The following is a 67,070-nucleotide window of genomic DNA, read 5'->3' as shown; positions in this document are numbered from 1 at the left end:
AATTAATTGAACTTAAAAGGATTATGGTAATAAATGAGTTGATATACTGCTATAGAAATAACAGTTGGTGAGATGGTAAACAAGTTATCTAATAGTGGCTACATTGATTTGCAAATACCTTGGCCGGTCTTATGGAGAGATCTAAATCTATTGAGTAGAACAAAAAACTTTTACTTTTTAGAGTGTTTCGGTCTAACAATTAAAGTATATCGAATTTTGTGTTACTATTTTATTGTTTATTTATGTATAAGTTGAGCAGTGGTACTCAAATACTTAAAAAGGAGTGTTCACATTCTTCCTGAAAAATAACTATTATAAGATCCACGATCTTAACTATGAAGTATGCGAGTATTGCGTCTGAACTATAAACTCAAAGACTGCAGAAATATCACGAGATAAGAAAGTTAAGACATAGGGTATATATGATGTCAGGGGATAGAACTGATAGAACATTAATAAGAGAACCAATCAATGTCATGAGAATGGATCATACTATTCTCCCTGGCATCTATAAATTACACGCATTATCATTAGCATTTGAGGACGTAAGTTCTTTCCCTGCAACCTAATTACAGACTTGAATAATTTCTTGAGTAACAAGATATCCAGAAAGTTGCACTTTGAACGAGGAAAAGGGCCCCTCTAATAATCTTTCTAAGTCACTACAAATGCAACTTTCCAAGGTTCCTAGAACTCTTAGCAAATTGTTTTACTCTTAGTCCAACCCCTTTTTAGTTCTGTATATCAAGAGGTCGCCAAAAACACACGTGCACTCATAATAACAAATTTCTTGTGCTAAATACATCCATAAGTTGTAATTTAGCGACCACCTGCCGTCGCATCAATTAGCCACAACAAGTAAATTAATAGCTGGACCCATCAAAAATCTGTCAAAGTGAGTGGCGTGGCACGCGCATGTGTTGAATTAAATAAGTGAAAGTGTCTAAAAACATTCAATTTCATATGTGTAATTTCGCTTTCAATTAATAAAATGGAAAGAGGAAAAAAGCATGGCACATTGTAACAGGAAAAGCCGCGAAACAGTCACAACAAAAAAGTAGTTGAACAATGGCAGCAACAACAACAACTGATGCTACAACAACAATGTCCATCTGCATGCGGCATCTCAGAAATTGAACGAAACCAGCAAGCAATCTGTATGGAAGATTAATTGCTGACCAAACAGCACGTAGAAGCAAATCATCATTAGCACATCATTATTGTTAAAAGTGCGCGACCCTCCCCACTCCCCCCTCCATCCACACACCCACCCCATTCCACTAAGCCCCAGCCCACTGGGTGTTGCCATTGGCGGCAAAAGTTGCGTCGCTTGCCATTTGCTGCTGGCAACAACTGGAAAATTTTAGAAATGAAACGCAAGACCCACTAGTAATGATTATTATATTTTTCTAAAGAGTGTTTTTTCTGTGTTTTTCGTTTTCTTCTTGCCCCTTTTTTTGCAAAATGTCTTGAAACCAAATCTGTGATAGTGTCATGGCTGTCCAAAAAGACTGCCTGCTTACCTGCCTGCCTGTCTGCCCCTTGTTGCTGCTCTCAATTGACCTCAGATACGTGTTCGCGACGCTTCATGATGAGCTTTCGAAAAACAAGACAAACACTTCATGTCGTAGGTGTTTTGTTAATACTCTTGCCAAGAGTATCATAACTTAAGTCAAATGTATGTAACACATGGGCAGGCAGACCAGAGAACAGCTTTTCCATGCAATGACAGGATATGCTGCAAATTTGAAAATACTCTATTTTTTATTGAAAAAATTGAACCATCAAATTTATGCCTTGTCTTAAAATTGTATCTAGTAGTAGAAAATAAAGTTACAAATTAAAATTTACATTTATATCTTGTTTATTTGTCAAATTTAGAATTTTTAAACATATTCTTTGCTTAAGATTAAGGACTAGAGAACGAGTGAGTAAGAGTCTTAGAAATAAATTGAAATACTTGAGGGACTTCGCCGTTCGAGGTTGAGAAAATTATAGAATCGGATGACACCAACAAGAGAGTATACAATCTATTGATGTTCGAATTGAATATCGCATAATCACATCTCCTCCATAAATGAATACTTTGTGAGCTGAAGCTCGACAACTTTATCCAAAGATTTCCTTATTTCTAGCAACTTAAATATTTATTATCCATAAATTTACAATTCTCAATTCCAATCTCAATTGCTTCTGAAGTCATCAAGGCTACATTCTTTAATTTTTAATTCTGTTAAATTTTTAACACATTTTTAGAGGTTCATAACGAATCCCTTAACAAAACTATTTGTGGCAATTCGAAAACGAAAAGTAAAACTTTTTTAATTCAACATTTTTGACGAAACCACACATAAATTCGGAACATTTATATATGCTTAGCAGCATTTCTATTTTGAAGCCTTTGGCCAGGAAAATACACCCTACTTCAGAACATTATGATCGTGATGTCGATATACCTATTTTATAATTCAGATATATTGATTTCTGATACATTGAAAAATATCAACATAGCCTTTTCGATATCACTGGTCACACAAAATCCCCCTTATGGAATTGGGAATTTCTTTCCTCAAGACATCATCAACCCAAATCCCTTAAACAAACTGCCGGCTTGTCGAATTCATCATTTAAGTTTAAATAAAAGTATTCAAAACGAAATTTAAGAGTGTACCGTGTTCGAGGCTGAAAATTTTAAAGCGTTTCTTGTCTATTGATGATGACACGATGCTAGAAGCAGGCTTAAGTCGTAGGCAGGTAGGAGTCCAACCAATCCAACCAATCCCACCATGCTGTGGCACTATTTTATGCTGCGTAAGCGTTTTAGCGCGCAACGAAGAAAGTGTTGCTGCCATTTCTCCTTGCCATGATAGTTAAATAAATGTTGGCGTTTGCTTGATTTTTTGCAATATAATAAAATCGAAAAACGTGTAAAACATGCGCGAGTGCGCCGCACTCTACACAAACACATAAAAACCACAATAATAATCAATTGGAAATTTTACTTTCAAGCCAAGACGACAATAACAATAACAATAACAACAGCAATATCAATAGCAACAACAACAACAACGACAACGACAGCGAGAGCAACAAAAGCAATATTTGGCGACGACGACAAAAACAATTGAGGCGGAAGCGCACAAGAATGACCAGATCAGAGCTTCGAAGAGTCCGCCGGCTGGTTGGCTGTTTGTCTGCCTGGCTGTGACGATACATGGCCGACCATTTGCGTGCCATCAAACTATAATTAAATTTCTTTTCTTTTGATTTTCACCCAATAGTCCCAAGTCATCCACAGAGCGCTGTGTAAACCCTTCACGCTCATAATATCGTATCGTACTCGTACTTTATGTACGATTTGTTTTGTCTGATGGTTGGCTCTTTTTGGCCAGGTACCAGCCAGGTAACAGGCGGACCGGCAGGCAGGGAGGCAGGGAGGCAGGCGCTTAGCTAGCTTTTGCCACAATATGACAAAGCATTTAAAATTTGGCAAAAGCGTCAAATTGGCAAACAAATATTGCTGGCTACCGGCCAACAAGATGTAGCGCAGATAAAGGGACAGAGATCCTCGAGTTCCTACTATTGTCTTTGTCCTGCGAATATTAGCCTTCGCTTTCAACATTTCCGCTGCGGTTGAAGGGTCGAACTTAAGAATTAACCCATGCATAGCATGGCTCTGTCTGTTTTAAATTTTATTTTGCAGCAAACAATGGTGCCACTCAGACGAGAAATAATGTTTTTAATTTATTTGCTTTGCCGAGAATTGGTGCTCCTAACACTGCACTTGACTATTACAAAAGAACAAGCGGAGTTTTGAATAGGAGTAGAGAACTTTTCTTTCTAATAAAACGAAGAAAACTCTGTCTCTCGTCCGACTTCCCTAAAATCCTGTCAGCACCTACTTGTGATCTCGTAGATTCATATTTTAAAGTAAATAGTCCGATACGTTGTAAAAATTAAAATCTACATTGCATTTCAGTAAACATTTTGATTTCTTAAAACATTTTGATTTACAACCGCGTTCTCGAGTTCAAGGTCTTGTGACCAATGGGTTAAGGATAGTATGCCAAAAGTCTAGCGTTGAGCGGCTAACATATAAAATTTGCATAAAACTACATGAATTAATATTTGGCTATTGGCCATATTTAACTGACAAAACAATAGCTACCTGTGCTGAAGGAGAAGCAGAAGCTTAGAACTGACCAGGTCCGTCCCTGGCCAATGGCATTGCACCTTCGGCTCGGACTGCAGCTGGGACTGAGGCTGGAGCTGTGGCTGTGGCTGTGGCTGTAGCGGATGCTTGGGCGAGTCCAAGTCTAAAGTCTGCCCCATGTGAAAGCCAACAATGCTTTTGGCAAACGGCAGCCCGTGTAGCATTTTTTTTGTGAGCGAAATAATGATTTTCAAATGAGACAGTGGGGGCCAACGAATGCGACGACGACTACGACAACACGACGAGACTTAAATGCTGAGACGTTTGCTGATTTAACCACGGCCTAAACAGCAGCAGCAAGCTACTGCTTTTTTGTGCGTGCATTGTAGGTTTTTTATGTTGTTGCCAAGCAGCGATTCATTGACCCAATATACATTTGGTATGCAAGATAAGTGTGGTTAATAGTGAATAGTTGGCAAAAATTACAGCAGCTCTGGCTGCACTTCATTAGTAAAAAATGAACGCAAATGTTGTTGTTGCTGTTGTTTTTGTTGTTGGTATTATTGTTATTGTTGGGCGACTGGCTTTCGTTTTTGCATGCGCCTTACTTTGTCTCTGCAAGTTGGTCGAGCGTGTGAGCCATTTTGGAAAGCCAGCTATTGGCAAGGAAATGCTGCTCTGCCTTTCACTGCTTTTGATGGACTTCGTCGAACATTTGTCGCTAAGTCATTCATTTGGTCGCTAACTCAGCTAGTCAGTTAGTGAGTCAGTCAGTCAGTGAGTCAGTCAGTCAGTTAGTCAGTTAGTCAGTCAGTCAAACAATGCACACAAATTAAAAACCAATCAAATATAGAGGGCCAATACTGAGTCAAGCTGAGATGAGCCGCATCGCCTGGTAGCGGACAAAACTGTAACTCGAGCTGTCAACCAGGCCGTGGCTATCTGTTAGCGACTTAACATAAATTTCCATAAACACTAAAGCCAACATAACTGTAAACATAATGACGCGGACGCGCGCAGGCGCACACAACGATCCAAACAACCACAAGCATGGCTGTGTTGGCGTTGGATCAACAACTGGCCTTAACTCGACTTGATAAATAAGCAGAAATTTCATTTCGTTTTCATTAAACAAAAAAAAAAAAAATAATAATAAAACAGAAAATAGTCTTCGATGTGGCATTCTAAACCACCAAAGCACATTGGGTTAAAAGTTAATGGGATTGACTCGAGCTCTAAAAGTTCCAAAGGTGGCAAATACAAGTATGTAACCGAACAGACTTAGTATTGAGTTAACTCTAATTATTATATGTTTCGATCACTTCTTAAACGAATTTTAACGTTCTATTAGGTTCAATAGTTTTTAGGTTTCACCACAGTAGGGTATTCAGCCGTTAAGCATGCATCTCTTTTGAAAAATGGAATGCCTTAATGATTGGGTCAAAACTGCTTCTTTTCCAGAGGTCGTTAAAATCGACTACACTGAAAGAAATATGATAATATTTGATGTCATTTTTTAAAAAATCTTTGCTAAATATTTGTCATGTATTTGAGAATATGAAGCTAAAATGTTAACAATTTGTTCAATCCGATTCATATTAATTTTTAAAGTGTATAATCAAAACGCTAAAATGAAAACCACAATTTTCAAACCAATTTTCCTATTACCGATAACTTATAGGCCATTGATTCTATCGAAAATTCATCAAAAGTTCTCCGTGTTCATCCAAACGAATGGACAGGCGGAATGCCGAACATTTTGTTTAACCCTTTGCGTTCAGGGTATTCTTTATTAAATACAAGATGGTGGCAATATACACCAGTTAAACTTTATAAATGTAAAAATTAAAAAAGTGAAATAAAAGCCTCAAATATTATAAAAAATATTTTAATTTGAATTTGAATTTTACTATTTATGCGCTTATTTTACGTAACACCTGAAAAGTACTGCATATATGTATATAAGTATAATCCAGGTATTTTCCCAACAGCTAAATAGTGATAGTATCTCCCAATTAAAAGGATTTTTCATTTGTGCTAAAGATTATTAATCGCATAATTCTCCATATTTAAGGCATAACGGTATGTGAGCTAAATAGTTCAGAACAGCGTGGTTTGGTTTTTGAAAGTGGTTTATTGTGTACAAATAAATTAACTAATATGTGTAGAACAAATTCCGCGAATTAGAAAATTAGCAACTAATAACGGTTCATGATCAAATTAAAAATCACTTAGCTCCTATTGTTTTCAAATCAATATATGAATAATTAATTGTTTACGAAAGTATAGATATGGTTGTGTGCTTGTTTTTTTTTCCAATCCACACCAATGTGCGGTAGCAAAAGATTTGCATATTTATATGTGCATGCATAAGTATATGCACAGTCAGAGTGCAGATTAGTTTAGAAATGAAATATTTACAACACAAAAGATCAGCAATGCGATTAAAATGACAAGTGAACGCTCGATGCTGTCGCCGCTCAATCAAAAGAATGCGACAGTTGAGGAGGAGTGTGGCCATAAAAAGATAAGAAAAGCTGTTGAAATGGAAACTGGCTCGTCTCACACACACACACCCAAGATCACTGACTGACTGACTGACTAACTGAGTGACTGACTGACTGACTGACTGACTGACTGACTGGCTGACAACGAAAACTCTTTGAAAATGGCGCAGAGAGCAACAAAAGCAACAGCTACCGCGTCTTTGACGAAATTGACTTTCTCCATTCAATATAATTAATTGTAATATTTGAAGCAAAGAGTGGCAGCCGCTGCTGAAGCATCCACTGCTGCACCAGCCACACAAACTTAGACCCAGACCCAGACCCCAACTCAAACCCAAGCTCCGAAGAATGGTAGCACAATTGGCCGGAATGTGCGGCTGCCTTTGGGGCAGGAAGTAATTTGTTTATTGCATGCGCATAAGTCATGCATCAGCTGCTAACTGACAAATACATTGTTGAACAAAAATTTCACAGCATGCCATACACGTGCACAGCATTAACAAACCAAAAACTAAAAGAGCTGAAAAAATGGCAAGGGCTTGGTCTGGCTCTGGCTCTGGGTCGGGGTCGGGGCCGGAGTCTTGCGCTTACTATTACCCTCTTCGCACCACGGGGCGTATGTGTAACAAGTGAAAATATACGCCGTGTGTGGCACCGAGCCACAAAATTAACAAATTTATGTGCCACGCCTGCTGCTGCTGCTGCTTCTGCTGCTTTTGTTGTTGTTGTTGTTGCCGCTGCTGCTAGGTGATCATCTTCTTCACGCGGCTGCTGCTTTTATTGTTGTTGCTGCTGCCGGTCGCATCACAGCAGTTTATGCAAATTTTTCAGCTCAAACAGTTCAACTTCACTTTCAAAAAAAAAAAAGATGAAGGCAGTCAAAACTATTTGTAGCCGATATTTTTGCCAGCTTCTGCGGCTTTTACTTTTCTTCCCCCATTTTTGGACAGTTGCACAGTAGGGCGCGAGTACTTAAATGGTCCACAAATTTCAGACAAGGCATGCGAAATGGTTGGAGCTAGGGGAAGAATGAAGGTTAAAAAACATCTGGACTCTGGGGTTACCAAAGTCAATAAAGCTGCTCAGTTTTAATAAATTTGTTTGTATTTGTATGAAAAATAACGTTAAAAGGTATTCAAAAGTATATAGATATTGCTCCAATAATATCCAATAATCGAAGGAATTGTCAATTAATTATAGAATTAATATTGAATTTTAATAATATAACGAAACTTTCTATAGCTGTGGGGCAACAGGGAACTATCTATACGCTCAGATAACTGTCTAGTCCTGAATTATTTAATATTATGAAATTTCTGTAATAATTAATGAAATAATTTATTATAAATTATTCAACTTTACTTCTATTTATTTGTAGTTTTTCTGATCAAATTTGGCGATGCCAATTTTCCGATATCTAAGTGTGTCCATTAGATAACCTCAGGCTAACGTTAAACTGTCAATCAAAACCGTTTATGCTTTCACTTTAGTTGGACCTTAACATTTTCAAAAATAAGGAATTTCAGGCTATGGATCTTGTTGGTGCCTCAATTTAAGAGGTTGTTCTCCATTCTCCAACCTTCAAAATATTGAACTTGTGGACAAACATCATGTCCTGAACTGCAGACGAATCCTTAAACGTGAAAGATGTTCATTCATTTATTATACTTGTATATATTTCCAGTCTGTTTCAATAACATTTAAATAACGAAAAATGTTGAAAAATTGTGCATTGTATTTCAAATGATGGCCACTGTATGTGTGTGTCATGTTGTGCGTTTGTGCCTTGTTTGCCGAAATTAAAAGTAGTTTAGTTCGGTTTGACGCTTCTGTTTTTTACATAACAATAAACATTTACAAAACGAACATGTTTTGGCTAAACAGCTAAAAAAATATAAGATATACAAAACACGGGTCTGCTTGGCTATAACTTTTTGGGAATTTCTACGAGTGCGCGTCACTCGGCGCCGTGTGCAGACATTTTTCGTTCATTGACACGACTAATTGACACTGGTTGCTGTTGTTGTTGGTGTTGTTAATATTATTGTTGCGTTTCTTGTTGTTGTTGTTGTCGTTGTCAATGGTGGCGTGAAAAGTTTCGTCGGCACGTGCGCATTTTACTTTAATTTCGTTTAGAGCCAAGAAATGTTATTTAATGCATGATTGTTCTCCCTGTTGGTTGGCTTTCTCTTTGTATCAAATAAAGGGCTGCGCAATGCTAATGCGTAAAAGCTGCAGAAAAATAACTGCAGATGCCACTAAAAACGTTTCAATTTTTCATTTGCATACTTGCATTTTTCGCTTAGAGCAATCCACTTTTATTATTCCACATTTCACTTTTTAAAGCATTTCCATTCCCCATCTTGGCAGATTTTTACGCACAAACAAAAAAAAAAGCATAAAAGAACAATTTGCAACCATGAAACCATGATTTAATGAAGCACATAACCTTTTCCTTTATTAATAAGCACTTATTACGCCAATTAAAGTTGTGCCACTTCTCAAATGAGCGTAGAGATTGTAAACGTTATAAATTAAACGCATTTTAAGTACCTCATCAACATTTCAATTCAAATGCCTTGAGTTAACAAATTTCAAATTAAGCTTGCAATCAAACAAATGGCTGGCATATTGCGAATTGGGAATATAGCTTGAATGTATTTAACCAAGAGAGAGTGTTTTCGTGATTAGTCAAAATCAAATTAATTTAAGTCATCATTCAATTTATTCCTTATAGTTCCAACGGTGGAAGACTTGTAGAACAATTAGGTTTGATCAGAAAAAGAATATCCAAAATGCAAAGCACAAATAAATGCCAAAAAAATATTCAAATACAAAATAAAAATGTTAAAAAATTATTGTATGTTGGTAATGTTGATGATTACGAAGGAATAAGTTTGGCATGAACCTTTAAAATTCCAAATAAATAAATATAACAATTTTTAAAATCCTTTAATATCCTAATAATTCTATTTATATGTTCTTTTTATCCATTATATCAGTTAAACTAAAATTTCGATCTCAAAACACTAGATATTAAGATTATAGGATTTTAGGAAATTCATATATAATTATAATTTAAGGACAATTTTAACCATTTCATTGTGAACATGTAGAATTGATCGAAAATGTAATTATAAAATAAACTAAAAAGATGTCAGTTATAAATTAAAGTACTTAATTTAAACTAATTTGATATTAAATTGAAACTAATTTGAAAATTATCTATGGTTTGTATTCCGTACGAAAGCTGACGTCTCTTAAATTGTCTGGAAAAGCTCGCCAAAGCTAATTGTATAGTGTTGCCAACTGGTTGAAATATGTTGTTCACAGCTGACGCGCCAAACAAGTTTTTATCTTAGCGACAATGTCTCCCCTCTTAGCAAAATAGACCGACCGCTTGCCTTCTCCACGACTTTCGTCGCCGAATTCACTTATTCCTCGAGTCTCAGTGGGAGCGGTCCGCAATTCTTCCAACGCAGCTTAAAGTTATTCTATTCTTTTAACCGGCAAATTAAAAAGTTCTAAAAGGTGAGTTGAAAAAGAGTGAGAATAAAACTACCTATTTTATGGAAAAGAATCGTGTAACGCTGACTTGCATATTTATTTGTGCGACTTTAAAAATAATGGCAAAGAACCAACAAGGCAAGAGCAGTTCAAATGTAGACATCGATTGCGAATGAAAAGCTTTCGATTGCATCTGTTTATACAAATATAAAAATTTGTGTTTAAATTTATGCGCAACCCCATTCCCCGGCCCCGACTTGGTGATCCCTAATCGACAGTTTTCATTTCGTTGAACTTTCTCCGTTAAGCAGATAAATACATATGCATGTGCATTATATATGTACATACATACATATGTATGTATGTGCGCTTGTTTGATTTGTGTTGCTTTTTCGAAAGCCCACCAGCCGGTTTATAGCTCTCCATTCGCCGGCGCCATAGCCTCTTCCACCTGTACATTGCAGTGTGCTTATGTCTTTATCTGTTTTTATATAACCGTACTATATACTATATTCACGTATTTGTAAAATCGTTCAAAGGTTAGTCTCTCGAAATTTCAAGCTTGTGTCTGTCGTCGCGTAGTTTTGCATTGAATAAAGTGAATCGAAAAGATTGTTCTAGCAATTCTCAAGTTTATCTTGATAGGCAGACAAATGTAGCGTGTTGGTGTTGTAATGTTTTCAATTTCACGTTCAAGTGATTATTTACCAATGGCAAATCTTATCAGTAGCGTTTGAATTAGCTGATGTATTATGAATATATGTACATACACACATATGTACATATACTTCGCATATGGACAAAGTTTGCAGTTAAAAGTGTAGTTTTGTTAAGCTCTAGAAATTTGCAGTGAAAGCGCCCACTTTTTGTGACATCCATCTTTTCGTGCAGCCTCTCTAATCCATGAAATGGTAGTTAATTAAGCAAATGAAGGTGGCGTGATTTCACATACCCGTACATATGTACATACATGCATATGTATGTTTTTGGCATAATCACGCCATCTGTTATGTGGGGTGTAGCTTTATTAGTTATCATAGAAAATTTTAAGATCAGTGGGTCAATATACATATTTAAGTTGGACTTTGAGTGCATTAATAATATGCAGAGATTTTGGTGTAAGGGTATTCCTGAATGCCGTTAAAGACATGATTTAGCAGTGCAGCTGTTCACACGAATTGTTAGCACAAAATCACCTCTAGTTTAATTTCCCTTGCAATAAATAATTCCGTTATTTACCGCGTTCTTTGCATTCAACATATTATGTACATATGTTTGTACTTGCTATGTTTATACATAAGTACATATGTACATAATCTGAGATATTTAAACCGAATCTTAAGATTTGATTAACTGTAAACGAAATCATATCTTAAACAGCAATTTTGAATACCTTCTAAGCCATTTGTAGATATTTTTCATTTCATTGCATCTTAATCGTCGCTATTAGCTTAAAAATTTACATCCACATATAACCACCTCCCCCTCCTTCTCGCACACAATTAGACACTTCGTCGCCGCTGCCCATTACAAAGTTCATTTGAGCTTTTTATCCCATTATACAACACTACCGTAATGTCAACAATAATTCACGAGAGAAAACGCATAATTTGACATTTATTTTGTATTTTCGTGACGGCACACGTCTTATTGCGGAGATTTTTATTTGTGCCCTGATAACAGTTGGCCATGACCTTCTGCAAATCGACATGAAAAAAACACGCCATTTAAAACTAAGAAACTATCAGTCTCAGACGCAAAATTTTTGCCATGCTTCGAGTGCTGATGAAAAGAGAAGCTAATCAGCAACATGTTTGAGATTGTGACCATAAGAAGAGAGAGAGAGAGATAGGGAGCGGGATGAGAGAGCGCACACGCAACACACAAAATGATTGACAAATGCTGCCCCACCGGCAAAAGGCGATAACGATTGCTTTTATCAGCAAGTCTGAATATTCTTATTCGACTCATTACGTTTTGTTTTACAAGTGGAACTGCAACAACAACAACAACTCAGCATATAAAACGAGCAAAGCATTGAATCTTATCAGTATTAGGCTTTGTGAAATTAGTTTATTGTATTGTATAAAATGTTATGCTTATATACACGCGATTGCGCAACAATTTGAGCGTAGGAGAATCAAGTGCAATCGCAGAAACGGCAACAACAAAAATCAAGTCTAAGCAGTAATAACGGTGCTCAGTTACAGTTATCAGTTAACTCTCGGTCGCTGCACATACCTAGCGCGCGGCATTCAAGTAATTTATTTTTCCCGTTTATTTTTACAAATTGGGCCTAAAGTGTCAGTATTAAGTGTGAAAAACATAGTACTCGACCGAAAATACAACTCAATAGTACTGTTTGGCTACAACTAAAAGTCTCGCATTCCTCCTCCCCTCACAAAAAATGTTTGTATTGCGACGCACCGTTCTGCAGGCCACCAATTGCCGTTCACAACTGATGCGATCCGTCCTTCAAGCCAACTTCGCAAGCAGCGCGGCGGTAGGTGTTTTGTTTACGCCCTGAAAAATCTGATCAAAGTACACTCTGTCATTATCGTTATGCATGCAAGTTTCATTCATTCATCATTACAATTTATAGGCTCCACTTGCGCACAAATTTTCCAAAATGGAGAAGACTTTTAAAGAAGCTCCCGCTTGCGAGGTGAACTCAATGCACTTCATATCTACATTACATAGCTAGAATTTAATTGTTTTGACGAGGCATTGTAGTGTGACGCTTGTTCTATTTCCCCGCAGATGGCCAACAAGATACGTGCTGGACCCGTCGTCGATGTGTTGGGTGATGAAATGACCCGCATCATTTGGCAGTCGATCAAGGACAAGCTTATCCTGCCCTTCCTCGACATCGAACTCCATACATACGATCTGGGTATTGAGTACCGCGACAAGACTGAGGATCAGGTCACCATTGATTGTGCCGAAGCCATCAAGAAGTACAATGTAGGCATTAAGTGTGCCACTATCACGCCCGATGAGAAGCGTGTGGAAGAGTTCAATCTGAAGAAGATGTGGAAGTCCCCCAACGGAACCATTCGTAACATTCTCGGCGGCACTGTCTTCCGTGAGGCTATCATTTGCAAGAATGTGCCCCGCCTCGTCTCGGGCTGGCAGAAGCCTATTGTTATCGGTCGCCATGCCCATGCTGATCAGTACAAGGCTGTGGACTATGTTGTACCCGGCCCAGGCAAGCTGACGCTGACCTGGAAGGGTAACGATGGTCAGGTCATTGATGAGGTTATCAATGACTTCAAGGGTCCTGGCGTTGCCCTTGGAATGTTCAACACTGATGATTCGATTGTAGACTTCGCGCATGCGTCCTTCAAATTTGCTTTAGATCGCAAGCTTCCTCTGTACATGAGCACCAAGAACACCATTCTAAAGAAGTATGACGGTCGCTTTAAGGACATCTTCGAGGATCTGTACAATAAGCAGTACAAGAAGGATTATGAGGCTGCTGGCATCTGGTACGAACATCGTCTCATTGACGATATGGTTGCTTATGCCATGAAATCAGAGGGTGGCTTTGTCTGGGCCTGCAAGAACTACGATGGTGATGTCCAGTCCGACTCAGTTGCCCAGGGCTATGGCTCTCTGGGTCTGATGACGTCGGTGCTGTTGTGCCCCGACGGCAAAACCGTCGAAGCTGAGGCTGCCCATGGAACTGTGACGCGTCACTTCCGTTTCTATCAGCAGGGCAAGGAAACCTCCACCAATCCTATTGCTTCCATCTTTGCCTGGACCCGTGGTCTACTGCACCGTGCCAAGCTCGACAACAACGAGCCTCTGAGGCAGTTTGCCGAAACGTTGGAGGAGGTGTGCATTGACACCATCGAGAGTGGTTCAATGACCAAGGATTTGGCCATTTGCATTAAGGGTAGTATCAATGCTGTTAAGCGCAGCGATTACCAGGAGACTTTCGAATTCATGGACACACTAGCCAAGAATCTGGAGACGGCGCTGAGCAAGAAGGCCATTGTTTCAAAGTGACTAGCCGAAGGAGATCATCAGACGTCGCATCTTTAGGCAAAGGTCTTAAGCAAAAAGGAAAACGAACACCACTCAGACTCAGTTGTGCTTGACGTCGTCGTTTCTACCCTCGTCCTTGTTCACCTTTTGTATAGTAGATGTGCATGTGTGTCGCTTACTGTGTTTTAAATACTTTTATGCATATATTTGTTCTTTGTCTCTGGGAGACATCATCAGCATTCTACGCATACATACATATATCTACATTTATATATACATATATTTTTTAAACGCCTGTCAAGTCTCAATGTCGGCTAACATCTTTGTCAACTGTAATAACGGTAAAGAATTGAATATACAATAAAATATTTTTATACCGCCAATGGGAATATTGTATTTGCTGTGCTTTCTGCAAAAGGTCTTTAACCTAAGGGGACAATCGAACCTACTATCCTACTACCCACCACCACCGCCCCCAAAGAAACAGTTACAATTGTGTTATATGTGCCACTTGTGCGGCTTCTGCGCTGGCCAGCTTATTAGATTTGGTCGCAGTACACCTCACAGTCTTGTCGCAACGTTCCGACGCGCAACATGCTACCAGCGAGCCAAAGAAGGCAACCAACATTGAGCCAGGAGTAACAGCTAGCGAGGAACCACCACCTAGCGCAATGCTTGCCAAGGCTGTGGGCTATGGCTATTGCTTGGCCTACTTGCTGGCGCTAAGCAATTGGGGCAGCGAGGCTTATCCGGCCAACAGCTACCGGGATCTGGACATATGCAATCACTGGAATGGACGGCGTCATTTCCTCGAGCTAGGTGAACGTGGGGAGCTTCATGCCAGGAATGTTAGCACAACAGCCTTCCGTGTGAGTCAGAACTAGATAGGCATTATCATGTATTACGAATCAATTTAGGGACAGTTCCTATTACTATGTACATTGAACACACACACTTCCACATACTTCATGTCCATGTAGAGCACGCTCTTCGCACCACCAGCGAACGGACAACGTACAGCGCTGGGTCTCAATGGCATTGCACCGGTGGCCGATGTGTGGTATCAGTGCAATCTGGAGCTGGTCACCTGTGCGGAATGTGTGATCCGAGTTACATTCACGCATGCCAATTTCTCCAAGGAATGCGCCAACACTGGGTCATCTAGCACTGTTGGGAAGCCCCCCTTGTGTCCCTGTGAGCATATACAGTTCTCGGAACCACCTTACGATACGACTATATCGGGGCAGGAGTTTTGTGGGGACGGGAAAGTATTTCGCAGCAAGACCCGTGCTTTGCAGCTCAAGTTCTTTTACCGTGCGACAAATAGTCACATCTTTTCGCTGCAATACTTCTCGGAGCGTAAGTCGCAACCTTTTCGTATATATCGAAAAATCTGTTTTAAGACGTTACCCGTACAGGCAATGTCAAGATTGTGAGCGGCTCGCCCAAGCAGTCCATCATTAGCAGCAGTAATTCCAATTACGTACCGCAGATCATATCGACGCCATACTTTCCCATGCCATATCCACGTGACTATGGCATCGAGCATATACTCACCTGTGAGGCGGACAATTGTCAGGTACGGTTGGACTTTACGGACTTTCAACTGGGTTTGGCCTCAACTCTGGAAATCTTTGATTCGAATGGACAAATGCTGGACTCCTATACCGGGGAGCATTTCCGTCCGCCGATTACCGTGAGCAGCGGAAAATCCTTGTTGCTTCAGTTTCGTGGGAATGCCGCCACTGGTGTGGGCTTTCGAGCGGAGGTTAGCTTTGTATCAGCAAAGCAGCTAAAGGACGAACGTCTGATACCATACACCGGTGAGTCGTTAACGCTGCGATGGGGAAGGGTGGTGGTTGCCATCGGATTAGTGGCGCACTTATAAGGCTACAATTGTTATATCGATTATGTGAGTGTGTTTTTTTCTTTTTTGTTTTGTAGTTTTATTTTGGGGGCGTATGCACATTTCAATGTCAATGTCGTTTAAGTGTTAAAGTGGGTAACGTTTTGGCTTGGTCTAGTTTTATAAGGCAATCGATGGTAGTGGGGGCTTGGCGAGAATGTTACGCAAAAGAGCGCTTGCTTTGCATATAGCTGTTGCCATGTAGCCCCAGATTAAGAGGGGGTTCTGATATTACTATAAAAGCTGTACATAATAGGCTGATGCGAAACGACATGTCGTCGGCTTAAGAGAGCTTGAAGCATTAAATGGATGACGAGGTCCTCTTGCCTACCTATTCTGCAGATTGCGGTGGGATGGTTACGGGACCTGGCGGTGCCATCACAATGATGAACATGATTGAGAATGCCACGGATGTGCGACTCTTCGATTGCATTTGGATCATAAAGCCAGGCAACAATTACATGATGATGAAGACGCACATTTCGCTACGCATCGATGATTTCTACGGCATGGCAGCCCGCTCAGACCTGACCATACGTCAGGGCACCACTTCGGATTCTCCGGAAATAGAGAATGTCATATGGCCCAACACTGGCCTGAGCAAGGAGAATCACATTGTACCTGTGCTCACGGGTTTTTATATACGACTTCGTGGCGTATTTGGCATGTCCTCCAAGCTCGCCATTGTCTACAGCGTCTTCAACTATCTGAGTATGTGTCGATTACAAATTGGATTTACTATATGTATTTGCTTATGCTTAAGTTAAAATATGTCTCAGATTGCTACATCGGATCCGAGTTTCTCTGCACCAACAATCACTGCATCTCCATACGGCTGCACTGTGATGGCTTCGATCACTGTGGCGACGGGTCTGATGAGCCGGACTCTTGCGAGGAGGATTGGGCGCATCTGCACAACGATCGTCGTTGGTACTCGCATAAGCCGAACTATTACTTTCCCAAAATGGAACAGTATCCGGACCTGAAGACAGCCACCGGCATCTTTATCATTAGCACGCTTGGAATTTTCGGCGTGCTCTCCGGCTGGATGGTCATACTGTATCGCATGGGTGTGCGTGCACGGCATCAGCGAGAGTTGCAGAGTCATCTGCAGACAATTAGCGAGCTCCTAGATCGCCAGGATGAAGATCGAACGCCAGACGAGCCACCTAGCTACGAGGCACCTCCCGACTACGAAGAGGTCATCAAGGTTGGCATGCAGCAGGAGTTACGAGAGCCGCGCCACCAACGTCCCAGACGCCATCAACAACGAAGGCAGCGAGATCGGGCGGACAGCAACTGCACGATGCAGTCCACGGTTCCCCTGCATCGCAGCTGTAGTCTGGAGCGGCCCAGCACTTCAGCAGCTGCCATGACACATGCCATCGCCTCCACAGACACCACACAGGATACGACAGCGGCACAGGAGCTTTCGAAGCGAATGCTCTTGGCCAGCGCGATTTGTGGTAAGCAGGACCACCCTCGCCAGGTTCTCCCCTCCCCTCTCCGCGTTGCTAATTTACGCACAGAATCTCATTTGCAGGCACTGCAGGCACGCCTGGCCCGTCAACAACGGGCGGCGGGGGCAACTGCGCCACGCGCAAATCCGTGGGGGTTTCAGCGAGCCCGCCATCGTTTTCCTCTGGGTGTGAACTATCCACAGCCGGTGGAGCGGCCCCACAGTCAGCGGCTACGCCCAACAGCGCGCTCGACAACTGCACCGATGCCTATCGAGACGATTCACTCAATATATCACTCACTCTAGGGTTACCCTCGTACGTGTCACCCAGCTCGTCGGCAGCACAGCAGAACACGCCCAGCAATTGCACCGAGCATACCTATCTAAAGCGTTCTTGGCTCGTGGTGCACCAGGGCGCACACAATTGTCGGGTGCAGCGTCTGCGTCACACATTTTCCTCACCGGAGGCCTTCAATGCCAACGAGCTCCATGTTCATCTGCCTTACTCCGATTTCCTAAGCTATGGTACCAATTTGCCGCACGACCGTAGCTTTGGCCAATGCAGCAGTGCCAGTAATGCCAGCAATTTTGGCTCAGAGCTATCACGTGATCCGTCCAGTTACAGTTTCGGCAAGCGAGCGCGCTTGGCCATCAAACCGAATGAAGAGGGTAGCGGCAGTGATACACCGACTATGGAGTCATGCGCCCTGGCGACAGATGCCTCTTGCAGCAGACCACCACCATCACCGCAAGAACGTGTCCACAACAGCGAGAGCGATAGCGAAACCGAGCAACAGGTGTCCTGTTTCGGCCAACGCTCCCGATCACGACCGCGACGTCGTCGTGGTCATGTGCGCAGTCGCTCCTTTAGCAATGCATGTGCCCCCAATAGTGGTGTCCAGCGTGCTGTGCGTCTGATACAGCGTAGCTCCTCGGCAGATCTGCTCGTAAACTATGCAGCGATGGCAATGTCGACTCCAAATCATACAGGGAACCGTTTGTTTTTCATTTAAAATTGACTGAGAGTTGGAGGTGGTGCTCTGGAACTCTGGATGTTTTATGCTTAATGCTATTCTTGGTCTGAATCTGCATATACTTATACATATGTAGATGTATATCGGCATATTTATGTAAAATTATGAAAAGTTAACGGTTATCTAAAAGTGTGGTCAGACAGGCAATCATTTTAAAAAGTGGTCGTTTAAGGAAGTATTTTGCTTATGATGGAATTTTAATACATTTCTGAAAATTTGAAAGTCTGGGATCTCTGTCTGCCCATGGTTATGTGAAAATCCAATTGTTATTACTATTTAACATCAATATGGTTATACACTTGTTTCTGTATATATACTCGTACTCGTATAATCACCAATTTGTTATATGGCGGCATACACAATTAAAATCAACACTAATTTACATTCTCTGCTTTAATATTTATTATGTATGGTTTGTATATTATGTAGTATATTTTTGTGTTGTATATAGCGTTTTACGGTTATATGCGCGCCCGTATTTAGCAGCATGGGAAGTCTTAAAGCCAAATTTGAAATTTTCTAGGCTGCCTTTTAGGCGTCACATACTTGTTTCTACTATATAACGCGCGTTGAGTATATATAGTATATGCAAAAGCATTCGCATTTGGGTGCTTTAAGTGTGCAAAATAATCATATTTTATAAATAGATACATATATACTACATATATATGAATTCATATAAATTGAAAAATTGCGAATATGGAAACCAAAATGCATAATAGACGACTTCGCTTAAAATGCGAGCACATTAATACCTTTACTATAATACCAAAGTGTAGGTCAATGAGTATGGAACAGACGGAATATCTTTCTAGATATTCTCAATATAGAACAAGCCGCTAAGCATTCTGAGCGCTTCTCTGCTTTTCGATACACGGTTCCTTTTTTTCAAATTCCAATTGGTACCTACACCTTTTTAGATAAATACTCTATCCGTCTGTCTGCTTCATACTCATTGTAGTGGGCTTCATATTCTCGCCTAGTTAGCCGCACCCATACCATATATATCTAAGATGTGGGAGCTACTGAGATGCAACTCTATGGCTGCGACTGCAGCTGCTGTTTGAGATTCTCGGCGAGCAAGGATTTGCCCGCCTCCAGGGGTCCGACAATATTGCGCAGACTGTCGATGCTGTTGCGCAGTTTGGCGGTCTGGAATTTGCTGGGTAGCTTGGGTGAGCCGCCAACGGAGGCAAATGCAAAGGTTTTGTACTCCTGGGTGAGCAGCAATGTGCGAGGCGGAAGAGAAAGAGAATTTTTAAATGTAAATGAAGTTTTATTTGCTTTCGCAGCAATTTAATTAAGGTATTAAAACAAAGCGCGAGGATTAAACAGTGTTTAAGGTCAATGTCATGTTGTTTGTAGGTAAGAATATATGTATACTATATATATGTATGTATGTATGTTTGTATAAATGTAGGTAACTAAAGATATGTATATATGGGTATTTATACTGAGGCATACAAATATTGTGGTGCGAAATTATAAATAATAAGCTTAAAATTAAACAGTGCTCGTACTCGTAATATCAAATTGAACTTAAAATTGGCAATCCACGTCAAGTGCTGTTGACTTTTTCGAGTTTCGTGGAATCATAAATTCAGTGGATTCATGGGTATGGGTATTATGTTACCTGATTCCCGCTAGGCGAGCTTGCTTCACTCACTGTTACTGGCGCCGGACCAATGTGGGATTGGAATGTGGCCGTTTGTCCATGCTCGCGATGTCCACGCGTGGTGACCTTCTCTTGCAGCGAATTAAAAGTTTTCGAAAGCCAGGGTTGCCAGCTGTTACGATTGGTTTGCATTTCGTTAAGCGTTGAGTTTAGCTGATGATTTAAATCCTGATTCTTGCACTCGGCCTCAACATGTGCCAGCTTAACCTGCGCCAATTCAAGCTCCAGCTCACGTATGCGCAGCGCAGCCGCATTGAGTGGATCCAGCGGTCCCAAAGGGGCTTCATTCGCATTCCGACGCTCCGCACTGATCCGCTGCTGTTGTTGCTTGCTGTCTGGGCAGGCCTGGGCTGGATGTGGCTGAGCATTATCGTTGCCCACATCAGTGCAGCAGTGCTGACATTTGGACACAGTGTGCTGAAAATAAAGGTTGAGTTGAAATAACTTTTAAATCAGCCATGAGAGCTGTGCAAGGAGTTCTTGTAAAGAGCTGCTCTCCTCTATGGACTACCGACTCACCCTAACAGCACTCAGCGTTTCATTGAGCGTGGTCATATCCTGCTCCAGACGCTGTATGATTTGTTTGTAGTCCTGTATGATGCTCGTGTGTATCTTTTCCTTCTCCATGGCCCGCAGATTAGCCTCCGACAACTGTTTGTTCAACTGATCTATTTCACCCTGCAACTTGCGGCGCTCTTCGCCAAAGCGATTCTCATAGATCAGTGCCTCCTTCTCGAGACGCTCCTTGTACTGTTTCTTTAGCAAAAATTCCTCCTCGTATTGTTTGAGTTTCTTGATTTTTCGCTCGCATGCCTGTCGCATAACTTTGCGCGCCTGACTGGGACTGCGACACTTTTTGGGTAACGTGACGCGAAAATATTTCAAAATGCCCTCGAAATCCAACTGACGCAAGTCAGCTTCACAGATTGACAACAAAGTGATGGCCACCTGAAATAGCACTGGCAATCCATCTAGCAGAAACACGTCGAGAACGTGGTACACAAAGCAGAGTGGGAAACGTGCCGTGTAGAGTGTGAGAAGCCACTGAGAGGCGTACATGTGAGTCTCTACGCCACAGGCAGCAAAATGTTCGTGCAGTTTGGGCAACTGATCCTTAATGAGACGCTCCAACTGATAAAGGCGTAGATAAAGAACCTCAAAGCCCGCCTTGTAGAGATCCCGCAACCCATAGTCGTACATGAGCGAGACCAGAACGCAAAACGCATCCTCCTCGGGCATCTAAAAGGGGGATTTTCAACAAATGTGAGCCTCGCACAAAGTTGGACGATATACTCGTGTGTACATACATGAAGTAGCAGACTGGCTGCAATGAAACTCAATCCTTGACAATAGCCGACTTCGCTGTCATGAACAGCATATGCTTTGGATACCTTGAAGAGCGAATCCTGGCCAGATCCGCCATTCTCCTTGAAGCATTTGTGCGCCGGAAATGTGCGATGTATGTCCCTTAATATAACTGCCTCGCAGTCGGTCTCCTAAAACATAAAAGAGATACAATATGATAGGAAAAGATCTTAATTCCTCGCATTAATTTCTTCTACAATTTACAATTTTCAAATAGCAAATAGAATATTTTAGTTCCATATAAAGCATTAATTGAACCACTATAACAAAACATTTGTGTCCTCAAGTCGATTTTAATTATTGCTCCGATAGGGAATTTATTTAAATTTTTTTTATTTTATTGTTATATTTGAGTTCAGTTACGAGAAATTAGATTCATTGAATATTTGCCAATATCTTCAATAAAGCAGTAACAAGTTATACTCAGTAATTAACTAAGTAAAACGTATAACAAATTTTATTCACAAGTCGATTTGCGCTTTTGATCATGTCCTAAAACGGTATTTTTAAGTAGGTCATCGGCATTAATTACTCGTTAATGTCAATAATTTATATTTTAAATATTTATTCACTGGCTCGATGACGATGACGTTTTATCTTCCTCGTTTATAATTTGATCCAATTAGGCAATACCAAAATTTTGAAAGACAAAATATATCGTGAAGTTAAAATGTAAACTAAAGAATTAAATAATACATATGTATGTTAAAATGTGTGCAAGAACATTCTTTAGAAAGAAATTCCATAATAGGGTGCACACCTAAAAGTAATTAAAGCGGACAATTGAATAATGCTTAAAATCTACTCACTTTGGTAATCAATATCTTGTACATATCATTCATTTCCGCCTTTCCCTCCACATTGGCCAACTTTTGCCAGACCACCTCACGCAATGCCTCGGGTACGCCCAGGCGCACCAGAGGAGCTAAATTCTTGGGCCGTTTCTCGCTATCCCATTCGCGTAATATGGGATTCCATTCCTCAAGCGTGTCCTGCGAACACTCCTTAGAGACTTCACCAGTGCCACTTAGCAACGGCTCGTCACCATCGCTGCTATAATCGGTTGGACAATCATCCTCGATAGAGGCTATAGAACCGGATCGCACCATACGCAACTTATCGATGCCGAACTTTAGAAGAGTTGCCGAAGCTGTCTGGTTTTGTTGCTCTGTTATCTCCTCCGATGGATCTATGGAGTTTACCTTCCAATTGCATTCATCGGTGCGCTTCAGATGCAAATAGAAGCGCAACGTCATCGGCCGCTTTGACATAAAGTGGTCCATGAAGCGTAGATCGCCAGCCGAGTGTATGGTTACAAGTGTCTCAATGACAAAGCGTACTGGTTCCTGTATGCCGCGCATAACAATATCTACAGCCACGGTTAGCGGTGCCTTGGACGCTTCTATGTTAAGCTGCTCGAACGCCTTTTCACTGGCTTTCCATTCGGCGCGTATGGCATAAGGGTTAAGACAAAGCGGTGAGCTGCTTGTTCCGGTTGTTGAGTTGTTGCTGGCGTTGTTCCCATTATTGGCGCCAGACTCTGCTGTCGAAGCTGGGACCACTGCCGGTATTGGATTCTGCACGTAGCCCATGCTCAGCATGTCAATCAAGTGCATATCCTTTTGCACGACCAGTTTGCCCGGAGCCACCAACACACCAAAGCAGCGTTCGATGAACAAGGGTTGAAGGACATTCGAGGGTGTCTGTTTGACTGTGATGCACACCTCTTTGTCTGTATTGGCGCGCAACTTGAAACAACGACGATCACGCGGCACTGCCGCATACGAATTCTTTGCCACCTTCTCGCGTATCTCCAACGATACGATGAACTCATACCCAGCAGTATTTAAGGGATTACCACTGACATCCGAAGTAATAGAGTTTGCCATGTCCACAGCAGATGTTAAGCTGCAGGTCATGCTGGGCGGATAAGTTTGAAAGGCTTTCTGAAAGCAGGCTGTAAGACGAATGAAAGGAAATAAGTAGGAGAAACCACAAATAGCTTAAGTTATATCAGTAGGGCCCACTCACCGCTCACTTGGTTCACCGCTTCGGGGATATGGCAACGAAATACATGGCATTGAAACAGAGCATCTCCGTGCAGCCAAGTGAAAGCAAAGCAGCCATTCTCCACAGTGTCCACGGGGCCGCGATAATAGAGTATGATGCTTGATATTTCATAAGTGGCTATAATTGTATTAGTCTCGGCATCGTGAAGTCTGGAATTCATTTGCATTATATCTCAATGTACAAGACAAGAGCTCTCCTAGTGATACCTACATCACCAGACCATCGGAGCAATTGGGTATGCTGACGGTTATCTTTAGTCCACCCGAATTGGAACCGGTGTTCAGCTCACTCATAATGCGATAGACATCGATTTCCGATTTGGGCGCGTTAATGTTGGCGGCGCCCAAATAGGTAACACCCGAGAAAATAGTGCAGCCCTGATCGATATCGGAAACTGCAAAAAAATATTAATTATGATCTCGGATATGCTAAAATATCCAACGCTTTTCACACTTCTGGGGCTACGGGGATTCCCACATTTCGTAACGGATTTTCTATACTACTCACCCTCCTCATCGGTTGTGTCGCATTTTTCTGGCTTCATGAGATCCTGTTTCTCCTCAATGCATGCCGGACTGGCATCAATACAATCATAAAAGACGGAATGACCCACCCGATTGTGGTCCGATGCGGACACATCGTCCTCCTCGCTCTTTGGCGAAAATAGTTTGCATTTGAAACGCATTTGCGCGTCCTCACCCTCCACCTCTGGCACAATGAGCGCGGGTCGCGATGATCCGCTACTGGTTAGTGGTAGAGTCAGCGATTTCTGTTGAACTTGTGAGCGTTTCTTCAGTGGCTGCTGTTGATGACGCGTCTTCTCTCCGCCAGCTGCAAATGTTAATTGGCAATTATTCAGAGTGCACAGTTTTTCAATTGAAATATCTACTTATATATACGATATATACATAATATGTAAGTATTTGAGCTTTCGTCTGTCCCTATTGGTTTGTTTGTATCGCAGCTATCCATACAGTTGTCATGACGACACTTTTTGTTTTCTTTTGCTCAAGAACTTGCGACAGATAAGATAGTCGACGGCTTACTGGTAATTATCGTTGCCTTCGGCTTCAATTCCGTGGCCCCGGTCTTGGCACTACTTTTTTACTTTGGAAGTCGGTTGCGAGTGTGTACACAGCTGTGCGTTTTTTAAACAATTGAGCCGAGAGAGTAGTGTAGCAAGTTTTGTCGCGTCGACCATTTGACGTTTTAGTTATGCTCTTCTTCTTACCTATAATAGTAACGCCACCGCTTCGCTCCAGCTCCAGATCTCGCAAAGCGTCGGTCATCTCGTGTTGTATGTCGCTAATGTTGCGATTATTTGCAATGTCCAGAGTGGGTGAGCGATTTCCCCCGGGCGACATAGATGTGGACAAAGCGAGGGCGCTCAAGGATGTGGGCGGCTCCTTATTGTCGGGTGCCGTATCCAGTACAGTGGGAACAGGCACAGTGCGCGGCAAGTTGTCCATGGGTGTTGTTACATTGCTATCCGTTACTATTTCATATTCACCACTGGTTGTTATTGAGGACTCTGAGGATTTCGTGCTCAGGTTATCGTCCATTTTGTATGAGTGTGCGTGTGTGTTTTAAATTGGTACGGAGCTCAAGGTTGCTCCGTTGGCCGTTCGAAGGCGATGCGTATTTGTGTAAGTAACAGTATATATGTATATCTGTATGCGGGTGTGTGTGGACGGCACTGTAATCACTAAAAAATTGTTTTATTTTTTTCTTCTGCTTGCCCTACTTCTACAAGTTTACGAATTGCGCATTTTATCTTAATGTGCAAACAAACAACTATACAATAAGTATTCCGAAGGTCAAAATAGTTTCTTTCGTTTTTGTTTAAATTAAATTTCATTAATTTTCATTGCGCGTACTCCAAGCTCTATTGTTTGGCTCTATAAATCGATGACGAATCGCGGCTTTGTTGGGTTGCCTCAAATGGGAGAGGGGGCGTTGCACAGTGCTTCTGTGAGTGCTTGTGTGTGTGTGTGATTTGTTTGACACACAAACTACACTTCCTCGTGGGGTGGCGCTCCAACGACGACGTTGGGGTCAACAGTTTGGTGCTGCTGCCCCCTTTTCACACACATATAGATTTTTCAGAAGCACCGAAAGAAAACTTTATTAAATTCTCCTTTTTCCACAATTTAAATATGTTTGCACATTCTTGACAAACACACACTGCTCTAATTTCATCCGATGCAATTATTTGCACAGTTTGCGCTAATTAATTAGCGAATTATACGTTATTTTTCAGCAGTGCTTAAGCGATTCCCTCAAGTGTTTTGTTTACATATTTACTACTCAGTGTTGATCAACGGTGATAACTGCTGCAATAATACCAGTGCCACTGGAACTGGTAAAAGAGTTTCAGCCATTTAAAATTACATATATTTAAATCAATATATTTGTAAATATATTTAAAATATGTTTAATTGAGTATTGCTTGCCATTACTAATATCAAATAAAAATGCCATAAATTATTTTATTAGCTCTAGCGTAGACGGAAGCCCTCGACTTTTTTTAATTTTGTAAGCTACTCCATCCTTTCAGAATAGTCAGTTAAGTATATAAAAAGATTGACTATGCTTCTAGTTTCACATTAATGACCTTTTTATTTAAATTAACTTTTACAATACATATAGTCGCTACACTATATTAAAAGGACTTTTGAACATAATTAACTAGATCGAGCTGCAACATTGACATTATTGGGCTGCAGGGTAGTTGTGTTAGTTTTGTAGTGTTGGCAAGTTGGAAGTTGGCAGCCCTGACCGCGCTTCATAGTTGCAAAAAAAGAAAAACGTGCGCGCCTGAATACTTTTAATTATCAAAATTATTGCTTAGTTTAGTATAATAAATTGGGAAATCTGCAAGATGTGGCCACGATTTGGTATCAAAATTGGAAACAGTACCCTCTGCATAGCTTACGTAAGATCCGATGGAAAGGTGGATGTTATAGCAAACAAGCAAGGCGATCGTGTCTCTCAAGCCTGTTTGCTGTGGGATGGCGTCTCCGAGATCGAATGTGGTTTGACAGCGAAACAGAAAATGGCCACAAGACCGAAACAAGCAGTAGCGCACAGTTTTCAGCTCTTACAGCCAAAGGAGGAGCTCAGTGCGGATAAAATAGCCAGTGCATTGAAGGATATACCCTGCGATTATGATGAGCAGGAAGCTGTCTTTAAAATGGAACATACGGTGCCATCCGAGAAGGAAGATCAAGATGACAAGGTGGTGACAAAGGAGCTGACCGCATTTCAGGTGACGGTGGAGCTGCTGCGTGCTGAATTGGAGCTGGCGCGTCAATACTATAACAATGCGGAACACTCACCTATAGCCGTGCTCTCAATACCCAGCTACTATCCTGCCCAAGCTTACTACCTGCTGTCGGATGCGGCCAAATCCGCCGGTTTCCAAGTGGCTCAAATTATTGCGGAGCCCACTGCCGCTGTTTTAGGCTATAACATCGGAGAGGAACCGGAGGCCGGACGGAAGCATGTGCTGACCATTAAGTGCGGAGGCCTGTACAGTCAATTTGCCTTATATGCGGTGCAGAATGGTCTCTATATAGAACTTGCTACCTTTGGTCCATTTGCGATTGGCGGTCGGCAATTCACGGAGGCTTTAGTGCAATTCATTTGTGAGGAATTCAAGCGCAAATATAAACTAGATCCACACGAGTCGCGGCGCTCGCTGGCCAAAATACGCACGGCAGCCGCCAACTGCAAGCACATATTGACGACGCTGCCCTCCACGCAACTGTACATTGATTCCCTCATGGATGGCGTTGACTTTAACGTACAAATGTCACGTGCCCGCTTCGAGAGCCTCATCCAGCCGGTCATCAATAATTTCATAGCGCAATTAAGTGAGTGTGTGGAGCGTGCGCAGAAAGAGCAGCCTCAAGTGACGGGAATTGATGAAATCGTGTTGTTGGGTGCCACAATGCAAATACCCAAACTGCAGGCGGCACTGGCAGCACGATACCCAAACGCCAAGCTCCACAACTGCTATTCGGCGGATGAGGTGGTGGCCATTGGTTGTGCACGGCAGGCGCTTTATTTGCTCGATCCCTTGGAGCAACAGTTGCAGAAAGCCGATGATTGCGTTCTGACCGAAGATGACTTGTATATATGGCACGGTGATGATGAATCAAAGGCCAAGTTGGTGCTAGGCAAGGGCAGTTTGTTGCCAGCGAAAATCAAGGTTACGTTGCCCCAGTCTGGCGAGGGAGATGCACAGAGTTCGACGCCGGCTTTCAAATTGCGAACCGGAGACAGTGAGATACTCGCTAACTTGCCAGACAACACCACGCCCTCCGACGAGGGTCTCTTCCAGCTGGAGGTAGAGGTTGATTGGAAGGACAAGGACGGCGTTATTGAGCCATTGGTGCGATTGCGTTGTATGTAAGTTGAGTGGGAGTCAACGATCTTGAGCGCAATTGTAAATTATTTATTTCTAATACACAAAATAAAAAACCCGAGCTTCAATCCAAGTTAGAAATCCATTGAGTTTTCTTTGAAGCTGCGCTCCAGCTTGCGCAGAAACTCCTCAAAGACAAGTACGCCTTTAAACATGCTCGTCTTCTTGTGATCCTTAATGCGACTTTTATCCTCGGGCATTTCCATGTAGCTTTTAGTCTTGTCATCGAAGGCATTTATCTCCTGTAGAAGTTGGCTGATGGTGGGCACTGTGGTGGGATCGAATTTTGCCACAGCACTGACGCTGAAAGGCACGCAGACCTTGCCCGTCGCGGGATGAATACAAAAAGGCGCCTTCAGCAAGTGATTGAACCCCTTTGTAACGTTGATATCGAGGCGTGGATAAAGTAGGCACAGCTGCACTTCCTCCACCACATGCTTGAGCTTGCGACTCCACACATTTGCCGCACTGGTGCGCATAGAGTTGGCAAAGCGCGCGAAACTCTCCCAAATGGCCCGCGAGTGGGTACCATCCTCGTGGGACTTCTGTAAATAAACCGCCAGCTCGTTGCGAGCGCCATCATCGCTAATTATATGCATCAGTTTGCTAACACCCTTTGGTGTGCCAAAGAGATTCTGATCGTCGAGAATAATTTCCTCAAACATGGGCTCCACGAACTTCAGGGCGCGTCTCAAACTGTGATGGATGCGATCGCCCAGTTGTATGCGGGGCGTGCTCGATCCCTTATACGTCACATAGTTAATGATATTCAGATACTCGGCGACTGCACTACGGCCCCGTGCGTCCAAAAGCCGGGCTTGTTGGTCACACACCCAACAATGAATACCACGTCGACCCGAAAAGATCCACAGGACGTGCTCGAACCCAAAATCCTCACGTAGTGCAGACTCCAAAATACGTGCAGCCAACACCATAAATTTCCAACATTTCTGGCACACTTCTGCGCCCGAACAACAGGTGCGCACCTCGTCATAGTCCGTCATATCGATATCGAAGACCAATTCACGTTGTACCGGAGTAATTCCCCCCGGTACGATGCGAAAGTTTTTTGGACGTGTCGACATGACGGCACCAATGTCGATTTTGTAGGGATTACGCGCACAGATGTCCTTCTCTAAGTCGGCTGGAGTATCATAGCAAAGATAGCGAACATAGATGTCATCGTGTAACGTAAAAGAGATCTCACGATTCGTAAATATCCCATCCTCACCTAAATAGAGAAAATAGAGCTCGTATAAATTAGTATTTTAAAGAGTTTTTATAGGACTTACTCAATCCATAGGAGAGCCAGCGGTAGAACGGCTGGTGTGGAAAAAGACGTCTGTAGTAGACGGGTAGCATGTCGGGCAATATATTGGGATCATAGGCCGGCGCTGCCGACTGCTGTGAAACCTGTTGTGGCCCATTACCTTCTTCTGTGTTCGACTCGGGCATTTTGAAATGCTGTAAGTGAAAACATTTCCATAATTGAAAAATAGGGATCCATACATCGAATACAATTTTTCCAACATGGGAGAGTGCAATATACATTGAATGAAAAATTCCACATGATCGTATAACTTTTGAATATTTTAATGATCTTAATTCTAAGTACGGAGAATGATAAATCCTATTGGGATCTTGAATTTAATAACAAAGAACGATCACCAATAATTTACTCTTCACCATAATTTAATTTAATTTCTACAGAAATGGAAATCATTCCACACACATTTTTCCCACCTCTGAAATAAAATACCAATCCTTTTCGAAACCTTATGCTATATTTGTATATTTTTTTCATGTTTTTTGTTCTTTTCTTTTTTAAAGAGAAATACACTTTGAGCTTAAAATATTTAAATATTTTAACGACATGCAATTGTTTTAAGTTTTTTTTTGGTTTTTTTTTTTAGAATTTATCTTTTATACGAAGTACGTGTCTAATTAATTGTCTGTATGAGTTATGGAATACCGTAGAACATGGTCAAAGAGTTCGTCTGATGAATTTGCTTACGGTCTAAATAGAAATTCTATATATATTACGCTATATAGAGTACGCCTATGTTAGATCAATTTGGTAACTTAAACATTAGAACACGATGAAAGAAATATTCATCCATCAAGCGTCGTTTGTAAGCCCAACAAAACCCACACAAGTTTAGGCCACAGTCAGGCGTATGTCCTGCATTTTGTGCTGCTGCCATGGATGTGCGGGCTGTTGAGGCGGTGCCGTATTATAGAGCGTCACAGAGGCTATGTGATTGTTGGGCATCACTTCGAAAATCAAATCTTGATAGCCAAAGCAAAAAGTCGAACCAAAGGGATTGGCCGTATTCGTGGAGCTGGCTCGATGAAGCACCACCGGACGCTCTGAAGTGGCAAGCGAACCACTAATCTCACCCCATTTCGTGTAGGCAGTTATATTGACATAATCATGCTTGTTTTGGGTCGCCAACTGATCGATACACTCGCTGGCCTGTTGATCCGATTTTAACTGGAATTGAAACTCGCAACGATGGTACATATTGAAATTAAAATGACCCGGATAATTGGTGTGCAGTATGAACTTTTTGCAGGTCTGCGTGCGTGCATCAAAGAGCACATCGATGCCGAGAGTGAAGTAATTAAAGAATATATCGCTGCGTTTGCTTTGAGCCTGACGATTCACGCTCGACGAATGGATCTTCATCTTGTCTTCGCTCTTGAAGAAAATACGATTGGGTGCACCCAAGTTTGTGGCCACGTCCTCGCAGCTATCACCAAAAAGGAGCTCACGGGTGAAGCACTGACGACGCGGTTCCAGGGCGCGACCTGAGCCCTCCGTGAATAGTTTCAGCTTTAAGCCTTTTGTATGACCATATGAGGTGCGCAGCACCGTTGCCGATTCCAAGTACATCTGTCGATGGTAGCAGGCAAGTGGCAGTGAAGGTATACGATTTTCGGTAACATTGCTACCCGCGTACAGAGACATCTTGGAGACCACAGGCGACGCGCCATTGAGGAAGACTAACGAGCCGAGTCCATGCGCATAACCCGAATGAAGTTTATTATCGACGGGGAAGTAGAAGCTCAGACCACGAAAGTGCAGAGCGAACAACTGCTTAGCTGCATCATAGACGCCCGGATGTGTAGCTCCGAAAGAATGTTCAATCTGCTCGATGGAGGGCAACACCTCTGGTGAGTTGAAGTAGACGCCTCCATATTTCAGTTTCACAAGCTTCATGTTAAACACCTCGATGATTTTTAAACGTTGTACCACAGGATCAAAAATTAGGCGAACGCCATCCTGTGGTAGGTTGATAATAATGTCGACGCCCAGTGGATTCGTGTCGGAGTACAGCACCTGCACGCCCTTTATGATGCCCACCTGAGATTGTATAATGGCAATGGCCTGAGAGAAGTGCATGCCAAGTACAAACTCCCAAGCGTCACAGCCCAGTGAGATCTCTGGCACGATTTCCAAGTCGAGCATTATTCTGAGCATTGGAGGGGAAACAATAATTATTAGGCTTCATTTTTTATTTTGGTATTCTTCACGCGATTTCTGCCACCTTACTGACCTTGATATGTGAAATCAGCTGCTGCCCACGAAAATATGCGCAATTTGTTTGCTGGGGTCGACAACAAGGTAGTGTAGTGTTTTTTTTTTCGTTCAACCGTTGTTTTTGTTTGTTGTTGCTGTGTTGTGTTCTTTTGTGATCGGGCGTTGCTGACGCCTGTGGATTTCTCTGCCCGATTGCGCAATATGCAGGTGCTAACGTTGATGTTGGGCGTTTCACAGTTTTCTTGCAATTTAACGTGATTTCTATGCTCTATTATTTCGCTTCTTGCTAATACACACTCGGGACAAAGACTATATGCGCAGCAGAAAAAATGAGATAATAACAAACTTGTTGTGCTGCCAGACAGCGCGCGAGCGCGGTTGTAAATATTTGTATCAGTTGAACTGCCACTTTATAAAGTACTATTCTTAACTTAAATACTTATGTTAAACATTTGCTTCCTTTATTATTAGAGTGATTGCATTGATCAATAAAAAGAGCTGTTAGTTGGTTATTACTAACAAGTGGCAACTTTCCTAGTTAAAGCAACAGCTGAGTCCACGGCTGACCACAGTTTTCGCGCGCTTTTTTGTTACCCACACTCCGCATATAGACACTCACCTTTTATGTTTTATTTGACTGCTTGCAACTTACGAGCAATCGTAGGTCAATCTACAAACTTTCTTTTTCAAGCTAACAAATTTTTAACAATTCCAACCACATTAATAATAGCCACAAAATTTAATAAGCAGAGCTTCTGCAAATCCGCCGATAGTAAATGCGCGAGTCGATAACAAACTGACTCTCTCAAGCAAAAAATCAGTTGAGAACTTCTCTTTGTTGCCTAACACCAAAGTGCGTTTCGCAGCACTGTCAAACACGCAAAAAATTACCGCAAATATAGAAATATATTTATAAAGCGTGATATAATCCCTTACTATGTTGCTAAACAATAAATTATGTCTTATATTAACACAAAAGAAAAAAAAAAACAGATACAAATCGAATAAAATCATTACACACTCCGAATCCCATCCTCATCACAAGGAGCATCACATTTTGTACAGATAAAACTTGAATCCGTTAACAAATTAGCACGAAGACAATAATAACAATAGATATGACCACATCCCATGTGATGCGGAAGTGTGGGACGTTCGCCGCAAAAAATGCAAGTGGATAGCGTCGTCATTTTTGGCACTACCAATTTTTGATTGAGGCTTTCTCGCCGCCGACCGTTTAATTGTTGACCAAAGAGCCACGACTTGAACAGCCTTTGAATTTTGCGGAAGTTGATTATGGGTAGTACAAGCCCAAGGATTTCCTGCAGATTAAAAGGTTATGCGCACTGCACCTTTGGAAAAACGATGAACTCACCATGAATCCTCCCCAGAGCAGTTCTCTTGTTAAATATTTGTAGCCAATGTCGCGCCGCTGATTGTTGCGCAGACTAATGTAATCCAAGCCTAAGAGATAGTCAACCAACGTGGGCTTCCTACCTGTCTTTAGAAAACGAAAGTAATTGAGGATGTTCAAGACAAGAGCGCTGTTCTCCGCCCAAGTAATGGCGTGGCTAAACCATTCAACGCGATAGGTTAGGCGCCTTTCCTCCCAGCTTTTCACATAGCCGGGTAACACGGTAAGTGCAAAATGAAGAGCCAAACGTGAAATTGTCAAACGCTCGGCATCGTAAGCCAGTACCAACAATTGTTGGCCAAAGGTCGAGCAGCGCTTTCCAATGGAGCCAAACCAAATGGCCGACTGTATAAGCAAGTCAAGCTCAGGTTGTATTTTGATAAACAACACAGGCTGTTGGTGTGTTTTAATATATGCACGTTATGTTAAATTGTGATTTGCTGTTACTTACCGATATGGCTTGTAAGTTCTCCAGCAGGTTGTCGCGTATTAAGCGTGTAATGTCCTTGTTTAGGTAAATGGCATCAATCTGTGGGAGGGTTAATGCGCTTAGCATTTAGCTAATAGATGATAGTATATTAATATGTTACCTGATTTACACGCGGCACATATATATTTTTTGCCAACATTTTGTTTATTTAAGAGTTGTCTGTTTATTTTCATTGAAATTTTCCTCCTATTGCGCTGTACTCTGCCCTTTTTGTTATCACACGAGACAGCGGTGCTGCCAACCTGTGCCAATGCATGCCGCAATTTGACTTGAAATGCTGTCAGCGTCTTGTATGAAAAAGGCGAGCAAAACAAAAACGAAAGCAGCCACATGCAATCCACATGCCGCATGGAAATCGCGGCTCACTTTTTTTTTTAAATATAATGAACGCGCCGCTTGTTAACAATTATAAGCGTTAATTAGTAATAAATTAATTCAAATTTGGAAATATACAATTTATTTAGGCAATTTAGGAAGCTATTCGATTACATATTATGTAAGAGAAATGAAAACAAAATAACAAATCAAACCAGTTGCAATTCACGCGGAACATACGCGGAAAATGTCTGCTATTTTTTGTTGAAAAATATAAGCTGCGCTAACGCAGCGTAAACCAGTTGGCAACATTTGACGTTTGGCCATTAATTGCACGCCAAATGTGGCAAATGTCCAAGCTTGCCCCAACACATGTGGTCCGACAACCCGCGGAGCACGCAAGTTCAATGCTTGGGCAATGACTTCTTTTACTCTGTAGCCCCCGCCAATTTCTATGCCAAGTAATTTAAATACATAACTTTTGATTTTATAAAAAGTACATAATTCACATTTTATTACACAGTTCTCATTGTTGCTGTTACTGTTCTGTACAAAAACAAAAATTTAATATACTGCAGCTAGAAGATATGCATGTTTATGTAACAAGAAGATATGATATTGGATGATATACGAGTATAGTATAGATTGATTATAAATTCGTTGAGTTAAACTGAGTCGATGAACTAGCGTAGGAGAGACAGTCGTTTAAGTTAGTGACTACAACAAATCGGTAGCGCGAAAATTTGTAGTAGAAATAGTGTAGTAGAAATTATTTGCTATCACAGAAATAAAATATGTAATGATATATGAATATTAAGAAGTAAATAATACACACACCCTCACACAAAATGGTTGTGAAGACAATGCACTGATCTGTGTGTTTGTGCGTGTATATATATCTGTGTCCTAATTACGAGATATGAAGCTGATTTACAATTCATGGTCGATCGCTAATGTTCGTTTGTTGTTGCTTTTGTTATCGTGATTTTTATGAAGCTGTGACAAAACGCTTGTCTGCAGCAATTTGTTCGAGCAATTTGGCTAACTCTAATTTCAGTATTTCTTTTAAACTTTTAACTGTACACACATTAAGTTGTAATTGTTGTTGGCTTAGTAGTGATGCTCGTGCAATTCCTCGTGATGATGCACGGGCGCGGTCTTGTGCACGACAGCATTGAAACCATTGTGCTTGTCGGCTGTGTAGTCCACAGTGCGAATGGAACCATCAGGTTCGACCAGGGAGTATTGGCCTGCAAGAGTATTACAAGTTGCAAGCGATCAAGTTTGTTTCCTCAGTCTTTCGTTTTGCAGTTCACACTTACCCTTCACGGTGTCACCGTCGCGTGTCTCATGCTGAGATTTAACATCGCCAGTATGGAAATCATTGACGCCATATTTGAAGGCATATTTGGGAGGTGCCTGTCATTAAAAAAATGGCATAAGTCATAATTAGATTAGTATTTCAAATACCAACTCCCTAAAGGAAGGGGGGATTTGCAATAATTATTACACTATTTTTATAAATAGTGACGATTCACGATTCACATGCTAGGCTGTTTTTTAATTTTTTTTCAACCAAACATATTTAAACTTTTGTTAAAGTTCGATCAAGTCACAAACTTTAAAGAGTTTGTTCTATCTTAGTGTTATGTAGATCTAAATAATAGTGATTGCTCAAACGGGATTAACCTATAAACCTAAATGAATACATAATATCGACTGTTGAAAAACGGATTAGCCTTCACAAACAGTATTTAATTTATTAACTTCAATATATTAGTAATAACTTACATAATAGTCAACATGCTCATCCTCGTGATGCTCTAGATGCTCATAGCCATGTCCATGCTCCTCGCCCAGCGAGATGCGTTCGATCTGATGCTGATGTCCATAGTCGTGTATGGGCGCTGCCTCGTGTCCCAACTGCTCGTAGCCATGATCCTCATAGTAGTGATGGTCCAGGGGATAGGCCATGCTCAAACAGAGAGCCGACGCGAAAATCAGATACTGTAATTGCATAATTGCCAACTAGTTAACAAATTGTTTATTTGTTAATCGCCACCAGACGTTGCGAGTGTTGCAATTAGCGCGCATGCGCCACGCGACAGCCCAACATACGATGGTAATCGCAATCGCCATCTCCATCCCCAAAGCAAACCCCAACTCCTCCCTCATTGTCACACGTCACTCTCGTTGGACCGTAATGTCTTCATCAGCAGCGAGCGTAGGTTTATTGCATTTTTAATGAAGTGTTAGGTTGCGGTCTCATTGTGGTTGGGTTTAATTTGGCTTTTGTTTTAACGATTTGCCTTTTAACGTCTGCTTGCAAAAACGCTAGTAAATTTTTGCATGTTTTTGTGGCCGAATGGAGTGCAAGTGCTTTGTCTTTGTGGCTTATTTTGAAAAGTGACTGCGGTCGTTCTTCATTTAAATCAAACAAACGTTTTAAATAATACGTTCGAAGTAAAATATGTATAAAAAAACACATTATGTTATAGTGGTGCTCTTACCCCTAAATATAATGTGAATCGGTAGTTTTTTTTTAAATACTTGTAAATAACTAAAAACAACAACTACTGAAAAATTAATTAAAACTAATTAAAATACACACACAAAATTGTCGAATGTCCCAAGCATGTCGTAATACAAAATTTTCTTACAAGCAGTTGTGTTTTCAAGACATGTTTGTTGAATGATCGTATTGCTGTCGAAAATGTCCTTGCTAATGATTCGTGTGATTTCAGTCACTATTTCCGGGTGGTAATGGATGTATACCGAAGCTGATAAATTACTCAATAAACCACATTTGAAGAAACCAAAAAATAAGTTTGGCAACAAAGTTTGACTTGAAAATAATATTGAAAATTGAGCTTTTGTTTGCAGACTGCTTTTTATAGCGCTCTTTGAATCGGAAATTCAAAATATTTTATAACTAACTACCCGAAAACAAATAAATTGAAACCAATTGTAGTGTTTAGCTTTTACAATAATGCCAAATATCCTCGCTTTGCATGTGTAAGTGAGTGTGGCTGTTGAGAGAAGGAAACATTGAGGATATTTTCATCAATAATTTTGCACTTTAGATGTAGGTGTTGGCACTTTTTTAGTATTTCGTTATTGCAACTTTAGTTTTTTCACTTTTTCGTAAAGGATACGCCGCACATAGAGTTATAGCTAGCACTGGGTATATCCTTTCTGCTTGAGTCCTGATGCTGCTCACCTTAAGTGCCATTTTTATTTATTTATAGTATATTTTTTAAATCGTAACGAGATCACAAAACAATGTACGAACAGAGCTTGATATTGTTGTTATAATTGTTGTTATATCTCGAGGAGGCTTCTCTCGCTACACGAAGTGCACGCAACGACTTTCCACAACTGAATAATGTGGCTGCAACGAAAATTTGTTGCTTTTATATATTTAGGAAGAAAGTGAGCTGCAAAAGCACCAATGGCAGTTGTTGCTATTGTTGCTGCGCCGGCGTTCCGTTTACGTGTTGAGCCACGGGCAGCGCAGCGGCAGCGATGTTGCAGTCAGTGTTGGCAGCGGCAGAGGCAGAAGCAGCAACAGCAGCCATAGTGAGCGGCAAATTCGTTGCAACGGCTTAAATTTAAAACAGTTCGATTTTTAGTTTGCATGTTGTTGTTGTTGTTGTTGCTATTGCTATTACTGTAGTTGTTGTTGTTGTTTTTGTTAATATTGTTGCTGCACAGGACTTGGACTTTTATATGTCATTAATGACACTGTTGATGGCGCTGATAAGTCGGAATCGTCGCGTCGTTGCTTGAGTTGCCAAATCTGCTCGTTGCTCTAATTTTAAGTGACAACTTGACGTTTAAATGGTTTGTTAATAATTTCTGCCATATTTCTGCATTGCAAACACAACAAAAATAATAATAATAATAATAATAATAATAATGAAACACAAAAGCGACTGCATTTTAATGTCTTTTTGCATTCTATTGCCCAAAGCATCATTAAAAGCAATTTGACCCAAATTTTCCATTGGACATAGCCGTAGCTTTTGATTTGCATCTTTCGCAGTTGGTGGCCCTCTATTTCCATTTCCATTTTCATTTCTTTTATTTTGTTGTGGCCTTAATGCGCTAATTTTGGTAAATTGTAAATTGAGCTTTTTACTGCGGGCCACAATAAAAGCCAAGCGCTGTAACAATAAAATTTTGTAATATTTAAGTGTTTCGCTTGGCCGTATTAAAGGGAATTTCTTGTTTTATTTCTACTGTTGGGGGTTATACATTAGTACTTTAAATCAAAGTTAAGTGCAACAACAACAATAGCTCATTGGCAATTGCACAATTTCAGCAATTATTTCAATTCAATTTACGAATCGACAGCTTGTTTTTTCTTTGGAGCATTTCAGCTCAAGTGTTGACTAACTGGGCAGTAGAGCGTGCAGTTTGATCGTAGAGGATTTTTCTAAACTTGAAGGTGAATTCTTTATGCCATTTTGTAAATGCTTTAAATTACATTGAAGTGTTTAGTTGCCGACCGTCTTGGACTGAAAGCCACAATCAAGTGATTTAATGTGTGCCAAAAAAAAAAAAACCAAAAACAAAATTGTTCTAAAATGCAATCAAGGAGAATTCTTGTTATTGGCTGGGATTGTAAGGTCCGTCGAAAATTAACGTATATTATATATTTCGATTTAAATTTCGAAATAATAAGTATTTAATTATGTCTTAAATCATTTAAGCCAATTGGCATTCAGCTGAGAGAAAGGGGCTTGCAAAATGTAAAAAAAAACAGAAGCGTGGGAAAATAGTTTATAATATAACTATTGTATTGAACTTGTACATACATACAAAAAGTCTGGCATGTTTTCTTTTATATTGGTGGTTCCAATATCATTAAATTTGCGATTTAGTTCAAATTTATTTTTAAAAATGTCTATGTCCTATTTATACTAATATTCCTTTATATCCCGCACAGGCGATCATCTTTAGATATTTGTGTACATGCTGGATTGCACTATTAAGTTGATTTGAGAAACTCGATCTGTAAGTGGGGTCCAAGAAATTATTCTTTTAGTTTTAAATACCTGCCGGAAATTTCTTCAGCAACTACTAAATATTCATTGAACTTAATTGTTAAAAGTGGCAATAAATTTGTTATATTGCTTGAATCTTTTTGAATGAATATTTATTTATTTTGAATTTGTTTGTAATTTTGACAGAAGGATGGGATATATTAATAATATTAAAATTGTATGGATCATCATTGCATTAGAAACAAATTAAGAAAAAAGAAAACCAACTTTTCAGTTGCAGTTGCTGGCATCTTTATTGAAAATTGCACATTCCTCTGCCATTGTTATTATTTTCTTCATTCATCTTCATTAAATAAACTTTAGCTTGCCTGTTAGGTTAATGGACTTTTTCGATGGATACATAAATACTATTTTAATTGCAAGAAATATTATTATGGTTGACAGCGTTTGACAAAGGCTGAGACAGCAAACAAAAAACAATAATAACAACAGCTACATGATGACTATCGAACAAGAAAATCAAAGCAATGTACAATGTAAAAAAACAATCAAACACACACGAGACAAAAAACAAGCAACAATGCACAAGAAGTCTGACAAATAAAATAAATGCTTAATTATAGTCGAATGTATGTGTGTGTGTAATCGCGTTGGCGTTGCACCAGGTGGAAAATATAACGCAAGTCAACATGCCAGAGCTATTGGTTGCATACCAAAAAAAAAAAAACTGCAAAAAATGGATAACAAATAAAAATAAGAGAAAAAAGGCAAACGGCTTTGAAATGTTGCAATTGGCGAAGCGCCACAAATGGAACGCAATGTTGATACAATTTGCGAACTTTTATTTTCTTTTCGTGCAACTTAGACTAATACGAGTATGTGTACCAACAACAACAACTACAAGAACAGCAGCAACAACCAACCATTTCGCTTGATGCAAAAGTCTTCGTAATCCCATACACATTTTATATTTTGTTGGTTCATTGAAGCGTACCTGTTGTTGTATCTATTGTTGTAGTTGTTACTACCACAGCAGGTGTTAATTTTTCAGTTATTTGGCAAAACAACAAAAATATAAGAAGAAGAAAATGTATGTAGTCTCCAGTTTACTTTTACTGAGTGGCAGGCTGGCAGACAGGCAGGCCACTCAATCAATCTAACCAATCCGCATGCTCATTGCCCGGTTTGGCCAAAATGCAAAAGTGAAAAGTCAAAACGCGTTCGGCTCACATTTTGGGGCAATTGTGGGCTATGCATGTAACAGCTGCTGCTGCTGCTGCCAGCAATTACCTAGTAACTCATATTTACTGTTAGACATTTAGTACATGCATTAACTGTGCATTTACGACATCTCCTCGCCTCGCCTCGTCTCTTGCCACTCATCGCGCTGCCTGATTGTCTGGCATTTGCCTGGCAGTTTGGTTGTTTAATGAACGGGCCAAAAGCAAGCAAAAATGTTTTATCGCTGAACCAACAAAGCTAACAGAGCTAACAGCAGCCGGTCAAACAGTGAGTGAGCAAACATATTACACTGAGAAAGACAGGCTCTATTATTTCGATTTACTCATTTCTTCTGAGACTATTATAAACATCAATCGTCCCTATTATGGTAATCCAATATTTTGATCAGATATAATAATATTCAAAACATCTTGCTTCCTTTTTTATTTCACCAACCAGTTGATGGTGCATAAGTAATTATATGCAATTACAGCTAAAATGCAATTGAATAACCAAAAAAATTTTGATTAAAGATCCACCATGACCATGTACATACATACATGTAAAATAATATACATATGTATATACCTGGATTTCAGTTAAGTCGATCTTACATATACATTTTACATTATTTCTCAAATAATTTTGGTTCAAGCATACACTGTCAAATTATTAAAATCAATAAGATTTATTTAAATGTGTCCGAATGTGCAGTAAAAATGATGCCATTAGGAGTCCCACATAATGCTTTTGGGTCTAGAAGATAATTTAGAGAGCCTTTTATTGATCCATCAATATGAGTAGCCGACCCTGCATTCTTTTCTTTGAAGTTACCGAAGGAATTGGGTGAACTGCTTCTATCTCTTCTCTTAAATATTGTAGATGAAATCTTCTAACAAATACAAGTATATTGAATAAATACGAGTGATTTGCTAATTTTGCGATTTTTCTCAGTGCTCATACTAAGAGCAATAACAACAACATTAGTTGTGCAGCAATGACAACACAGCAGCCTTAAACATCAGCTACCACATACAACACCGACAACAAGAACAACAAAAGCAACAACTTTTGTCTCATTGTTTCATATTTATTAGTAGAGTGCGGGGCCTTTTTGCTGCGAGTCTGTCTAACGAGCAGAAACTTGTGAGCATCTTTCGTTTGTCGTTCCGTCCGACGGCGGCGACGGCGGCGCACTTGTGGGAACTTTTTCTGTTGCTGTTTGTGAATTGTTGTTATTGTTGTTGTAATGTTATCCTTTTATGCATGTGGGGCCTGCACTTGCGCAATAGCACAACATTGTTGCTGCCGTTGTCGTTATTGTTGCTGTTACTGTTGTGGCACATAGCAATTGAAAATTACGTGCATTTCAATTTGAATGTTTTTGTTTTTAGGGAAATAGTGTAAAATTGCTTAAGCACATCAGTAGCCCTCGCGCTATTTAAAATCACTTTACTGGCCATAATTTAAAAACAACTATGTTTGCTTTGAAAGCGACATATGAAAATTTTGCTTGTGTGGCGTCTGTTGCTGCTGCTTACTTCAAATTTAATGTGGTGCCTGTCAAATACCGCAAATTTTGCGTACAACTGGTTTTCTTTAAGGCTGAATTGTACGTGGAATTTCTGCATCGCGTAGACGCATTGAACTCAAAATTCACACGCAAGCATTCAATAGCAACATTTGATGCTGCCGCCCTAGAAAACAATGTTGCGTGGAGTAGTGCAACATGTTACTGAAACTGGTTGTAGTTATTAAAGAAATTATTCTGTCGTCTTTGGCAACAATGTTGTCATCAAAGTGATAAGCTTTCAGTTGTTTTTGCGATTGTTTTAATGCAGTAAGTTATAATATTTGTTTTTTGAATTATTTCGCACAACGCAATATAATAGGCCAATAGATTGACTTATTATTTAACTATTTTTATGCGAAATTTTGTTAAATGATTTAGACATTATTGAAGATGATGAAATCATGAAATAGTTCGTTTTGGTCGGTTACACCTATTATTATTCTTCGTGCAGGAAGCAAAGAGCAAGAGCTCGGTACAAATGCTGTTATTTTTGCTTTCGTACTTAAAAAATATTTACAGAAAACAATACCTAATGTATACATATGTATGTACATATGTATAACATCAATATAATGTTTATGTGTATATGAATATTTGGCACAAAATATTTGCCTGTGTGACCGAACCGTACCGCACAGCAATCGCAAATCGATTCTAGCTATTGTAGTCGCGACTATCGATATAATAATAATAAGAACAGCTGATTGACTTAGAAATTGTGCGACCGGCTATCTTTCAATTTGTTTACTGCAATTGTGAGTAGATTTTACATTTTTTTTTGAAAAAAATTTTGAAATAATTGGAGGATTTTGTAGATGAACTACGGAAGAGAGTCGGTCATTGATGATAGCGAGCCCTTGTTAAAGCTGGCACGTGGAAGGCCGAAATGTGCTAGGGCCATGAATGACGACGATGTATTTAAGTTAATAACTTGTGTTCAGAGCAATGAGTGCATATGGAATTTAACAGACGCCAACTACACAAATAAGAATGAGCGGAGAAGTGCTTGGATGGAGATATGGAACCAACTCGATTGTGCTTACGAGGAAACTGAGCTGCGTGCCAAATGGTCCAATCTTCGCATACAGTACAATCGTGTATGTCGCAGGGACAAATCAAGTCTAGGAGCTGATTTTGAGCCTGCTTGGAAGTTTTTCAATGCCCTGAGCTTTCTTGGACCTGTCGATCGGGCCCAAAAACAGGAAACATTTCCCCATACAGTATTGGAGGAAAGCCCAGACAACAGCAGCGGCGGTGCATCATCACCAACTTTTACCAAAAGGGCAGCATCGCCATCATTTAGCAAAGGACCGTCAAATAAAAGGCAACATCATGACATGATAAGATCATCATCGGCCTCTGCGGAGATAGTTAATACTTTGCGCGAGGCAGTTGCCGCCATAAAAGGCAACAAAGACAACAGTGCGAATGTAAATTTTTGCAAATACCTTCTATCTGAGCTGGAGCAACTGTCTGATGTTAATGCATTTATTATGCGTAGGGAACTGCTGAACGTACTGATAAACTACAACTTCCCACCGGAGCACACTGATAAGCTTTCCATTTAAATTAGTTTGTGTTACAAATAATTTACTTTGTCCATCTCATATATGTACATGTTTTTATCTGTATAGCTAGCTAAGCGAGTAGCTTTTAATATAATAATAAATATTAATTCTTATTTTGTATTGGTGTATTTTTTTAAGTTAAATATGATTGTATTGGTAGTGAAGATCACCTTCTTCAATGAAATACTCGATAAACTCGTCCTGTATGTCTTTTACTCCTTCATCCAAAAATGCGGTATGCGGCTCGAGGGCATGGAATGTTTTGGACTCGGTGGATTTGTGCCATTTACCGGGAATAAGTAGTCCATTTGATTCATATCTGTCGACTGTGGCTCTTGTTATATAATTCGGAGCCATTTCAAGTAAATAATTGTGCAGAGCGCAACATGCCAAGGTAACTAAGCGTGTCTTTTCTGGATTAAGTGCTATCGGACTATTCAGAACACTGAACTTATACGACAATACGCCGAAAGCATTTTCAATCGAACTGTAAGCTCGGGACAGACGGTAATTAAAAACTTCTTCCATCGGGCATAAATCTGTTTGCAAATAGCGTTTAAGAACTCTGCGGTTCAAGGGCAAGGCATCGCCACCGACCATAAGGAACGGCATAGGAAGTTGGCGCAGTGGCAACGGAGCGTCCATCGGCAATTTATAATTGTTGGCCAGTAAGCCCTCACTCAATGGGGTATGCTGGAAGATTCCGTCAGCTGGAGCCTTACCATTCGAATCGACATCAATATAAATAAACTTGTAATTGGCGTCTACAACTCCTATTAGAACAATGCTGAACAGTCCTAAAAGTGTGTAAAATTGAATAACTGGTAATTGGTGTGCGAAACAAGGCCATACTTTTGTAGTTATGATAAATGCGTTCCGTACTTGCCGGCGCTACCATCACGACATGCCTTCCATCGATAGCGCCAATACAGTTCGGGAAGTTCAATATTGTGTTAAAACCATCCGAAATCTGTTTCCATTCGCTTTCATCTGAGGGAAACTACAAGTTGAAAGGGCTGTTTATCCATTACCAAATTATCTGTATACTTACATATACATGTAAGTATGTACCTACCTTAATATAATCATCTTTAAGCACTCTATACAATGCGGCGCAAACCTCTGGCACTAGTTTGCTTATCGTGGTGTGTGGCACTCGGAAGGTGCGTTGCAGGGCTCGAAATTTTTCTCCGGTTGCCAAGTACCTTAATGTCAGCATAAGGCGGCACTTAGCTGAAATAGCACTGCGCATCAGTGTGTCCTTTTTTGTTATCAGGGGTCCTACAAGTCCCAACTAAGACAAAGGTATCTTATTAGTTTTATTAATGTAAAAACAATTTAAGAACAAATTACCAAGTGCTCGAAAGTTGTGGCATTCATCAGCCAAAAATGTTCTTTAAGCCGCGGCTTTTCGATGCGCAACTCCTTAAATACCATTTCGTAGAATCGTTCTTCTTCATGTCGTTCCCGTCTTCTCCAAAGCCTGCGTGGTTTTCTACTTTCCTCTTCCAAGAGTGCCTGCATGGCTGCAGCCCCGAAACACAACATTAGTATACTTTTATTTAATTCGTCGTCCATTTTGCCTCTGAGATATTCAAATGCGGCATTTTAATTACATTGACGACTGGTAATCGGCAAACTATAGCCTTGTTATTCACAGCTGATAAACAGCTGTTGCTTAGGGGACGCCAAATTTTGTTTATACTATAAAACATATGATATGGGAATAACTTTTATTTACCTGTGGTACCGTACTTCTAAACAACAACAACAAAGACAACTGTGCGAATGTAAATTTTTGCAAATACCTTCTATCTGAGCTGGAGCAACTGTCTGATGTTAATGCATTTATTATGCGTAGGGAACTGCTGAACGTACTGATAAACTACAACTTCCCACCGGAGCACACTGATAAGCTTTCCATTTAAATTAGTTTGTGTTACAAATAATTTACTTTGTCCATCTCATATATGTACATGTTTTTATCTGTATAGCTAGCTAAGCGAGTAGCTTTTAATATAATAATAAATATAAATATTAATTCTTATTTTGTTGCAATGGTGTATTTTTATACTCTGTACATAAAATGTACAAGAGCATATTAGGTTTGCCGGAGCTGAAAATGTAACAGGCAGAAGAAGGCGTGGCAGACCCCACAAAGTATATACATATATTCTTGATCAACATGACGAGACGAGTCGATCTAGCCCTGTCTGTCCGTATGAACACCTGGATCTCAGAGACTATAAGAGGTAGACACCAAAATTTGCACAAAGATGAGTTATGTGTGTAGGCTGTGCAAGTTTGTTTTTTTTTTATTTTCCTCCCCACTTTGGAATTTCCATCCTTCTCACTCTCCCATGCAAATCGAGATTTTCTCTAACTGCCGTAATTCTTGGAATTTCGAAATTTTGGAAATACCCCCAGTTAGTAATTATGTGTCCGTACGCCAAGTTCCATCATGATAGACCGATTTAACAAGAAGTTATAGCCATAAATATATTTGCTGCTGCAGCGCTGCCCGCGGCTGTTGTTGATGCTGTTGTTTTGGTTGACTGCGAACATGCTTACACAGACACGAATAGACGCGCATAAACATACATACACTCACATAGACGCAATTGCTTTGTATATGTGCAATTATACACCCTTTACGTGAGTTCAAATACCAAAAGAGGTAAAATCGATCAAATATTTTTTTTTTTAATTCTCTTACTCTTACTCTTTTTTTAATTTCTATAATTATTCTAAACATATGTACAGAGTATTTCAAAGTCGGGACTTGACTTTAGCTTTTTTTACTTGTTTTAAGTTAAATATGATTGTATTGGTAGTGAAGATCACCTTCTTCAATGAAATACTCGATAAACTCGCCCTGTATGTCTTTTACTTCTTCATCCAAAAATGCGGTATGCGGCTCGAGGGCATGGAATGTTTTGGACTCGGTGGCTTTGTGCCATTTACCGGGAATAAGTAGTCCATTTGATTCATATCTGTCGACTGTGGCTCTTGTTATATAATTCGGAGCCATTTCAAGTAAATAATTGTGCAGAGCGCAACAAGCCAAGGTAACTAAGCGTGTCTTTTCTGGATTAAGTGCTATCGGACTATTCAGAACACTGAACTTATACGACAATACGCCGAAAGCGTTTTCAATCGAACTGTAAGCTCGGGACAGACGGTAATTAAAAACTTCTTCCATCGGGCATAAATCTGTTTGCAAATAGCGTTTAAGAACTCTGCGGTTCAAGGGCAAGGCATCGCCACCGACCATAAGGAACGGCATAGGAAGTTGGCGCAGTGGCAACGGAGCGTCCATCGGCAATTTATAATTGTTGGCCAGTAAGCCCTCACTCAATGGGGTATGCTGGAAGATTCCGTCAGCTGGAGCCTTACCATTCGAATCGACATCAATATAAATAAACTTGTAATTGGCGTCTACAACTCCTATTAGAACAATGCTGAACAGTCCTAAAAGTGTGTAAAATTGAATAACTGGTAATTGGTGTGCGAAACAAGGCCATACCTTTGTAGTTATGATAAATGCGTTCCGTACTTGCCGGCGCTACCATCACGACATGCCTTCCATCGATAGCGCCAATACAGTTAGGGAAGTTCAACATTGTGTTAAAACCATCCGAAATCTGTCTCCATTCGCTTTCATCTGAGGGAAACTACAAGTTGAAAGGGCTGTTTATCTATTACCAAATTACCTGCATACTTACATATACATGTAAGTATGTACTTACCTTAATATAATCATCTTTAAGCACTCTAAACAATGCGGCGCAAACCTCTGGCACTAGTTTGCTTATCGTGTTGTGTGGCACTCGGAAGGTGCGTTGCAGGGCTCGAAATTTTTCTCCGGTTGCCAAGTACCTTAATGTCAACATAAGACGGCACTTAGCTGAAATAGCACTGCGCATCAGTGTGTCCTTTTTTGTTATCAGGGGTCCTACAAGTCCCAACTAAGACAAAGGTATCTTATTAGTTTTATTAATGTAAAAACAATTTAAGAACAAATTACCAAGTGCTCGAAAGTTGTGGCATTCATCAGCCAAAAATGTTCTTTAAGCCGCGGCTTTTCGATGCGCAACTCCTTAAATACCTTTTCGTAGAATCCTTCTTCATCCTGTCGTTCCCGTCTTCTCCAAAGCCTGCGTGGTTTTCTACTTTCCTCTTCCAAGAGTGCCTGCATGGCTGCAGCCCCGAAGCACAACATTAGTATACTTTTATTTAATTCGTCGTCCATTTTGCCTCTGAGATATTCAAATGCGGCATTTTAATTACATTGACGACTGGTAATCGGCAAACTATAGCCTTGTTATTCACAGCTGATAAACAGCTGTTGCTTAGGGGACGCCAAATTTTGTTTATACTATAAAACATATGATATGGGAATAACTTTTATTTACCTGTGGTACCGTACTTCTTAAAATCAAGGTAAAGATCCAGAAACTCATCTTTTATATTAAATCATATAATTTTATTTAATAGAATTTACAAATTAAACATTTGCAATTATTTTACAATGAATAAAGTAGGTTGGAATCTTTTCACATAAAAAGAACACTATTTATAGCATTGTATTATTTTTATAGATAGGCTTTGGAATCTGTTGAAAATAAATATTTTAGAAATTCATGTTTTTGCGATTATCGAAAAGTAATTCCTTCACATATGAAATATTTTCTTTTTCAATTTGTGTTCTATGTTTGAATACAAAGAACACAATCAAGGTGGCGTTGCCATATCGATAAGCTGTATGGAGCCTGTGGATTCTCTTATTCCTGGTGGAAACAAAGAATTTAGCAATATTTAAAATAAATTTGACAAAATTAAATGGGTCCGAATTAAAAGCAATCGATGATTTACTTCTTATTGACAACAAATTGCAAAAAAATCTGTCCAATTACTTAAATAAGTAAATTTAAATTTAAAAAACATTGTCGTGTTCCCTTAAAAACAATAAAAAACTGACTTTAAATTTAATTACAGTTTTCTGCCATGCACAACAAAGAGTCACGCACTCGCCAGTAATTAATTAATGCTCTGTACATCTACACTTTCCTTGTGGTAACTGGGAATAACCTCACATGCTGTCGACACCAGAGACAAGGCGTCGTCGTTGACATAATAAATAGCTGCGAAATTAATTAAATGCAAATTGTAAATTGCAATATCGCATAATAATCAAATTGTGGCTGCATGTGAGTGCATATACTGTACGACTGGCTATATGCAGATACCACTTCGCTGTTGCAATATACAGGAAAATCTCAACTAACATTTTCCCACTCATACGAATCTCACAAAGACAATTTTCAATAAACCAACTCGAGACTTTTACCTAATTGCACAATTTAATACAAATATTAAGCCGTTACATTTGTAAAGTGTTAAGCATTTTAATTTATATATTCACACATTTTCACGCCAAATATTTTCTTGGTCTTTTTCTTTTTTTGTTGTCCGCCAAAAACGGGAAATTCAAGCCTGAATCGAGCAATTGGGTGAGTTTTCAATGAAGACAACGACGACAAGACTTCCCTGGCAAAATATTTGTCTCATTAATTAGGCGATGATTGGGGGGTCCGTCTCACTCAGTCTCGTTTACTTTTTCTTTTTCCCACTCTTTTGCTTGGAGAAGAAAGTCTTCCTATAATGAAAACTGCTCAGGTAGCTTTTCAGCTTTTCAATTTCATTCAAATTCGTTGATCAACCGCTGATCATATTGAAGTAGGTTAAACACTTTTACCTCATTTCGCTGCAGACCTTCTATGTTTTCTATGAAACAACGTTAATTACTGTCGTTTCTTTTGAGCTGTGTCGTCGCCATTTTTATTTTCCTGTTGCCTGTCGAACAATTAACAACTTTTCAAGCGCGCTAACCGGACGTTATGAAATTTACCAGTTTTACAGCAACCCCTCGGCAGCTTTGAACAGAAAAATATATATGTATATAGAAATATGCCGTTTTACAGACCAGGCAACTGGCTATATCAAGATTATAAAATTGTTAAATTTATGCAACCGCCTTTGGCGCACACAGCCGGCCGCTGACTAGCTTGGCCAGTTTGCAACCAAAAAGTCCAGTCGTTCCAATCAAGTTGTCAACGTCGACATATTTCTATTTGAGATTTCTGGCAATAAATTTGGTCCGCAAAGTGCCAAACAAACGATTAGTAATGGTCAAGGCATGTGCAGGGAGCAGCCAACAAGACACACAACAACACTCTCAATGTTAAGTTGAAGTGCATGGCGATAGCCTTGTTGTTGTTCCTGCTCTTGGCAGCGTGCGAAGTGTGCGAGGGCGTGTCCCACAGTGCGTATACATAATGATGGTCTTATAACTTAAGCTTTCAAGTAACTGCAACGCCTTCGAAAGAAAATACTTTCACAGTCTGCTTCAAATACAAAATATTTCAAATGCTTTCTTATGTCTGTAGCTGTTACTTATTACCTCATCTGTGTATAACAACAATAAGTTAGTTACCAAATAGGTATACATATGGATGTAAATGTGTTTGTTTGCCAAAAAGAAATGGGCAAATATTTAACTATTGGTGAAGGCCCAATAAAAAATAGGCACTCAACTGCATACGAAAGTGTGCAACAGCTAGCGAGTGAATGTAAAATACTAGGGTATATTACTTAAGTTTGACGAGCACCAACAATTACAGTTTTTTGCACTGCAGATACAATAAATATATTAAGTGCCTAGAGCTCATTAAAAAACGCTTAAATTCACGTATAACTGTAGCTATGTAAGGTGCAGATAGACACAAGCTTCTTTTATTTATTTATATATTTATAATTGATCAAAATCTTTTAACAGATTATGAAAACAGTTCATGGCTAGTTGTCATTGTATACATATAACGAATAAGCGTAACTATAGCCGAGTGAAATATTTCTGCCATATTTCCGGCTGCCGGATGACCCTCCTTTCTAGTTCTGTCTCTTATAGCTCGTTTCTGTCTAAAACAGTAGCATTTATTGAAAGACGACCTTAGCATTAAACATTTAATTGTAATCGCTGAGAAGAAGTCATCGGTCAATACTGATTTGTTTTTATTATTTTCTTCGTAATTTATTTTGCAATATTGTTTGCTATTTCGTGGACAATAGCTTAATGACAACAAACTACTTCCATATCTTGTCTGTTTCGATCATGCGTGCCAGCGAAAAGTTGTTGCGGTTGCTATCTTCGTTCGATGCTTTTGCTAATAAGCAATAAAAGTGAATGCACCCAACGAAAAAAATATATACAAATATAAAAAAATGTGTAAAAAACCCAAGACACAACTGCACAGCATTAAAATTTCTTGGTTTGTTGGCGTGGCTCTGACTCTGGCTCTGGCCAGGCCTGAAAGTGTTCGTTGGCAATTACAAAATCAACGGACGATGCGTGCTACAAATTAAAGCCGCAACAATAATGGAATAATAAATCAGCATAAATATGCAAGAGAGAAAACAAAATGTGCAAATCCAAACTGCAATGCATTTCCTTCCGTTTCCATTTCGCAAATGCGTTTGCAGTTTAAGAAACGCATTTGGGAATTTAGAGCAATATCGCATAGACACTCGATGGTTTCCTGAAAAAAAACTCCGCGCATACATGATGTGGCAGCAGATGCAAATGCCAGTTATTGAGGCATTCTTTAGTAGCCAACTGGCTAATGGCATGCTTTAGCCCACAAACGGGTTCATTTAATTGGGGCGCTGACTTCAAAGTGCAGATAAATAGGACATGCCTGCCGATAGCAGTGTAAAAAAATATCTAGCCGACTATATCTTAAACGATTGGGCTGACAGCGCTTAAGCCCAATTTAGTACAACTTGTTCCAATTTGAAGCTGCACCCGGAAGATATTCCAAATATGCAGTGCATTGTGTACTCGTATGTGTTTCGCAGCTGTTTCGCAGAATTATGCCTCAAGTTGCATGCCACAGCGTTGAGCTTCAAATGCATCGATGGAATTGTTTGGCTTTGCTTTTTATTGCTTCTATTTTATTGCACTGCCATTCCTTGTCTGACTCCCATTGCATCAATTCTGTGTGTGAGTGTAAAATTGTGTGCTTTTTTATTATTTGAAAATTATGCAAATGTCGACAACATGAAAGCGCACCAGCCAGCACGCTACAGTTTTATACCTCAGATATTGTTTTTATTTTTTCTGCATCTCTGTAACTATGCTGGCCACAATATATAGTACGTGCGTGTGTGTGTGTGTGTGTCTGTGTGCTGGCATTGTTTTCGCTTACGTTTCTTACGATTATGTCTATATCGGAGGTGTCTAATAAAAAGTGAAAGAAGTGCTTACCTAATAATGCTGCTTACACAGAAAATGGGGCGTGTTTGCGGCCTGACTAATTTGAGTGCTTCATACACACTATACTCGTGCATACACCTTTCCATAGCATTCAGACTACAGCCTACTATAAACTGAATTGCTAGTTAGGAAACATTGCTGCTTACTATTCATTTTCTGCCAAACATTTACTTGACCGCAGTCATAGCCATAGTTTAGCTTAGGTTGGGCAAATGTTCGAGGAATTCACGACGATTTGCTTGAATGATTCGCTCGTACCAATTGGGCTCGGGCTGGTCAGCATCTAAACTGTTGGCGCTACTGCTGCTGATTAATGGTTTTGGAGGCAGCAGTGTGGGGTTTGTGGCTTGAGGTGGTGCTGTGGTTCGGGGCAGTTGTGGCGCTTTTTCAGCATTGTTTGTCTTGGCTTTGTCATATGTGCTTTCTCTCTGGCCATTCTCATTTTCTTCTTTTGCCTTTTGCTCCTTTTCTTTGTGTTCCTCAGTTGGTATTCGCTGTGACGTCTCTGCTTGCGGTAGCTCGAATGGCACTATCGGAAAATCTGGAGGTATAAAATCATGCACAGTTTGAAACGCCAAGTCTCCATTTGGATCATTTTTTAATGGTGTTTTGCCATTGATGATGTTTAGCACGTCTGGCTCTAGCACACCCTGCTCCACATCAATATGATTCAAGTCCAAGCCGTGCTCTTGCTTTAATTTATCAGCGACGTCATCTGCTACATCACTCACACTGACATTCAAATGACTTTTGGCATCCCATGTCACATTATTGGGCTTTATTCCCAAGCCGTCGGGACGCTTCGCAATAATGTCCGGACGACGTGTAGGCCAAATGGCCTCAGCACGTTTATCGCCTGGAGAATAGGTCTGGGTTTGACTTAAATAACCCATAACATCGTCTGCTCTGTAGCGCGTGACCTCAATGAGACCATCGGGTCGCACATAGCCATAACTTCCCTCTACGCTGCCGTTCACATAACGACGTTCATCACGAAATTGGACGTTGTCCGTGTCTGGGTCTACGACTTCATAGCCAAAGGCATAGGTGTCGGGGCCTGTGAAGTGGCAAAAATGTTAAGTAAAGTGCTTACAAGCTTCAATTCTTTAGCATACCATATGGATCATGCAAAAAATAATTGTTAACTTTGCTTCTTTCCCGGATATTTTCACTTCCAGTTGGCGCATATACTGCACTTTTTGTTGCTAATGGGGCGGACAACGTGGCGTATACTTTTGTGCTGATCAGCAGAAACTGAAATTTGTAAAGCATACCTTTAAGCGTTTCAGTGTTTATTGCAAGTCAAATATATGGTATTAGTAGTAGTTTCTGTTAATATAATTAGTTTAATTAGTTCATTATATTGCAACTCAATATAAGCTATATAGTTTAATGTTTAAATGTAAAACGCAATACCCTACCCTAAGATGTCATCTAAAGTTTTAAAATAATTTCACAGACTACATTACTAGAAACGTTTTTAAAAACCATTTAAGCTTTACCATACTCGTCGTTTTTTGCTCTTCGATTAACCAATAATATACCGAAAGCAATTGATCTTTGTTCTTCATTAAAAAACAAAACACTATATTGACCACCAAAAGAAACCACTATATGGACCACCTGATTAGATATATAGGTTCCATAATTATCACAATTACGCTTAGATGTTAGCCTTAAATTAAATGCTGCTTTACAAAATTATAGTTTTGCCTTCGCTTAAACGATATCATAGAAGGTATATCATTGTTTTAATTAGGATGCACGTGTAAAAATTTATCTTATCAACGGACTATTAGGCTTGTGGTGGTCTTTCATTAACACAAGTGGAAATTGGTCCGAGTTTGCGATTTTTCAAGGCATGCGGAATCATTAATTTCGTGTCGGAGTCGAGTCATATGGTGTGACCTAAAATGTTAGGCATGGAAACACGTCTCTACTTCAAACATAGGTTTGCTTCCAAGTTCTTATACAAGTATTTGGCCATGTTTTAAATATACTAGTTCATATTTATTTATTAAAGTATTAAGCTATGAAACAATTACTGAAATTAGTTCTTGATTGATATTTTCAGATTAAAAGTCGGAGGCCTTAGAAATCAAATCGTGTACACAAGTTCCGGCCACCTTTATGTAAGTTTTTATTTTATCATTACTTGCTAAATAGTGTCTTTTTTACGATGAATCGATTGTGAGTAAATTGAAACAGTCAATATGCTTAATAGCTACAATGTGTTCATCGACAATATGGATGTTGAATTTATCAATTGATTATGCTTTCAAAGTGGCTTCAACTTTTCACTTGCTTCTTTTATGTTTAATTGTAAAATGTACCATTTGTACGTAACAATGTCTCATGATTCTTTAACTTGTGGTCTTAGATTATGTCTGAACAGTCACTTACAGGCACCCAAAATGCTCTCCACAATGCTGACATTCTCAATTTTGATTTTCTATCATTACAAATTTTGCGTCAATTCCGTCACTCAAATATTTTTGATGTACAAGTATTTCTTGTCAGCAACTTCCGCACACTTTCGTTCACAGAAACGAACTGAAGAGAATGCGCCATTTGTCGGGCCAACACATAATTAAAAAGCTCCCGGCAATTTAGAACCAAATTAGAAATACGATGCCAGCATGCTAAGTAATTTCGCTGTTTCTTCTTTCTCACACCAATTGTCAAATTGATTTGACGCTAAAATTATGATGGTTATAGTAATTGGTTTTTGTTTATGAGGCGACCTTCGATAAGTAACCTTAAAAAAAGTTTTACCCATTCATTATACATAAGTAAAAGATCTTGAAGTGTTTATTTTTTTCAATATGATTTTTATTACTTTTTTTTGTATTTTCTATTATTTTTATTTACATAAAATCGTTTCTGCATTTCGTTTGTTCTTGTTGTCGCATGCCATTGTGCATAATTTTATGCACAAGACCTGCACATTAATTATAAATGAATGTTTATAAAAATGTGTGTTCAATATACAAAATAAACTCAATGAACTTTGAGCGTGTGAGAGACATGTGAGAGTTTTTGCTGCCGCTTTGTGTTTCACAGAGAAAACGTTAATACAACATTAATATGTTTATATATTTTTTTCGACATTTTTTTTTTTCGTTTTTCCTTTACTCGATTGTTTCTATAATTAAGTTGCATATTTGTTTATAAATACAATACACAAAAATTGTGAAAAATACTAAATGCAAAAATGAAACTAGATACAAAAGTGTCAGACTGAGTAAGTGTGGTGAGATAGAGAGTCAGTGAGTTGAAAGTGAGCGACAGAGAGCGTGTGAGAGTGTGAGAGAGTGAGAGAGAAATTGAGTGAGAGAGGTGAGTTTGAGCGTAACTGAAAGAAAGATTGTTGGTTGCTTCTATTGTTGAGCTATGGGACTGAATGTAGAAGCAATGTTGAACAATTTTCAACAGGTTGCTCTCTACTAATGCACAATGACCGGCCCATGTGGTTTTCTGTTGTTCTTGCTGTGATGGTGCTGGTTTTATCACAATTTTAGATGCTTTGGCACGAACTGCAAACATATTCTCGAGTGTTATCCAAACTGTAGATACAAAGAAATGCTGTGCGTCCAAAATGGCACATCGCTCTTATAAACAACACACATTGCTTAAATATTAAACAACAAGACAGGTGCTGATACCACCTAGAGAGTAGGACGCGCAGTTATCACAGTTTGGCAACCATTGGATAGCGCATATTACGAAAGTATATAGAACAAAGGATAGCATACAGTCTACGCATATAAATATATTACAAAAGTTGAGCATTGAAGAATGAAAATATATGTAGAGAGTTAGAGATCAAAAAGCTGGAGTTCTGGATAGATTTAAGTAGGTAGAGGGCTGGTAGATAATGAGAGAAGGATTAAAAAAGGACCCATGCGCAACCCATATTGTCAGGTGACTCCGAATATTTAGCAGTTCGTACGCTTTTAGTTGTATAAGAAGAGTTTAGTATTGGACTCTAGAGGAGAATTGAAATTGAAGAATTTGCTGCGTTTTAAGGTACATAACATGAAATGTTGATAAACAAATAAAATATACAAAAATACATTGTTTTATACATACATAAAAACTTATTGGAAAACTGTTCGACCTCAATTCGTTATGTGCGCTGTCATTTTTTGCCTGGGCTGTGTGGTTTCAACTAATGCTGCGGCTATTCAGTGTACACTTAATATCAAACACAATCATCATCATCCTTATCATTATCATCGTCATCGTTATTATCATCATCATCATCATCATCGTCATCAGGTCATTCCAATGCCATGTCGTTTCGTTTCGTTTTAACTTTCGTCCATGCCATGCCAGATCAGCCGGTGGCGCACCCTAAGGCGCCCTGTACTACTACGCTACCTACTTTTTACTTACTAACAAGAATTTCTTTTCATATATATTCCTTTTTTTTGTTGCGATTTTCTGTTTTGGATCTTTTTCTGCTGCTGTTTTGATTGCTGTTCTTGCTACGTATTTTTGTTTGTTTGTTTGTTTGTTTGTTTTGAGAGCACCTTTGATGACTGTGGGGCCTGCTTAGTAATGATGCAGGAGAGGAGCGTGTGCCAGGACGGGGGCGTGCACGACCGGTGCGTGTGCGATGATCTTGGGCGCTGTCTTATGGACGACGGCATTGAAGCCGTTGTGATCATCGGCAGTGTAGTCTACGGTGCGTACCGAGCCATCGGGTTCGACCAGCGAGTATTGTCCTGGAGTTAACAGTAAAATAAAAGAGACGCAGTGATCATAAATAAGTAATTAAGACGGAAAAAAGTACTAGAATATTTAAATTACAACAAATTTGAAGCACATTTAAATGTGATTATTGCCAGGAAAATGTTCGATACAAATTTTCTTTAAATTACGTTTTTTCTTACTTATTCAAGGTAGCTGTGAAGTGTGGGAGATCTCAGCGTTTAAATATATTATATTTTATCCTTACATATCTTTATTAGAAGTATATTGGAGGAAATAGAAAATAAAGGCAACTGGTCATTACAAATCAAGTCGTTTAGTTTTGAGATGAAGAAACTGATATCAGCTGATATTTCAGCAGACTAATTCGTACAGAAGCATGAAGGTTTCAGATTAAACAAATAGCATTTGCATACAAAAGTCTGAAGCTTGAATTATATCCTATTTGCAAAATGGACATAAATGATGTGTCAAAAGATCTTGTAATTTTAAAATCTGCTGGCTTTCGCCGATATGAAACCGATATTTGTTTTCTTTTTTAATTTTTATTTGGCTTCACTGTGCAGTAGATCTTATCATCAATTCGAGTATATTAATGTATCACTCAATAATTTTGAGAATTAAAAATCAGAAGTAATGAAAAAAATTACTAAATTTTATTTGAGATTTGTAATAAAAAATATTTAATGAAATACGACTATTGGTTGATTTTCACGAATATTCACATGAAATAAAATGTATTTGACAAACTAATGTTGGTTTGTTGCCTAAGTCTTTTGATAAAAAGTTCGTTACCTAAGTCTTTTATATACAAATATTATCTAAAGTTTGATTGGCTCGCACTTACCCTTCACAACATCGCCATCGCGCTCCTCAGCCTGCGACTTAATATCACCCGTGTGCGGATCCTTAATGCCATAGTTGAAGGAGTATTTGGGGTAGGCCACCGGCTCGGCGTGCACGGCATGCACCGCATGTGCTAGCACAGGCTGATGATGCACTAGAGGATAATGGCCCAGTTCGATGGGCACTGCTTGGGCAGCGGCAAACAGCAGAACAATGGCAACAAAGTACTGTGTGGGGGGGAAAGAGACAGAGAATGAGGCATTTGGCATTTGGCTGCACTTGCTAGCGAGTCCTTTGTTTAGCTTCGATTTCAATCAATCATCAGTGATTCAGATCACAAAATGGGGCGTACCTTCATTTTGTTAAAGCACACAAACACACACGCGTACACGCACACTGCGAGAAGGAAGGACTACAATGGACTGTTCGAATCAAAGCTGAGGAGCTTAGAACTGTTACACACACACTTGTTTATTAATTTTGTTGTTATTTGTTTGGTTTTTCTTCTCTCTGGGCTCGCTGGACTTTGTGCAACACCTGAAATCGAGAAGTGCTGTGTGTACCGTTTATAGCACGAAATCGTAAACTGAACTGATGTCTGCAACGATGACCAAAAGTATTTATATACGCGACTGCAGTTGCAACTGCAACTGCAAAGCTGCAAAGCTGCAGCAGCGACGACGACGTCAAGCGGCCGATCAAGTTGCAGCTGCTGCAGCAAAGGCAAGAAGCGTGGCAGGGGAGGAGGGGGTTCCCACAGATGCCAGATATTCACATACACTCTCACACACGCGCCTATAGAGTGCACCACGCATGCGCTAAGCGTTAGGTGCGGCAGCAGCCCAAACAGACCGACAAAAAATAAACAAACCAAGAAACAAATAAAGTTTTTTCATTTTTTTTTTGCTTTGTGGCCAAAGTTAAGAAGGCGGCGCTAGCTTAGCTTTAATAGTTTTGCTTTGTGCTGTGACTTAGTTTTCTGTGCCTGTATGAGTGTGTGTGTCAAATGGGTTAGCATGGCAAAGGACAGGCACTGGCGTCGTCAGCGAAACCGAAACTGTAACCAAAAGTGACACTTTGCGGCGTGGCTAGAGTGCTGGAGTGCAGTACGAGTAAGCTTTTTATTTATTGATTTCTGCGTTTTGATCGGCGGTAATTACCGCAACTTTTTGATAATTTCCAGCATGGCATGGCACGCTGCCTTGCCACACGTTGCACAACGCGTGGCAGTATTAACTTTGCTACAGCTGGCAAGAAATATTATTACCATATCTGTGGCGGCGTTATAATTACATAGGTAGAGCAACAACACTAACAACACAAACAACAACAAACAACTTGCGTATGCGCGCCACGCAATTTGTTACATGACATTTTTTCTCGCTCTCGGCTCTGATTTAGTTTTTTTTTCTTTTCTGGTTTTCACTCCCAGCGGGCACAATTGATGCAGAGAACTATTGAGGAATTTTTATGGCAAATATTTTTTTTCTTTAATTTTCCATTTCGAAAAATTAAGCCACGCTTGTTACTCAAACAAAAATGCTGTGGCGCATTGTAATTTCGGCGTCGGAAGCTGGCTCAAAATAAAAATTTATTTATTTTCCATCGACAAACAATGCAGTCGATGTACATAAAAAAAATCAACACAATAGAACAACTTAAACTAAATAAAACTAAAGAAATTAAAAAATCGTATAAAAATGACAAAAATATCTAATAACGAATCCGACACGGTGGGGGAATTTTATTTGTCAAACGGCCAGCTATGCACGGATTCACAGCAGAGAGTAGTCAGATACGTTATTAGACCTATCAAAAAAGAAGTGAAGATGAAAAAGTATAGCAATAAAAGATAGAAGAAAACAAATTAAAATTAAAATACTTAAATAATAAAAGATAAAATATAATTAAAAATTAAAGGTAAAGAATCACTGACTGGAAGTTAAAATGTTAGAATAACTGCGTATATTTTTCGGGCATTTTACTGCCTTTGTTTATATTCGTTCATCTGTATCTTTTTGTCATCATTTTTTGTTCTTATCTACATCCCCTTTTTCTGTTTTTATAAGTTTTGATTGTTTTTGTTTTGATTGTTCTGTCATCCTCTGCTTTTCTTATCCTCCTCTGACGTTTTTTCTTTCTTTTCTTTATTTGTGTTTTCGTCCTTGGCTATCTTTATTTTGATTTTGTCTTGTGTATCTGCTTCTGCTCTATTTTGCTTTAGTTTTATTCTACCTGAGTTTGAAATTGTTTCCTTCTTGGTTTTAATTACTTTTGTTTCATCTGTCTTTTTTATTCTTTGCTGTCTTTGGTTACATTTTTTCCTTCAGCTATTTTTCAGTTTTATCTTATCTTTGCTTTCTTTTAAATAACTTGGCATTCTTCCTCAACTTTTTGTTGTTAATTTCTTTGTTTTTCTTAATCTGTTTTGCTTAGCTCTTCCATATCTTCGTTTGCTCCTTCGTTTTTGAATATACTTGTATATGCCTATCTTTGCTTAACAATTTCTGAATAATTGCGAATTTGTTTCCATTTATCTGCCTTTGATTTACATTTGGTTGCCTTTGTCCGTCCCTGTTTGAATTTATTCCTGCCTGTTTTGCTCTGTTTTGTTTGTCTTGACAGCTTTTAAGCAGTATTATGGCTTATCACCAATGTACAAGTAGAATTGTGAATGGAATGCCTCAAACACTGAGCTTCTGTAATAAATCTTTATGAGTAACGACAAATCTTATTTTTGTATTTTTCCAGCAACACACACATGTGTACTGTTTTGAAGTGTATATTCAAATGATTGGTAAGTGGCATTAATTTAATTTTTATCTTAAATACGTTAAAAGTGCCGTTAGTTACCAGCCAGCTGGTCAACTACTACGTTTACCCAAGCAGTTAACGCCCACACTATTATTTTTTCCCCCAACCGGCAAACATGGGGCGTTCGTTGTTCAAATGCAGAATTTTGACACGCAGACTTTTAATAAATGCACCGCCCACACTCAGAGCCATATACACATGACTGGAGCTGAGCGTGTTGTGTCATAAGTGTGCAAATAAACAATAGCGACAAAAGCAAACAAAAATAAAAGATAAACAACAAAATGTTCTCCTATGACATATCAGAAAAATATTAGAATATCTTGTGGGCAAAAGAGCACACAAGTGGCCTCACATACGAATACATACACATCTATGTACAAGGCATATGTGCCTTTGCAAATGATGGGAAAAAACGTAGCTTGTTGTACGAAAAAGGTGGAAAAAAAAGAAATAGAAACTGGCTGCCAAAACATTGTGCATAGGCAGCTGAGCTCTGAAAGCCACTTGTATGATTGTGTGATGGCCATTAACATTTGGAATAGCCCGTTGCTAATGCCCGCTATGGCGCAGTAATCGACTTATATAAAAAAAATGACTTTAAATGCGACACATTTACACGGCGAGTACGAGCTTGAAACAATTGTGGCAAGACGATAAGAAACTGCAAACATTTGCAAGCGACAAAACAACAGCTCCAACAGCAGCAACAACAGCTCGCCAAGCACAGCAAACAAGTTAGCCACGTCACGATCGCACTTTGGCCATTTGACAAAGACTTAAGGTTTACTTGGTTAGTTGGTCAACGACAAACACACAGACACAGAGACCGAGGCAGAGTCAGAGTCAGAGGCACCTCGACTAACGATCAGGCAACCAGGCAAGCAAGTGAAGTTAGTCTGTGTGTTTTGTGTGTTTGTGTGCCGTGGAGGTAAGCGGGGATGGACAATGAAATGAAACATGCTTTTGCGCCTCGCTTACTTAGTTAGCCCCAAATCGAACGATCGATGCAACAACAACAACAACAGCAACAGCAACAACACTCAGTTGTTTGCCCACAAGCGGCAAAAAGCAACAATGGCCGGCCAGCGCAAGCAATTTTCACGATTGCGCAATTTGTTGCACAGTTTTAGAAGCACTTCAAATGATCGATGACATGACTTGCGGCACATTGTGAACGAATGCGTTAATTGCTCACATTTCACATACATACATACACACTATAAGTATATATAGTAAGTATGTATGTACATACTCATATTCTCGTATATATCAACGCACCTGTCCACGCATGTCGCGCCCAGGCACCCGCCTCATGCATCAATGTCCAATGTTCAACATCAGATTCTTAATCCACCACCGCGCCACATCGCTGCACAACCTTCGAACAATCGAACATAGAATTGCAATTTATGTCTTGGCTCAATTGCTCAATCAAGAAATGTCTGAAAATTTATTACAACCATTCATTCAAATACTACGCGTACAAGTATATGCATTCATACACGTAGAAGCATAAGTACTATATAGTGCATGTCGATAACTAGATCAGCAATTTTTATCTTGATTTATTGCCAACCAAAATGCTTGATCTACTCGTAACTACAACACAAATATTTGGACAATGATTGCTGAAATGTTGAGTGCGTGTTGCTGTTATTGTTATTGTGATAGTTTTGAGACATGCACATGTATATATCTATGAATATACTATAGCTAATTTTTAATGGGTCGCTTAGCCATTGATTTTAATGACTTGACATTTATAGCTTGTTTCCAATGATTTATATACGCGTCATATTCCCTATCGATTTGAATAATACGACTATGTAGGTATGGGTATGTGGCAATCGTTCTCCGCTGACATAAGACATTGCCGGATAAGAAACAAAAGCTCCGAGAGTGTGGTGCATTTAGAAAGGCTCCACAACGCAATGCCCTAAGCCAAGTAATTTGAGTCAGTCAGTCGGTCAACGAATGCGTAACGTCCATTTCCGGCAGCTGTTCCATATTTTTGCAAATATACGCCGCATCGCATCTACTTCCGCTGCATACGAAACCCATTTCCTCCCAAAGGTAACTTTAGATTTGTAACTAGAGCGTATGCTTCACAGATTATCAAGTATACGCAGCGTTGGCTTCAATTTCAAACAGAGTGTAGACCACAGCGTAGTTGGACTTCCAAATAGATAAACTTTTAACAAATGTTAAGTAAAAGAAGAAAATAAATTTTTAAAAATAGCAAATTATTTCAATTGTACACACATTTCATATTTTTGAATTTTAAATATCTAATCGAGAGTATTTTATTTAAAACTGTCCATCGTGGACTATCATTATATTTGGCAAATAAGCTTGACAATTTATTATATAAATATGTGATACAGAAATTCTTATAACTTCTCAAATAATTTACGAATACATTTTTATTTCATTCAAATGCTACTTATCCACAATCAGTGTTAACATCAGGAATAAAACTTTCGAGAAATTCTAATCTACAAGTAGAATTTAATTTATGATTAGGCAGCATTTGCTTTGCTAACTAAATATTAATAGTTCCGAACTCTACTAAGTATATACTAAGTATATCTTATACTATAGACTTATGTTTCTCAAATCGACTTTTTTTGCGATTAAAGACTTATTAAAAAAAAAATTAAATGTTTTCAAGTATTCAAGAGGCAGGCTTTCACGAACCAGCTTTATTTTGAATTTTCAGCAGATTGCATTAGTCTAGTTTTATTCTACTACATAACGAAGAGCAAGCCTGTAAATATGATATTATTTATTTATTTATTTTGCTTTATTTGCGAAAATAATGATATTTGAAGACTGTTTATAAATGCCATTTTAAGTGGCGCAGTCTTCATTCTATACCTAGGGTTAGGGTTAAATAAATATAACATTTGGTATTAAAAGAAAGCACGCATTTGTCAATTTGGAACGCCCATAAATGTGATTAATTAGACTGTTGTTCCACCCACATATAAGTACTAAGAGCTGCCAGCTACTAATTATTGTGTGTGGCTAATTAAAACATTTTGCTAAGCTCGCACTGGGATTCTTGCACGTCCCCTTGACGTGCGCGCTGCCCAGTTTTGGACAACGTCCTCGTCGATTGTCCATTCGATTCTATGCCATAAATCTCACGTGGCATGTCACGCATTTCGTTCGTAGCTGTGGCGTTGCAAAAGCTCTTTGGGATGCCGCTGCCGCTGCCGATGCTATTCAGCTGCTGGCCAGCTAAGTCCAAATGGCCGCTAGTTGTCAATTAAGCACGCCAAATGCCAAGCTGCCAACCCAATTTTGTCGCAGACTCAATTGTCATGCGGCAACTGTTGTTGTTATTGCTGTTATTGTTGTAATATTACTAACTGCTTTTGGTCACGCTGTGTGTTGGTCAGTTGGTCAAAGCGCCATTTCAGCATCATTACCGCATCGCTTGAGGCAGCCACAACAGCAGAAGTGCCTGCAAAACCTGCACGACGTCTGATCCACTTTCGATTGCAATTGGCCCGAGCCCGTTCCTCTCCTCCGCTCCTTATCTCTCAGCTGCTCTGTTGCTGCTTCTGTCCCAAAGCCTTTCTTGCTTCAATCTTCGCACATTTTAATGCGATTTTGCGCATTTGCGCGTATGAACTAAGCCAATGACGAAATGTGCCGTCAAAGTGGAGCGCACACGCAAAACACTTGCAGCTAAATTGAGTGTGTGCGTGTGTGTGTGTCTCTGTATGTGTGTGTGTGTGTGTGTACGTACCCCTCTCTATCTTTTAGTTACTCCCCATAGCTCGTACACCTCCGTTAGTAGCCACGTTTATGCCTAACTGACTTATTATTACGTTTCAAGAAGCAAATATGCTTTTTCATCATCATTTCTCCTAAAATTCTTCTACCTAAAAGTAGGGCATATGAAGTACTTATATATTGCATTTCCATTCTGACGAATATATTCCTAGATATGATGCAAGCAAAAATAGCTCTATATATAACACCTTGGCTCGTACTAGAGATGGCTTTGTTAACCCAACGACAACTAATTAAACCTATCTAGGGCCTAATGATTCGTATGGTTAATATTTTAATTTTTACCACACAACCACAGAAACTCACTGAGTATTGAAAGGGCGTTTGGGAACCGGAATTGAGAGACCACAAAGGGTATGCAAGTCAGTGAACTTTACTTGTAAACTAGACACACTTTCATTCAAATAAACTAGGGTTCGTTCGCCACTTGCTGTTGTTGAGGAATGTAAATACTAAGGTATTTCTTTTCTTAATTGCAGGAAACCTTTTACATCAATAACGACTAAGTAGGTATATTAAACCCTTAAAATAGAGCCGGTTTTTTGATCAGGATGAGCCCATTTGTCAGTATTCCATCAGACTCTATTCGCATTATTTTGAAGTTAAAGAAAATATAAGAACGTATTTGTTTATATCTATTGGAATTTTATGCATATAATTTACAGGGAAATAACGATTGGCATCTGATATCATGATAGGTAGGTGGAATCTCATCTTAAATATATACGAGTATAAACTGAAGCATTTCAGTCACCAACGATGTGGCCGATAAAATGTGAAAATGTAGATGAATAACAGCAGACTGACAAATGAATACAAAATATGATCATGATCATGATTAGAGTTTCTAAATGCTTTTCGAGGCATCGCATAAACGTTGAATGCCTGTCGTTCCCTCCGTCTGCCGACATCGGCGTCCAACTGGTGCGCTTGATTGAATTCGATCAAATGCAATGGCCAACGCACACGCTTCAGCGACGACAAGCCAGTGATTTGGGTTACGCAAATGGAAATGCGACCACAAATGCAACGAATGATGATGATGGTGGGCATGAGGGAGGAGAATGGACGAGTGTGTGTGCGATCGAATAGAAGACATTTCAATTAGCGTTGGTAAACAGTGCAATATTATGTCGATGTGGATCGTGACTTATATTAGAGATAAACACGCAAACAGCACTCACATTTCCGACAACCGTATACTATATATAATGTGATCATACATCTAATTCGTCCCCCACTTGTTAGAGAAACCTCGCTTATGGCTAATATTCCTCTTCGCTGCTGGTTTCTTGCTGTTGACTGTGCGGGTTTGCATCCTCGTAGCCCTCCTCACTGCTGCCCTCGTATTCGGCATGATCGCCCTCTTCGTCGTCACCTTCTTCTCCCTCTTCACCATCACCAGCCCCTTCGCCTTCGTCCTTTTTGCCCTCATCATAGTCCTCGTGCACTTTATAGTTGCCCTTTGCCGAATCTTGCACTTTATTTTCCTCGTCATGTTCGACTTCGTGTTCAACTACCGCACCAGCAGCGCCGATATCGCTGCCGCCACCGCCACCGCCGCCTGCTCCCTCCCCACCCTCATGTCCATGCAGTGTGGCCACACCATTGGTAATCACTTCGGCCTGAAAGCCATGCACATCGTCGGCCGTGTATTTGACCACACGCAAGGTGCCATCAGGATCGACAACGCTGCGTGATTTGTAATTTAATGTTTGTTTACTGTCATTAATTAACGTGTTGACAAGCAACTTACCTGTAGACGCCGCGCACCTCGTCCCCATTCCGCGTCTCTTTTCGATTCTGCAGCACGCGCGTCTTACCATCCTCAACACCATAGGCGAAGCTGTATTCGGGCCTACCCACATAATCGACGCGCGAGCCGCCACCAAAAGCGTGTGGCACGGTCACCTGATGCTCCGGTCCCGCCACCGGACCCTCGAACCGTGTATAGGAATAGCCAACTGCTGTGACACTTGCCACTAAGTGCAGAGCAATGCTGAAGAGCAGCAACCACAGTCGCAAAGACGACGGCGACGACATCAAAGAAATCACAGAAATTTGTGCCGCATCTTTTGGCGCGTGACGTCTGTTGGCGCGTGCCGGCGACTGAGGATTTGACGTAACACGGAAGCAATACGCAATGCGCCCCAAAGTGGCAAAAGTCGTCATCTTTCTTGTTGTTGTTAAGCTGCCGGTTATGCGTGGCTGCGTCTGTCGCTGTCGCTTCTTCATGGCTAAGCATGTGATTTATTGATCGATCAGTCGATGTGTGCGATTATAAAATCCATTTCGATTTAATCCTGTAAATTGCAAATGCCACACACTGGTCGTCGCTTCCCTAGCTGTACTAAGCGTGAAATGTGACACTTCTGGGCCTTTTATAGCCGAGCCCCAGGCGTCGAGGAAACAATGCTCAGACCACCATATTTGCATATTTCCGCAAATTATGCGCTTCAATGGAGCAGCTGCTGAAGTGGAACTGCCGAAAAGGCCCAAGAAAGTGAGATGCGGAGCCATCGAGCGGCTGTAGAGGCGAGAGCAAAAGTGGGCATTGGTAGTTGGGGAAATAGTGCGGTCGCTGTCGGCTTTGAATTTCATATTTCCTAAACTAAACGAAACTTACAAAATCCAATATTGCTGGACACTGACGTCACCGAACATTCAACTAGGCGTAACAAATTTGCAACCAAGGAGATGAACAAGAAAGACAATAAGAGAAGGGGTGGGTGTGTTGTTTTCACTATCTATCTAATCGAATCATGTAAATTAATTGAGAAAGAAGCAGCAGCTGCAATTAAAATATATGGCGATATACAAAATTTGCTCTCATTATACTTTTTAATATATCGGCATCACCGAATATATCAAATCTTTCCACAACTATTTCCAAAAAGGTATGGGTATGTGTGGCGCTCCAGAGTCAAATGAATCTTGTTTTTTTTTTTTTTTGAACCGATATCGTTCCTAATTAGTAGAAGGATAATATAAGGTCAAAAGTTAATTGCTTACATAAGTGCGTACAACTAAATAGGAGTATAATAAATTTGTAGTTTGTCGTTCAGACACTATGGATGGTATTACAACATGGCTACGCTACTATCCGTGGCTTTATAATACGACTAAAATAATTTTTGAAGACGGCACTGGCATGGATATTTCCTCTTGCATTGTCCTAAAATCCAATTGCACAGTATTATTTATGTTAGGCCATAAAATTAAACTCGTATCGCTGGTGAACGAGCAGCTAATTTATTGGCTTGTCCCATCAAACAAACTCTTTTATTAACTTGACCGCAAAGCCCAAGCTGACAACATCAGCT

The 67,070-nt window shown here is 39.9% G+C and overlaps 14 protein-coding genes across 19 annotated transcripts; 4 read left to right on the top strand and 10 right to left on the bottom strand.

Annotated features, from left to right (window-relative positions):
* The first annotated feature begins 10,057 nt into the window (after positions 1-10,057).
* Positions 10,058-14,546, top strand: LOC115622509 (isocitrate dehydrogenase [NADP] cytoplasmic). Of its 2 annotated transcripts, none has more exons than XM_030516462.1 (2): positions 10,058-10,191; positions 12,928-14,546. In XM_030516462.1, the coding sequence occupies exon 2, from the start codon at positions 12,928-12,930 to the stop codon at positions 14,176-14,178; it is 1,251 nt and encodes a 416-aa protein (XP_030372322.1). In that variant the 5' UTR covers positions 10,058-10,191; the 3' UTR covers positions 14,179-14,546. The 2 variants fall into 2 exon arrangements, with proteins under 2 accessions (XP_030372322.1, XP_030372321.1); XM_030516461.1 differs by lacking the exon at positions 10,058-10,191 and adding an exon at positions 12,410-12,670.
* A 197-nt stretch (positions 14,547-14,743) lies between these two features.
* Positions 14,744-18,927, top strand: LOC115622124. Of its 2 annotated transcripts, none has more exons than XM_030515975.1 (6): positions 14,744-15,026; positions 15,138-15,516; positions 15,576-15,980; positions 16,406-16,774; positions 16,843-17,529; positions 17,607-18,927. In XM_030515975.1, the coding sequence occupies exons 1-6, from the start codon at positions 14,829-14,831 to the stop codon at positions 18,533-18,535; spliced, it is 2,967 nt and encodes a 988-aa protein (XP_030371835.1). In that variant the 5' UTR covers positions 14,744-14,828; the 3' UTR covers positions 18,536-18,927. The 2 variants fall into 2 exon arrangements, with proteins under 2 accessions (XP_030371835.1, XP_030371836.1); XM_030515976.1 differs by having other exon boundaries at positions 17,593-17,974.
* A 304-nt stretch (positions 18,928-19,231) lies between these two features.
* Positions 19,232-25,900, bottom strand: LOC115622122 (rab GTPase-activating protein 1-like). The gene is made up of 9 exons (XM_030515974.1): positions 24,898-25,900; positions 24,174-24,497; positions 23,877-24,060; positions 23,628-23,815; positions 22,406-23,553; positions 21,539-21,727; positions 20,751-21,470; positions 20,190-20,648; positions 19,232-19,771 (listed from the first exon to the last, which is right to left on the bottom strand). The coding sequence occupies exons 1-9, from the start codon at positions 25,226-25,228 to the stop codon at positions 19,595-19,597; spliced, it is 3,720 nt and encodes a 1,239-aa protein (XP_030371834.1). The 5' UTR covers positions 25,229-25,900; the 3' UTR covers positions 19,232-19,594.
* A 430-nt stretch (positions 25,901-26,330) lies between these two features.
* Positions 26,331-28,176, top strand: LOC115622484 (heat shock 70 kDa protein 14). The gene has a single exon (XM_030516430.1). The coding sequence runs from the start codon at positions 26,548-26,550 to the stop codon at positions 28,081-28,083; it is 1,536 nt and encodes a 511-aa protein (XP_030372290.1). The 5' UTR covers positions 26,331-26,547; the 3' UTR covers positions 28,084-28,176.
* LOC115622485 (DNA primase small subunit) lies at positions 28,105-32,394 on the bottom strand. Its single transcript, XM_030516431.1, has 3 exons — positions 32,259-32,394; positions 29,388-29,559; positions 28,105-29,326 (listed from the first exon to the last, which is right to left on the bottom strand). The coding sequence occupies exons 2-3, from the start codon at positions 29,548-29,550 to the stop codon at positions 28,170-28,172; spliced, it is 1,320 nt and encodes a 439-aa protein (XP_030372291.1). The 5' UTR covers positions 29,551-29,559; positions 32,259-32,394; the 3' UTR covers positions 28,105-28,169.
* Positions 29,929-31,935, bottom strand: LOC115622486 (UPF0183 protein CG7083). Its single transcript, XM_030516432.1, has 2 exons — positions 31,656-31,935; positions 29,929-31,571 (listed from the first exon to the last, which is right to left on the bottom strand). The coding sequence occupies exon 2, from the start codon at positions 31,565-31,567 to the stop codon at positions 30,254-30,256; it is 1,314 nt and encodes a 437-aa protein (XP_030372292.1). The 5' UTR covers positions 31,568-31,571; positions 31,656-31,935; the 3' UTR covers positions 29,929-30,253.
* A 132-nt stretch (positions 32,395-32,526) lies between the features above and the next one.
* On the bottom strand, positions 32,527-33,766 carry LOC115622951 (peroxisome biogenesis factor 2). The gene is made up of 4 exons (XM_030517086.1): positions 33,644-33,766; positions 33,505-33,582; positions 33,015-33,446; positions 32,527-32,961 (listed from the first exon to the last, which is right to left on the bottom strand). Exons 1-4 carry the CDS (start codon positions 33,680-33,682, stop codon positions 32,653-32,655), a joined length of 858 nt encoding a protein of 285 aa, XP_030372946.1. The 5' UTR covers positions 33,683-33,766; the 3' UTR covers positions 32,527-32,652.
* Positions 33,767-34,968: 1,202 nt separating this feature from the next.
* On the bottom strand, positions 34,969-35,877 carry LOC115622931 (adult-specific cuticular protein ACP-22). Its single transcript, XM_030517059.1, has 3 exons — positions 35,650-35,877; positions 35,181-35,277; positions 34,969-35,108 (listed from the first exon to the last, which is right to left on the bottom strand). The coding sequence occupies exons 1-3, from the start codon at positions 35,875-35,877 to the stop codon at positions 34,969-34,971; spliced, it is 465 nt and encodes a 154-aa protein (XP_030372919.1).
* Positions 35,878-42,361: 6,484 nt separating this feature from the next.
* Positions 42,362-43,342, top strand: LOC115622803. Its single transcript, XM_030516871.1, has 2 exons — positions 42,362-42,416; positions 42,477-43,342. The coding sequence occupies exon 2, from the start codon at positions 42,477-42,479 to the stop codon at positions 43,227-43,229; it is 753 nt and encodes a 250-aa protein (XP_030372731.1). The 5' UTR covers positions 42,362-42,416; the 3' UTR covers positions 43,230-43,342.
* LOC115622802 (putative nuclease HARBI1) lies at positions 43,305-44,840 on the bottom strand. 4 transcript variants are annotated; one of them, XM_030516867.1, is made up of 4 exons: positions 44,583-44,840; positions 44,305-44,523; positions 44,082-44,229; positions 43,305-44,026 (listed from the first exon to the last, which is right to left on the bottom strand). In XM_030516867.1, exons 1-4 carry the CDS (start codon positions 44,805-44,807, stop codon positions 43,368-43,370), a joined length of 1,251 nt encoding a protein of 416 aa, XP_030372727.1. In that variant the 5' UTR covers positions 44,808-44,840; the 3' UTR covers positions 43,305-43,367. The 4 variants fall into 4 exon arrangements, 3 of the variants coding, with proteins under 3 accessions (XP_030372727.1, XP_030372728.1, XP_030372729.1); XR_003995359.1 differs by having other exon boundaries at positions 43,992-44,016; positions 44,082-44,219; XM_030516869.1 differs by having other exon boundaries at positions 43,992-44,016.
* Positions 44,841-46,022: 1,182 nt separating this feature from the next.
* LOC115623014 (putative nuclease HARBI1) lies at positions 46,023-47,506 on the bottom strand. Its single transcript, XM_030517184.1, has 4 exons — positions 47,257-47,506; positions 46,979-47,197; positions 46,756-46,903; positions 46,023-46,700 (listed from the first exon to the last, which is right to left on the bottom strand). Exons 1-4 carry the CDS (start codon positions 47,479-47,481, stop codon positions 46,042-46,044), a joined length of 1,251 nt encoding a protein of 416 aa, XP_030373044.1. The 5' UTR covers positions 47,482-47,506; the 3' UTR covers positions 46,023-46,041.
* A 3,786-nt stretch (positions 47,507-51,292) lies between these two features.
* LOC115622776 lies at positions 51,293-54,104 on the bottom strand. Its single transcript, XM_030516834.1, has 3 exons — positions 53,968-54,104; positions 52,680-52,818; positions 51,293-52,621 (listed from the first exon to the last, which is right to left on the bottom strand). The coding sequence occupies exons 1-3, from the start codon at positions 53,998-54,000 to the stop codon at positions 51,759-51,761; spliced, it is 1,035 nt and encodes a 344-aa protein (XP_030372694.1). The 5' UTR covers positions 54,001-54,104; the 3' UTR covers positions 51,293-51,758.
* Positions 54,105-56,121: 2,017 nt separating this feature from the next.
* On the bottom strand, positions 56,122-57,484 carry LOC115622515 (cuticle protein 8). Its single transcript, XM_030516469.1, has 3 exons — positions 57,479-57,484; positions 57,128-57,353; positions 56,122-56,294 (listed from the first exon to the last, which is right to left on the bottom strand). Exons 1-3 carry the CDS (start codon positions 57,482-57,484, stop codon positions 56,122-56,124), a joined length of 405 nt encoding a protein of 134 aa, XP_030372329.1.
* A 7,528-nt stretch (positions 57,485-65,012) lies between these two features.
* LOC115622514 lies at positions 65,013-65,982 on the bottom strand. Its single transcript, XM_030516468.1, has 2 exons — positions 65,504-65,982; positions 65,013-65,439 (listed from the first exon to the last, which is right to left on the bottom strand). Exons 1-2 carry the CDS (start codon positions 65,980-65,982, stop codon positions 65,013-65,015), a joined length of 906 nt encoding a protein of 301 aa, XP_030372328.1.
* Between the last annotated feature and the right edge of the window lie 1,088 nt (positions 65,983-67,070).

The sequence above is a fragment of the Scaptodrosophila lebanonensis genome, unplaced genomic scaffold, assembly GCF_003285725.1.
Source record: "Scaptodrosophila lebanonensis strain 11010-0011.00,11010-0021.00 unplaced genomic scaffold, SlebRS2 tig00000043-arrow-pilon, whole genome shotgun sequence".
Taxonomy (NCBI): Eukaryota; Metazoa; Arthropoda; class Insecta; order Diptera; family Drosophilidae; genus Scaptodrosophila; species Scaptodrosophila lebanonensis.
This window is presented reverse-complemented; position numbering and strand designations above follow the sequence as displayed.

Excerpts from the sequence above, each read along its gene's own strand:
- LOC115622509 (XM_030516461.1), top strand. The coding sequence starts at position 12,575 with ATGTTTGTATTGCGACGCACCGTTCTGCAGGCCACCAATTGCCGTTCA. Across the intron at positions 12,671-12,927 it reads ACTTCGCAAGCAGCGCGGCG|ATGGCCAACAAGATACGTGC; the intron begins GTAGGTGTTTTG and ends ATTTCCCCGCAG.
- LOC115622124 (XM_030515975.1), top strand. The coding sequence starts at position 14,829 with ATGCTTGCCAAGGCTGTGGGCTATGGCTATTGCTTGGCCTACTTGCTG. Across the intron at positions 15,981-16,405 it reads ACGTCTGATACCATACACCG|ATTGCGGTGGGATGGTTACG; the intron begins GTGAGTCGTTAA and ends CCTATTCTGCAG. Across the intron at positions 16,775-16,842 it reads CAGCGTCTTCAACTATCTGA|ATTGCTACATCGGATCCGAG; the intron begins GTATGTGTCGAT and ends AATATGTCTCAG.
- LOC115622122 (XM_030515974.1), bottom strand. The coding sequence starts at position 25,228 with ATGGACGATAACCTGAGCACGAAATCCTCAGAGTCCTCAATAACAACC. Across the intron at positions 21,471-21,538 it reads CAGCCAGTCTGCTACTTCAT|ATGCCCGAGGAGGATGCGTT; the intron begins GTATGTACACAC and ends TCCCCCTTTTAG. Across the intron at positions 20,649-20,750 it reads AAACGCTGAGTGCTGTTAGG|CACACTGTGTCCAAATGTCA; the intron begins GTGAGTCGGTAG and ends CTTTATTTTCAG.
- LOC115622484 (XM_030516430.1), top strand. The coding sequence starts at position 26,548 with ATGTGGCCACGATTTGGTATCAAAATTGGAAACAGTACCCTCTGCATA.
- LOC115622485 (XM_030516431.1), bottom strand. The coding sequence starts at position 29,550 with ATGCCCGAGTCGAACACAGAAGAAGGTAATGGGCCACAACAGGTTTCA. Across the intron at positions 29,327-29,387 it reads CTGGCTCTCCTATGGATTGA|GTGAGGATGGGATATTTACG; the intron begins GTAAGTCCTATA and ends TTCTCTATTTAG.
- LOC115622486 (XM_030516432.1), bottom strand. The coding sequence starts at position 31,567 with ATGCTCGACTTGGAAATCGTGCCAGAGATCTCACTGGGCTGTGACGCT.
- LOC115622951 (XM_030517086.1), bottom strand. The coding sequence starts at position 33,682 with ATGTTGGCAAAAAATATATATGTGCCGCGTGTAAATCAG. Across the intron at positions 33,447-33,504 it reads AGAACTTACAAGCCATATCG|CCTGTGTTGTTTATCAAAAT; the intron begins GTAAGTAACAGC and ends ACACACCAACAG. Across the intron at positions 32,962-33,014 it reads TGCTCTGGGGAGGATTCATG|GAAATCCTTGGGCTTGTACT; the intron begins GTGAGTTCATCG and ends TTTAATCTGCAG.
- LOC115622931 (XM_030517059.1), bottom strand. The coding sequence starts at position 35,877 with ATGCAATTACAGTATCTGATTTTCGCGTCGGCTCTCTGTTTGAGCATG. Across the intron at positions 35,278-35,649 it reads ATGAGCATGTTGACTATTAT|GCACCTCCCAAATATGCCTT; the intron begins GTAAGTTATTAC and ends TTTTAATGACAG. Across the intron at positions 35,109-35,180 it reads CGACGGTGACACCGTGAAGG|GCCAATACTCCCTGGTCGAA; the intron begins GTAAGTGTGAAC and ends ATACTCTTGCAG.
- LOC115622803 (XM_030516871.1), top strand. The coding sequence starts at position 42,477 with ATGAACTACGGAAGAGAGTCGGTCATTGATGATAGCGAGCCCTTGTTA.
- LOC115622802 (XM_030516867.1), bottom strand. The coding sequence starts at position 44,807 with ATGGACGACGAATTAAATAAAAGTATACTAATGTTGTGTTTCGGGGCT. Across the intron at positions 44,524-44,582 it reads CCACAACTTTCGAGCACTTG|TTGGGACTTGTAGGACCCCT; the intron begins GTAATTTGTTCT and ends CCTTTGTCTTAG. Across the intron at positions 44,027-44,081 it reads CATTTATCATAACTACAAAA|GACTGTTCAGCATTGTTCTA; the intron begins GTATGGCCTTGT and ends ACACACTTTTAG.
- LOC115623014 (XM_030517184.1), bottom strand. The coding sequence starts at position 47,481 with ATGGACGACGAATTAAATAAAAGTATACTAATGTTGTGCTTCGGGGCT. Across the intron at positions 46,904-46,978 it reads TTAAAGATGATTATATTAAG|TTTCCCTCAGATGAAAGCGA; the intron begins GTAAGTACATAC and ends TTCAACTTGTAG. Across the intron at positions 46,701-46,755 it reads CATTTATCATAACTACAAAG|GACTGTTCAGCATTGTTCTA; the intron begins GTATGGCCTTGT and ends ACACACTTTTAG.
- LOC115622776 (XM_030516834.1), bottom strand. The coding sequence starts at position 54,000 with ATGTCAGCATTGTGGAGAGCATTTTGGGTGCCT. Across the intron at positions 52,819-53,967 it reads GGAGAGCATTTTGGGTGCCT|TTTCTGCTGATCAGCACAAA; the intron begins GTAAGTGACTGT and ends TACAAATTTCAG. Across the intron at positions 52,622-52,679 it reads TTTTTTGCATGATCCATATG|GCCCCGACACCTATGCCTTT; the intron begins GTATGCTAAAGA and ends GCCACTTCACAG.
- LOC115622515 (XM_030516469.1), bottom strand. Across the intron at positions 56,295-57,127 it reads CGATGGCGATGTTGTGAAGG|GACAATACTCGCTGGTCGAA; the intron begins GTAAGTGCGAGC and ends TGTTAACTCCAG.
- LOC115622514 (XM_030516468.1), bottom strand. The coding sequence starts at position 65,982 with ATGAAGAAGCGACAGCGACAGACGCAGCCACGCATAACCGGCAGCTTA. Across the intron at positions 65,440-65,503 it reads GAGGTGCGCGGCGTCTACAG|CGTTGTCGATCCTGATGGCA; the intron begins GTAAGTTGCTTG and ends CAAATCACGCAG.